Below are 72,089 nucleotides of genomic sequence, written 5' to 3' on the forward strand. Positions count from 1 at the left end.
CATACCACAAACGTGTTATCTGGGGACTGCGTGTATTGTGTATATACTATATGCATTATCTAAAAAAAAAGAGAGGGGGATCTGTGTAGGTCTGAGAAGGGTACAGTCAGTCAAATAAGATCTGGGGAGCCCACGAACCCATGAAAAATAATATTCACTCCGTTCTTAAAAATATTTTGTATTTGTATTGAACACGTTTATTGATATATATTTTTAATTTGTTAATATCTTTTATTTTATTTTATTATTAAATATTAAAATTTTATTATATTAAAATACTTATAAATATGAATTCAATAACATCAGTCATGACTATATTTGATCTTATAAATTTGACGTAAATCAGTAATCAATTACTTAAAATGAATAATAATATGCACAGTCGGAGTAAAAGATATGTATCTTTTGCATAATAATCATTTCTTTGCTCTCCCTCGATTGCCGTTACTGAAATTAATGAAGGGTCACCATTTTATATCCACCCTGCAAATCAAATCTCTCAGCCCAATTGCATTATTTTTATTTTCCAAATCTTTTTCCACTTTTCCCTTAATCCAAATTTGACAACTAATCAATCTTCCATTCATTTGCTAAATCAAGATGGTAAAGAAGTTTAACCCGCCACTAATTACACTTTCAACACTGCTAATTGCACTTTAACACTTTCTAAACCAACTTTTGTACTTTTGATTGTTATTCAAATGCGCTAATATTACACTGTGGGTATCAAACATATGTTAAAATTAGTGGATAACATTTTTACATTGCACTAGCTATCACACTTAAATAAGCATATAGTAATTATTCACTTTTATGCTATTTGAGATTTTATATTAATATACCAAATGGGCTACCTTGTTTCAAGAGCTCCGAGAGATTAGTTTAAAAAAAATAGCAGAGTAAACCCGTCCTGTAGAAGTCCCTATTTGACTGGATGGCTGCTTGCCTAGCCTGCAAAATGCCAAGCCACCAAAAGATACTACTATCCAATTAAAGAACACTTCCATGTCACTTTCCCCAAAAATTAAGAGCAATCTCTGACAAGGAGAGGTTATCAAATAGTCAAAATATCGTATATATTATTATTATTTTATTTTTACTCAACTTTATATCAATTTGATAACATTCAACTCTAATTGTTGGAGATTGTTTGTCCACAACGTCCATTATCCCCAAAAGGTGGAACAGACCGAATGTAGTGGGCAGAGACATTACCTCAATTCGGGGATATATACATAAAGGGAGGTTCAGTTTTCACACACACATATCAGTAGTCTCTCGTATTCTAAATTATCCATTCTAAAAACCGATTAACTTATTGTCACACTGGAGGTGAATCGAGGGGATCATTCATCACATTCTTCTTTTTGCAGGCCGAAGTCTACTTCTCTGGACGAAGACGAGGTCGGCAGAAACTAGGTTATAACATTTGGCGCCGTCTGTGGGAATACAGGATTAAGTACTAAGATTTGAGACAATGTCTAATGGCAACAATGAATAGGGGACCTCCAGGATTCACCGACCCAAAACCCAACCACACCCTGCAGTCTGTTATTACCCCTCGGAATTTGGAGACAGATTTCGCTGAGGAGGCCGAAATAATCCCAACCCCTGAGGAACAAACCATGTTGAGGAAGCTGAGGGCTAAACGAATGGCCAAGGAGAAGGGAAAATCGAAAGAGACCGAGGAGGATGAACAGGCGAAGGCAAGGAAAAGGGAAGCTGACGCACTGAAGCTCAAGGCCATAAAGCTGAGAAGGGAAGAATTGGAACTGGAGGAGAAGGCGCTTAGGGCGTCGCTAGAGGAAACCGAAGGAGCAGAGAGTTCTCGAAAGGAGAAGCAGGTCTATGTTGAGGAAGATGAGTCCACAAACTCTGACTCACATCATAGGAGAAGGAGAACGAAGGTCGTTTTGACATCGAACTCTGATAGGGAGGAAGACGACAACGTCTCCGGCATTAGACTTTCCAGGCTAGAAAAGGCCATATTTGGGGACAGAAGGTTCAACAGGGAACCCGTCGTTACCGAGGAGATTGAGGCATATCGGCCATCCCCAGTGGAGGAGAAATAGTTTCCGAAGATGACAGAGTTCAATGGGAGGGGAGATCCCGAAGATCATTGTGACAAATATGAATTATTAATGACTAACATGGGTCACAGCCAGACGATGCTATGTAAAATATTCAAAACATACCTGAAGGGGGAAGCGTCGATATGGTACAAATCACTTCAGCCACGGTCAATTCACTCCTACGAACAGCTGAAGGGAAAATTTATAAGGCACTACTCACATCTGTGCCGAATAGAGAAGGACACCGAAACCCTAATCCACTGCCGACAGAGGGAGAATGAGTCCCTAGGCGACTATCTAGCTAAATTCAAGGAAGAAGCAGGAATGATGACCAATTTGAACAAAAACAAAGCTATGGGATACTTGACTACAACACTGGATCCGACCAAAGGTAAGAAGCTCTTGTCCTCACTTTATGATTATTCCCTTAAGTCCCTTAATGATATATATGTGAGGGGTGAGAATATCCGAAGAAAGATGGAGATTCTTGAGGGGTATAGAGAACCCCGAAGAGAGGATCGAAACAGGAAATTCGGACGTTCTGACTATTATCGAGGGTCCAACAGCGACCGAAGGGATGACCGTCGGAATGAAGGGGAAAAACAGACTGACAAGGGCTTAGATATGCGAAGAGATAGAGATTCCACCGCGTTCACACCCTTTAACACGCCGATTTCAAAGATTCTCCATGAGATCAAAGGCAAGTCAGGATTCGTCCGCCCTACCAAAATGAAAATGGTCGATCACAAGAAGAATGCAGACAAGTACTGTGATTACCACCAAGATAAGGGACATAATGTTAGGACGAAACACGCACTAATATTCACACAAGTATACGCGATCACAAGTAATATAGAATTATTTCTAGTTCGTTCCTACAGAGACTGGTTTATGTTAATTTCAATCAATGCACTTATGCAACAATGGTATGGTTATTATTCAATACTAAGACGAATAACAAGTTGGTTTTGTTTATAACTAAGATTATTAACTAATATACAATTAACTAAAAGATTAAAAGGTTGATTTTCTTATATAACACAAACATGGGATTCTAACTTCATTATTACTTCATTCAATAGCCTTTTTGTTCTTGACCTTAGCATGCAATGATGATGACACTAATCAGATAACACAAAACTAGTAAACGCCAACTTTCGTTGTACGAATACCCTACTACTAGACATCCACAAAAGAGATAGAAGCTGAATAGACACCAATTATATTGAGACCCTATATGTCTATAGAATTTGACAACATAACGGTTTAACGAACAAGTTATCTATCGAGATTATATAGGGAAAGTAAGATGGTTAAAATTACCCACGAATCATGCATATCAAATACATGAACCTATGTTAGCATGGTATGTTAGATATATTTGATAATTTCATGGCTAATATGTCTTATGTTTAGCTTTCAGATCTTGTGTGAACAGGATAGATCAGTACTTAACTGTTTATCAGTACTTATACTGGAAGTCAGGACTTAAGGATATCAGTACTTATATTATCAGGAGATAATCATCAGAAGATAGATATCAGAACTTAAGTGCTGAAGGACAATCAGATAAGGACAGTAGCTGATTAAAGGAAAGAAGATAGAGATAAAACATAAGAAGAGATATGCATGAAGAAGGAATTCCGTGAAGAATGGAATACTTGGAATAGAAGATATCTGATTGATATATTTTAGGAAGCAGAATTATATTCCATATCAATTAGCGATTATCTTGTAACTGTGTAGTATATAAACACAGGCATAGGGTTTACACTATAAGTGTTATCATTATCGAAGTTATTATTCTTTATAACCCTAGCAGCTCTCGTGATATTTGTTCATCACTGAGAGGTAACAGTTCCATATTGTAACAGAGTTTATTGTTTCAATAAAGTTTGTTTTCTGTTCGATTTGAGTGTACTATACACTGTATTCACCCCCTCTACAGTGTGTGTGTGACCTAACAATTGGTATCAGAGCCTATCTGTTAACTTACATACAGTTAAAGATCCAAACACAATCATGTCGGACACAGAAACTCCAACTAAGCCTACCACAACTGAGGAACCACCAAAGACACAAATTCAGAGTCGGTATGAGACCATCAGAGTCCCCATACTGAGACCATCTGAATATCCCATATGGAAGGTAAGGATGACCATGTTCCTGGAAGCAACAGATCCAGAATACCTGGATAGAATCAAGGAAGGTCCTCACAAACCAACCAAACTCGCAGTTGCAGTTGCAGGTGAAGCAGCAACGACCGTACCAAAGGAGAAGAGTGATTATACTGCTGAAGACATAGCATCAATTGCTAAGGATGCTAAGGTACGACACTTACTGCATAGTGCCATTGATAATGTAATGTCAAACAGGGTAATCAACTGCAAGACTGCTAAGGAGATATGGGATGCTCTGGAAACAAGATGTAAGGGAACTGACACAATTAAGAAGAACAGGAAGACAATACTCACTCAAGAGTATGAACACTTTGACTCAAAGACTAATGAGTCATTGAATGATTTATATGATAGATTTGTCAAACTTTTGAATGATTTGTCATTGGTTGATAAAGAGTATGATCTTGAAGATTCAAACCTTAAGTTCTTGTTAGCTCTTCCTGAATGCTGGGATTTGAAGGCAATGACAATAAGAGACAACTACAATCTTGATGAAACAACTCTTGATGAAATCTATGGAATGCTCAAGACACACGAGCTGGAGATGGAACAAAGAAGCAAGAGGAAATGAGGAAAGTCAAGGACAGTTGCTCTTAAGGCTGAAGAAGAATTCCCGAAAGCAGCTTCCTCAAAGAAAGACAAGGGTAAAGCTCTTTTCATAAAGTCTGATACTGAGTCATCAAGTTCTGAGAGTGATGATGACTCAGATTCTGAAAGCTTGCCTGAGACTGATGCTGATGAGGAGATGATGAAACTGTGTGCTCTTATGGTGAAAGGAATCACAAAGATTGCATACAGGAAGTTCAGGAAGGGAAAGAAGTTTCCCAGGAAAAGCATAAGTTCTGATAAGAAGAATTTCAGAAGATCTGAAGGAAGAGGAGGAAAGTCTGACAGAGGAGATTACACCAATGTTAAATGCTATAACTGTGGTGAGAAAGGCCACATATCTCCTGACTGCAAGAAGGTAAAGGGTAACAAAGGCAAGGCTCTTGTCACAAAGCAGAAAAGCTGGACAGACACCTCAGACTCTGAAAGTGAGGAGAACTATGCATTAATGGCAAATGCTGATAAAGAAAGTGCTGAGAGCAGTTCTGAAGCTGCTGAAACAAAGGTACCACAGACTACTTATGCTTTTCATACTGATGATATTAATGAGTTGAGAAGATATCTTAAAACCATGTTTGTTAGCTATAGAGATCAAACTTTAACATGTGAAAGATTAACTTCTGAAAATCTTGCATATAAGAAAAGAAATAATTTCTTAGAAAAAGAGTTAGTCATATTCCATCAAACTCAGAAGGATAGAGATGATGCTTTTCATGTTAGGGATGAAGTGCTAAAAATGAACGAATCTCTAAAAACTGAGTTAGAAAAGGAAAGAGAGATAATCAGGACTTGGACTAACTCTGGCAGAACAACTCAAAATTTGCTAAGTAGTGAAAATTGGAAAGAGGGCTTAGGTTATGGAGAAAATAAGAATGATAAAGGAACTGAAGAAATTAAGCCTGTTGTTAAGCAAAAGCCAAAGTTAAAACCTGTTAAGTTTGTAACTGTAAAGTCTGATAATGAGAAATCAGAAGTTAAAGAGGAATTAACTTCTGACAAACTAAAACAGGAAAAGACAGCTGAAGTAAACATAGGCTTAATGACAAAGAAGCAGCTTAAGCATAAGCTGAAAGATGTCAAGAATGCAAACAAGGTAAAATCACCTAGGAAAAATAGGAATGGAAAGGAAGGTGTGAATAAAAGCAATGATTATAAACCTGTTCCTGATGCACCTAGGAAAACATGTCATAACTGTGGAAGTTCTAACCATCTGGCTTCTTTTTGCAGGAAAAATAAGAATATTAACTCCTTACCTTCGAAATCAAGAGTTAAGAGTCAGTCAGTTAGATACAAACCACAAAATCCTTATTTTCATTGTGGTAGTTTATGGCATTCCATTTATACTTGTAAGGAATATCATAGTCTGTACTATGATTATTATCAAATAAAACCTTCTTTGAAGAAAGTTTCCATTGTTCCTTCTAGTATAAATTCTGATTCAAAGTCTGATAATATAAATTCTGATAAGAAAAATGTTAACATAAACTCTGATGCTAAATCCGCTGCAAATGTTAACAAACTTAATAAGACCAAAGGATCCAAGCAAGTCTGGGTCCTTAAAACTAATAATTAGTGGTCTTTATGATTGCAGGGCAACAGGAAAAATATTCTAGTTCTGGACAGTGGATGTTCAGGTCATATGACTGGAAATAAGGCCCTGCTATCAGACTTTGTGGAGAAAGCTGGCCCAAGTGTTTCTTATGGAGATGACAACATTGGAAAAACATTGGGATATGGCAATATCAATCTTGGGAATGTCATCATTAAAGAAGTAGCTCTGGTCTCAGGACTTAAACACAACCTTCTGAGTATAAGTCAAATCTGTGACAGAGGTTATCATGTTGATTTCTTTGAAGAACACTGTGAAATTGTGAGTAAATCTAAAGGCAAAGTTGTTCTGAAAGGATATAGACGTGGTAACATTTATGAAGCTAAGCTTTCAACAAGTACTGATGGCTCTGCAATCTGTCTGTTAAGTAGAGCATCAATTGAAGAAAGCTAGAATTGGCATAAGAAACTCTCTCATTTAAATTTCAACAATATAAATGAACTGGTCAAGAAAGATCTTGTGAGAGGATTGCCAAACACAGTATTTGCTCCTGATGGTCTTTGTGATTCATGTCAGAAAGCCAAACAAAGAAAATCTTCATTCAAGAGCAAGACTGAATCATCAATTCTTGAGCCTTATCATCTTATACATGTTGATCTATTTGGTCCAGTAAATGTCATGTCTATTGCAAAGAAGAAGTATGCGTTGGTCATAGTGGATGAGTTCACCAGATACACATGGGTGTATTTCTTGCACATAAAAAGTGAAACTGCATCTATCTTGATTGATCATGTCAAACAGCTGGATAAAATGGTCAAAGATTCTGTGAAAATTTTAAGGAGTGATAATGGCACTGAGTTCAAGAATTTGATAATGGAAGAGTTCTGCAAAAGCCATGGAATAAAGCAGGAATTTTCTGCTCCTGGAACTCCACAGCAAAATGGAGTTGTTGAAAGGAAGAATAGAACTCTCATTGAAGCTGCACGTACAATGCTTGAAGAAGCAAAGCTTCCAACCTATTTCTGGGCTGAAGCTGTGCAGACTGCTTGTTTTACTCAAAATGTAACACTCATTAACAAGCATGGAAAAACACCATATGAGATGGTGAAGAAAAAGAAGCCAAATCTGAAATATTTTCATGTATTTGGATGCAAGTGTTTTGTTCTCAAGACTCATCCTGAACAGCTATTAAAGTTTGATCTAAAAGCTGATGAAGGAATCTTTGTTGGATATCCACTTTCCACAAAAGCCTTCAGAGTCTATAATTTGAGAACAAAAGTGGTCATGGAATCTATCAATGTCTCTTTTGATGACAAGAAGATCACTGGTCTTAAAGATTTCGTTGACCATGATCAGCTGAGATTTGAAAATGAAGTCTCATATTCTGATACTGAAAAACCTGACAGTCTAAGTCCTGATACTACAAACTCTGACGGATTAAACTCTGATGTTATTGAAACTGTGGTGACTACGTTAAAGGAAGATGCACCTATGCAGGGGGAGCATACTCAAGATCCTACCACATCTCAAGAAACATCAGAACATGCATCTGGCTCTTCAAGTTCTGATTCGTCAAGTTTTGATAAGCCAAGTTCTGATAGTGCTGAAAATCTAAATACTGAAGAATCCAACTCAGAGAGCATAGTTTCAGGGGGAGCATCAGAAAATGAAAATGAAGATAGCATGGATCACGGGGGAGCATCCAGTTCTAGAGAAAACATTCCATCTGCAAGGAAGTGGACAAAATCACATACACCTGATTTGATAATTGGAAATCCTGATGCAGGTGTCAGAACTAGAACAGGTACTTCAAATAAGTGTCTATACAATTCTTTTCTCTCTCAGACTGAGCCAAAGAAAGTATAAGAAGCTCTTCAAGATGCTGATTGGGTGCAAGCAATACAGGAAGAGTTGAATGAATTTGAAAGAAACAAAGTCTGGACCCTAGTGCCAAGACCAAAGAATAGATCTGTTGTTGGTACAGAGTGGGTATTCAGAAACAAAACTGACAGTGATGGCATAATTACAAGGAATAAGGCAAGGCTGGTTGCAAAAGGATATTCTCAACAGGAGGGAATTGATTATGATGAAATATTTGCACCAGTTGCTAGGTTAGAAGCCATAAGGATATTTTTGGCTTATGCTGCTCACAAAAAGTTTACTGTCTTTCAAATGGATGTGAAAAGTGCTTTTCTCAATGGATAATTGGAGGAAGAGGTATATGTTGAACAACCTCCAGGTTTTGTAGATACCAAACATTCAGATTATGTCTACAGGCTTGATAAAGCACTTTATGGACTTAAGCAAGCTCCTAGAGCATGGTATGAGACTTTAGCTCAGTTTCTTCTGGAAAGTGGATTCAACAGAGGAACAATAGACAAAACACTGTTCTACCTCAACCATGGAAAGGACTTACTTCTGGTCCAGATTTATGTTGATGATATCATTTTTGGATCTACAAATGACAAACTTTGCAAGAAGTTTGCCAAACTAATGCAGTCAAGATATCAGATGAGTATGATGGGGGAACTTAGTTATTTTCTGGGCCTTCAAGTCAAGCAGAATGAGGAAGGCACTTTTATTTGTCAAACCAAGTACACCAGAAACTTGCTAAAGAAATTTGGAATGCAAGATTGTTCAAGTGCATCCACTCCAATGGCCACTGCAACAAAACTGGATAAGGATACCGGTAAATCAGTAGATATTACTGACTACAGAGGTATGATTGGCTCTCTACTCTATCTAACTGCTAGTAGACCTGATATCATGTATGCTACCTGTCTTTGTGCAAGATTTCAAGCAGATCCAAGAGAACCTCACTTAACAGCTGTAAAAAGAATCTTTAAGTATCTTAAAGGAACAACTGCTCTTGGATTATGGTATCCTAGAGAATCAGATTTTAAACTAATAGGTTACTCAGATGCAGATTTTGCAGGTTGCAAAATTGACAGGAAAAGCACAAGTGGAAGCTGCCAATTTCTTGGAGGCAGATTGGTTTCTTGGTACAGCAAGAAACAAAAGTCAATTTCCACATCAACTGCAGAAGCAGAGTATATTGCTGCAGGAAGCTGTTGTGCACAGATTCTTTGGATAAAGAATCAGTTACTGGATTATGGGTTAACATATTTCAAAATCCCTATTTACTGTGATAATCAAAGTGCTATTGCTATGACAGGTAATCCAGTTCAACACTCAATGACAAAGCACATCAGCATCAGGTACCACTTCATCAGGGAACATGTGGATGAAGGTACAGTGGAATTGCATTTTGTTCCCACAGATCAACAGTTGGCAGATATCTTCACAAAACCATTATGTGAAGCTACTTTTACAAGATTGGTAAATGAACTTGGAATGGTTTCAGGTTCTTTCTTTAAATCTGCTTAGACTTATTCTGTGTTATCAGACTTTATGCTCAGTATTTACAGAATTAATCTCATTGTGTATTCTGTGCTTCATTTGATAAATGTCTTTAAGCACTGACTGTTGTCTGATATATGTTTCTAAACTCTGATAAGTGATATGTTTGTTCTAGTACCTATTCAATCCTATGAGGATAACTGTGCTAGATACTGACCTAGTAGTCTTCAATAAATAAATGATTCCATGGAAGAAGTAATTATTTCAGTGGAAATCTTATGACACTAGCAAATTCTGATAATTGAGCTTAGTTAAGTTTACTTTGTATATCTTATTACTAAGTCACAAATTAGAATAATGCTACTCATCTGTTAAGTTCTGATACTAGTAAAACTGCTGAGTGCACTAAGTGCTGATAGACCTCTCTTATCAAAAGAAAAAGCAAAAAGATTAAAGAATAAAATCAGGTACTCCTTTGAGATCTAGAGTAAAAATGTGAAAGGGACGACCCAAGTGCATTGCTGGTATTAAGTAAATATGCATTAGAAAAGCAAAATATTTTCTTGGTGACTTTTCACACTCTATGATTACTGGAGAAATACTCTGATAATAGCATAAATTCTGATAAACAGTCGTGACTCACTTACACTGAGAAGCCACTGTAAAATAGAATTTCAAAAGATGCATAAAATTAGCACAAAACAGTTGAGGTGGCCTCAAGCATGAACTCATTCATCAGTAGGTTTCAGGATAATGACAGCTCTTTAGCAAAATTTTAGTTATGCCTTATTTCTAAGATGTACTGAAGTGAATCAGACTTTACTCTTTGTCTGTTATTTAGCTTAATGCACACACTAATCACTCCATCTGAATGATGAAAATTTCTGTGGTGGTCTATGTTATTGTAGATAAACAGTCATTGTGTCATTTTTGCACAAATTCTGAGGACAAGTTCTAGTTACACGTTCTGATGATTCAGTTCTGACGTTCATAACTAAGAACTTGTATGAGGATTTACTAAGATGAGCATTCCTTTTTCGAGTTAAGAAATTATGTTCTGATGACTGTTAAGTTCTGGTATAGGTCTAAGTTCTGATTTCTCAGTCTAATCCTTTACTTGGCTTATCTTTGAATGAAATTTAATAACAGTCTCAGTTTGTACTCGCATATGTTGAAGTGGAAGATTAATAGTCACTATGATTAGGATTAATGGTTTTGTACTTGAACAGTCCACTGTTTCTTGTGTCTTGTGCGGTCTAGACCATGATTCCTCTTTCCAATGACTGTTATTCTTTTTCAAAGTCTAGGGAGACGAGGTAGAATTAATTCCACCTGTCAGCATTAAATATCTTTGCGTCTCTTGGCATTCTTTTTCCTATATAAACAACCACTTCACATCAGTCTTTCCATCACATTCTTCTCACACACTTATCCTCCTTCTTCTGTCAAAAACACAATGGTTCGATACAACATGTTTTTGAACACACAAACCTTCACAATGGAGCTCAGTTGTGCCGACTGGCAGCAGGAGTGGCATGTAACAGCCATTCCTGAGGAGATCTGGGATTCTGTCCCACAGGAGGTGCTAACTCACCTCCTATTCTTCTATATGGACTACCATCGCCATCTGGAGCGATTGGAGGAGGAAAGGCGGGAAGCTATCCGTCAGCAAGAGCGAATCATACGACTCGCCATCTTGTTCGTCGAAGATAGGAAGAGGAAGATGACTTAATCTCATCTTCTTCCTGTTCTTCTTCATCCTCAGCTTTGTCAGGCTTCTTAGCTAGGACTAAAGCTGTTGACGTTAGGATTAGAAGCTTAGGGAAAATCTTGTATTGATGTAATTTCTATTTCATATATGTATTGACTTGATATATTAATGAAAACTATTTTTACTTCAAGATTTTGTCTCTGAGTTATTTTATCTTGTGTTGTTAAATCCTGCTTGATATTCTGAGGACCATTTAAATTTTGTCTTCATTTAAGTTCTGATTCTCTGTCAGCACTTATTCATCGAAATTATCCCGGTCATTTTTAACATGATTCATTTTCAGAATATTAATGTTGCAGTGAAAAATAATTCAATCAGTGCTAACGGTTTAAATTTTGAATTAAAACTGTGTCTCTTGATAAATGGAACGGTTTTTCCTTGAAACAAGGCAACTGGGTAAGTAATCATTCCTGTTTTCTCGAGCCCAGTAACTATCCGTTATTACTGCATGTCTGACAGGTGTCCAATGGTAACATTTTTTTTTCAGAGTATAAGAACAACAGAGAGAAGATTTCTTTAATCTTTTATTTTCTTTATACTTTATCTCTCTTCTTACTTTTACTCTATTTCTCATTCTTTCTCACGTTGGTTTTTCATACAGACATTATCTCAAACACCTAACAGGCATACTTGAATCTCAATATTTTTTCACATGGCACCAAAGGATTTAATCATTGATGGAGCAAAGTTTGTTCCAAACAACTATGCTGCAATTCTTGATCATGCTGAAGCTCCATCTGAATTGCACTTTGTGCAAGATCTTCTTGCACATAGTGAGGTTGGGTACGCCTTAACTCAGCCTGAATTATTTTCAAGTCAACAAGTTCTGCGGTTCTGGAGGACTGGAGTTTTTGATGATGGTGGTAAACGAGGAACTCCCAGTATTATCTTCCAAGTGGGTGATTCATCCTATGTAGTCACTCCTGGTACAGTACGAAGAGCATTACATCTTCCAGAAGATTGTACCTTCTCTATACCAGAGGAATCAGAACTTCGGGGGTTAATGACTGATTTGGGATATGAAAAGAGTCTGACGAAACTTGGATAGTTGAAACGGGCTAATATCAGAAGAGAATGGAGTTTCTTCTTCGATTGCATCACCAAGGCTTTTGGCAACAAGTGTTCAAATTTTGATGCCATCCCAATTCTGAGTCAGCACATCGGGTATGCTATTATCCATCAAACTCATTTTGATTTTGCAACTGGAATAATTGGTTTTATTGGGGATAGGATGACAGAGGATCGAGATGTTGTTTATTTTGCTAGATTCTGTCAACTTATTTATACGTATTGTACTGCTGAACCCCAGTTAGTCAGCACTCAAACCCCACCTTTTAAGGTTGCAAAAAGGTACTTTAACGACCTGATAAATGCTGACACAAAGAAATCAATGGTGAGATAATTACAGATTCCTCAGTCTGTGAAACAGATTCTGGTAAATGCTGATCCTGCTACTTACAAATCTGTTTACTCAAATGTTCAACCAACTCACCATAACCAAAATCCATCAACCTCAGTACCTACCTCTCATTCTACTAAACCTACCCTCAGAACTTATCTCAAATCCTATCTCTCCACTTCACAGACTGCTCAACCTTCTTCTTCAGCACCTACTGTGAAGCCTACATCCTCTAAGCCAAAGAGAACAAAGACTGTTCTTCAAACACCTCAAAATAGGAGAAGCATTACTTTGAGAGATGAATCATATTCTGAGGATCAGATTCCCTCTTCAGAACCTGTGGTAAATGAAGCTGAGAAGGCAACTTCTCAGAAGGATTCTGCAATTGGGGGTTCTAGGCTTCTCAAGAGGCTTAGACGTATGACGGTTCCTAAAACTCCCAAGGAATCCAAATCAACAAGGAAGTACAAGAAACAGAGGGCACAAAGGCCAGTTTCAGATGATGAGGAGGAAGCAGCTAAGGAAGGGGATCAGGAATCTCTGATCTCACAAGACAAGGAATTTGCTCCAGTCACTTCTTCTCCATCAACTCCATCTCAGGAACCTGTATCTGACAAGGCTAATTCACCTTCTGTGTCTCTTGTTGATCCAGGCACAAGTGCTGAAATTGATATTCAGAACCTGGTTGTGCCTGAAATACTTTTCTTAGAAGCTCCAACAGCAAATAATCCTTCCACAACACCTGTTACTGATGCTGTTCAAACTCCTGAGTTATCACTAACACCTTCTCTACATCAAGATGCTGATGATCAGATTTTAGGTGAGCATCAGGATATGGCTGTTGATCAGAACTTAGTATCAGATCAGCAATTAGAGGATGCTGAAGCCTCCATTGCTACTCACACTGTTGTCTTATCAGAAGATACTGATTCTCTAAGTTCTGATGCTGCAAATGTTGGAGATACTGGTGAGGCTGCTACAACTGTAGATGCTGATGAAGCAGGTCCTTCAGGACATACTCCTCCACTGACTCTTCCTAAGTCTGAACTGGTAAAGGAGTTTGTTATCAGGGATGCACCAGTACCTTGGAGTGAAACTCCTGCAGGTCAGGAGTGGACTAAGGAATGGAACTCAGTTTCATGTGTTCCAAATGCTTTACATCTTGCTGAGCACTTGACTAAAGCTGATGAAATGTTACATTCTGATGATTTTAAAACCCAGCTTAGAGTCACTGCATTGAGTACTAAACATCTACAAGGTCTTCATTCCAACACTCATGCAGAGCTACACAAGATTCAGGAGAACTTTATCAAACAGGAACAAGTTTGGAAAATTGATAAGAAAAAGTTCTTCCAACCTACCATTGACAGGGTTGCTTATATTGAGAAAACTCAAGAGAAGCAACAAGCTCAGATTGATCAAATTCTGACAAATCAAGCTTCTCAGCAATCGCAACTTACTGAAATCCAGACCTCAGTGGAACTACTTATCTCTCTTTTATTACCTGCTGATGCCAAAAAGGGGGAGAAGGTAATTAAGTCCAAATGCAAAACCAACAAGACACTGCAAGGAAAGGATGATGGAAAAGATGACCAAGGAAACTCTGGAATGGGTAGTGGTCATAGTCAAGGTAGAAGGTTTACATCAAGACAAGCTAGTCATAGAACAAGTTCTGATACTGGGAAAAGAATAAGTTCTGCTGCTGGTAAAAGGATAAGTTCTGATGAACTTCTAGATCTTGATGAGGAAATGTCAAGACAATTATTTCTTCAAGAAAATCCAGGGATGGACTTGGAAAGTTTAAAGGAAGAAGAAGCCAGACTTAAATCAGAGAAAGTCACATCTAAATCTGAAGCTTCTGGTAAAAAGTTACTTCCAAAATCTAAAGGCATTGTGATCAAAGAAAGGATACATACTGAAGAAACTTTGGCTAGATCACAACCACAGATAGATCCAAGATCCAAGGGTAAAGAAAAGGTTGGTGAACCTATCAAGCCTTATGTACCTCCTGAGGAAGAAGAAATTACTGATGGAAAAGATGATCTTGCTCTGACTTCAAGAAAAGTTCTTAAAACAACCTCTGACATGGCTCAAGTTGTTCAGAGTCAAGAAATTGTAAGTTCTGATATTCAGAAGAAGCAAGTAACCTCTGACAGTGCTCAAGTTAACTTGATATCAGAAAATAGATCTAAAACACTCCTACCAGGATTCACTAAAGCAAAATAGACTCAATCTTTAAAGACTACTCCAAGTGGTTTTGAAGCAAGAGTAGTTACTGGAAAGGAAGCTAGAGATAAAACTGGATTGGGAAGTGCTGATGAAAGAAGAGTACACAACACTACCGATGATCCAACTTCCTTGAGTGAACCAGGTATTGGAGCAACTCCTGAGAGATTGAATCAACTAGAATCTGTACAGATGGTTTACCATACCTACTTGAAAGAATACATCATGTTGTATTTCATGACAGATGGTAGGGTTTATCATATAAGACAAAATGCCATTCCTTTGAAGTATTTTGAAGAATTGGAGCATGTACTTTTCTTACTTCAAGTGGATGACAGAATAACAGAGACTGTTGCAAACTACTTAAAAGAACAGATTCAGAGACAGAAAAGGCTTTATTCTGTTAAGTCTGACAGCAGATATGTTCCAAAGTACAGAGATCACAATGGGGATATTGTTGATATGAAGCCTAATACTGCACATATCAGAACGTATCTTGGTATTAAGGGACTTGAATTCAATCTTGAATCTGACAAAGCTTATGTCATAAAACTAGACCAGGAGTTAAGGAAAGCAAAGATTAATGATCTCAGAGCTGCAATATTTCAAACTGGTGAAGATACTGCAGAGCTTAAAGGTGTTAAAAGGAGAATGATTGATGAACTAAGATATGCTGAAAAATGTTTATTGAAGAACTATCTCAGAACAACTCCTGACATCAGAGAGATCAGAAGATGATGAAGCCAAGTCGAAGATCTACAACTGCTTAAATTCTGATATTTATGCAGATTGAAGTTGTTGTCAGAAGTTGAAATTGGTAAAACTTTAAGGACTGTAAGTTGTAGTTATCTAGTCTATTTCTCATGCATTTGTACTTAATGTTTTTGACATCATCAAATATCTGTTTAACTTGTATATTTTGTTAATTTACAAGTTGGGGGAGATTGTTAGATATATTTGATAATGTCATGGCTAATATGTCTTATGTTTAGCTTTCAGATCTTGTGTGAACAGGATAGATCAGTACTTAACTGTTGATCAGTACTTATACTGGAAGTCAGGACTTAAGGATATCAGTACTTATATTATCAGGAGATAATCATCAGAAGATAGATATCAGAACTTAAGTGCTGAAGGACAATCAGATAAGGACAGTAGCTGATTAAAGGAAAGAAGATAGAGATAAAACATAAGAAGAGATATGCATGAAGAAGGAATTCCGTGAAGAATGGAATACTTGGAATAGAAGATATCTGATTGATATATTTTAGGAAGCAGAATTATATTCCATATCAATTAGTGATTATCTTGTAACTGTGTAGTATATAAACACAGGCATAGGGTTTACACTATAAGTGTTATCATTATCGAAGTTATTATTCTTTATAACCCTAGCAGCTCTCGTGATATTTGTTCATCACTGAGAGGTAACAGTTCCATATTGTAACAGAGTTTATTATTTCAATAAAGTTTGTTTTCTGTTCGATTTGAGTGTACTATACACTGTATTCACCCCCTCTACAGTGTGTGTGACCTAACATGGTAAGTTCTAAACCTCAAAATTCACCGGCGCTTTATTAAAGATTAACACGCTATCTTATAAGTTCGCGACGCTCATAAGACGAATAAGCACAATCAATACTAGGATATCATACAATCACCACACACTAAGGTATCAAAACATATTAACTATTGAAATCCATAAGTAAATCCGCTAGAACCCCACGATAACGATTAGCCCATAACCGAACTCATCATCACCGTGGGTTCCGATGAAAGCATGTTATAATAAACTAGGTCTTTATAAATACAAATAATAATCAAGGTACGTTAAACAAGATTATTAGGTTCAACAAACAAGAAACGAGCATCCAAGATTACAATTTAGAACAAAGAATCACAAGAATAAACTAGATCTTCTTCGCTTGGTTGAATTGTGCTATAGGTCTTTTCACTGTCTTCTCCTTAAGCTCTCTTGAGAAAAAATGTCTTTTAGTTGTCATTATATAGCATCCCACTTAATCCAGAAGCCCAAAAAACAGTTTTCTAATTGAAACAGGAATCTGGAATCACGACCTGGCGCGGCCGCGCACTTTACCAGCGCGGGCGCACTGGCATTCTGCTCCTCTGGCGCGACCGCGCGCTAGCTCAGTGCGGGTGCACCGTCCTTCTGAAAAAACTGAAATTGCCTTCTTTATTTGCTGATTCTTGATGGCTTTTGCACGAGCGATCTTCACGACTCCTTCCTAACACCATTTTAGCATCAAAGCAATGCTAAATCACCTTGATCCCTGATATATGCCTGAAATACAAAATACTACAAAAACACAAATAACTTGAGTACAAAACATCAATCCAAGCCTTTATAGAGCATTCTAAGTGGACATAAATACCAGTTAACACACCCCCAAACTTGAACCGATGCTTGTCCTCAAGCATAAACAGACTCAAAGAACAAGAAATAAAAATGTATGAATGCAAGCTACATGAATGCAACGATCCCCTCAGAATAACTAAACCAACCAATGAGCAACATCTCAACAAATGTAGTTATTCGCACAAAAATCAATCAAATCTCACAATTCAACTTACAAGCCAGAAACGTGCGTGTATGCATTTGCTTAATCGATATACTATCACAACTAGATCAATAATCATGACTCACTACTCATCAATGCAATCACAAGGTTATAGATAAAATAAAAGCTAAACTCAAAATAACTTATAACACTTCAATTTTTATATCAGAGTTATTATATGGATTCATACTTTTATTCATAACACATAAATAATCACAATATGCTCATTTGATCGTGCAATGAGTGAGGTCCACAAAAGACTTATGCAATAATACCCATGTAACGTAGGTTAGTGGATCCCAGACTAGAGAAGCCTTAAGTCACTAGGTACAAAGTCCCCTAAGAACTTAATAACTCGAGTATTAAAGAGCCCACTCGTGATCAATTATGCATAAACACATATATTTTTTTTCTTTTTTCTTTTTTTCTCTATTTTCCAATTTTTTTTCAAAAATTTCCGAACAAATGTGTTTCGCTCCATCTCGCTCAACCCTAGACTACTCCTATAAAATGAGCCGGCTACTAGCCATTTGATACCTAGCCATATCAACTAGAAATAAAATCCATTTTTTCCAGTTTTTAAATATCCATGTTATTTTATCATTAGAAGAATATCCTCAATTCTAAATATAAACAAGTGATTAAACCTCGACAAACAAACAAACCATGACCATGATCTAGCACTCAAGCAATCTATAAGACTTAATGAAATTTTATTATTTCTAGCATGCAAATCAACTCGATAGGACTTAACATCCCTATATACCACATCACTACACTAACATCAATATCACAAATCAGTCGAAAAAGTAAACTTAAGGGATCATGTTATAATGCAAATGCATGAACTATATGCAACAAAATAACATGTAAAATTAAAAAAACTACATGACAAATATACAACTATATGAAACTAAACTATCATGAATATGCAAACTATATGGACACACACAAACAGATGTTCCTTAACTATCACCCCTAGACTTAAAATATTCACTTTCCCCAGTAAAGGTAATAGTAATGATCAGGCATACCTACTCAGAATCAGGGTCATCACCCTCATGGAGTGGCGTGTCAGGAGTGTCTGGAGTCGGGTACATAGAGTCCTCACTGAATACTGGCCACTGGATATCAACTCCCGTGGCTCTAAATGTAGTCCCCAACACCTGGGTAAGATCATGTGCAAACCTACTATGGATGTCATGCATCACATCCATCCTCCTCATCAAGTGCCTATACTACGCTGAACCTAAACCATCACTACCCTCTACTTCCTGCGGCTTCTGTGACTGTGAAGGACCGACCTCACTCAACTGAACTCTCCATGCAACTCTGCTCGCCTGAGTCATACGACCCGCATATGTTGGATCAGTTGGACAACCACTCATCATGTGATCATAAGAGTAACTGAGCACCTTCAGATCAGGCTTACCACCGTACCACTCCTACATACTCAACAACATCGAACTATCAATCGGGGTACTAGGAAGCTGCAGCTGCTCGTGTGTGGGCCAATGAACTCCAACCGCCACACACAGCTTCGTCACAATGGACGCATAGGGAATAAAACATGTAGTGCTGCCTCGCAAAAATCTCAAAATACCCTGATAAATCACTATCCCGAGATCCACATAATCTCCATGAAGAATTCCCCATAATAACCGTGCACGCTCCACAGTAACATCAAGCACGTGAGAAGATGGCATGATGTTGGCACAAATAAAAGAATTCCATGAACGTGCAAACCTGTTCATGCACAAGGCAGGGAAAGTGGCATACTCGTTCATGCCCCTCTTGAACTTCCAGTGAGTCTCGGGCACACACAATGTAGCAACAATCAAATCCAATTTAAAATTATCCCCCGTCTTAGCATTCCAATCTTCCTGCTCCGGCCTCCTCTCGGGCTGATCAATCACCCTACGAATAGCCTCAACACTGTAGTCCACCTTCAACCCCCTCACCACAGTAAAACCATTTTTTTCTGCCTTCGCATTCTCCTAAAACTCGCGAACTACACTCATAGGCTCCGCAGCTGGTGCCTCACAAAAAGCAATCCAACCAATCTCCACAATGAACTCCAACAACTTACCATCTCTCCTCGATGGCAGAAAACCTCGCTCCCTGGCTATGGGCTTCGAAAGCAGCCTCGTATACTCCACCTCAGCCTCCGAAGTTGCAAACCTGGACCTCACACCCCTAACACAAGAAGAATCGGTGGTGCTGCTGGTAACTTGGGTTCGTTGTCTTTTGGGTGCCATTGAGATTGAACAAGTTGAGAGGAAAGATGTGTGTATAAGAGATATTTGTGTTTGAGAATTTGAGAAGTGATGGAGAAGTTTGTGTATAAGTGTGTGTATATATATTATTTTTAGAATAGAATTAGTTTAGGAAAAGAAGTGGGAATTGATTAAGGGATTAATGAGAGTAATGGGGTTGATTGGAATTGATTTGAAGAGGGAAGTATGGAAGTGGGAGAGTAAAATTTGGTTGGGAATTGATTTGGTGTTCAAATTTCCCGTTTTTCTGACCTTTTTTTTCCAGGTCCAGGGAGCCAGCGCGGCCGCCCTGCCTGGCAGCGCGGGCGTGCCGTGCTTCTGGAAAACCAGCACGGCCGCCCCGCATACCAGCGCAGACGCGCCGTGCTATTGGACTTTCAGCGCGGCCGCCCCGCTTCTCAGCGCGAGCGCGCCGTGCTTCTATAGTTGGCACTGAATTTTTTTTTTATCTGATTTTTTTTGTGGTTTTCACCTTGTTTTCTTCCTCCTCTATCTACTAATGTACAACAAACTTGGGTTGCCTCCCAAGAAGCACTTGCTTTACGTCGTTAGCTTGATATAGAATCCCGAGATCAAGTGGACAATAAAACGACACTAACCACCTCACGATTTGCCGTATCCCAATAGTAATTCTTCAACCTCTGTCCATTAACCTTGAATGCTTGGCCTGGATCATTCTCAAAAATCTCCACCGCTCCATGTGGAAACACAGTTTTGACAACAAACGATCCTGCCCATCTTGACTTCAACTTTCCAGGAAAAAGACGGAGACGAGAGTTGAACAAAAGAACTTGTTGCCCCTATCGTGCCACCTCGTGACTTTCTCCTTATACATTTTGTTGTTATTATACGCTTGAAGGCGAAACTTGTCGAGTTCATTCAATTAAAACATTCTTTTCTTTCCAGCTGCATCCATATCAAGGTTTTATCTTCTTCAAAGCCCAATACGCTTTATGCCCTAACTCCACAGGCAAATGACATCCCTTACCATAAACCAATTGAAACGGTGACATGCCTAGCAGAGTCTTGTATGCTGTTCTATACGCCCAAACAGCTTCATCCAGCTTCAAAGACCAATCCTTCCTCGATGGACATACAAATTTCTCTAGAATTCACTTGATCTCTCTATTAGATACCTCAGCTTGACCATTAGTTTGAGGATGGTAGGCTGTAACAATGTGATGATTCATATTATATCTTTGCATCATGGCACTGAACTTGCGATTGCAGAAATGTGATCCCTCGTCACCGATTATGACTCTTGGAGTTCCAAATCTTGTAAATATCTGCTTATGAAGAAAATTAAGCACTACCTTCGCATCATCGGCAAAGCCTTGACTTCAACCTATTTTGAGACATAATCAACTGCCAACAAGATATACTGATTATTGCAAGATGAGACAAATGGCCTCATGAAGTCAATTCCCCAAACATCGAAGACTTCAACCTCAAGAAGCACATTAAGAGGCATTTCATCCCTCTTGGACATATTCCAACACGCTGACATCGATCACACTTCAAGACGAACTGATGCGCATTCTTAAACAATGTATGGCCAGAAGAATCCTGCTTGAAGGATACGAGCTGCTGTCTTTTCTCCACTATAGTGCCCTCCATAAACAGTCGAATGACAATCCCGCAAGATCCCCCCTGTTTCGCTGTTCGTAATACATCTCCTGATGATTTGGTCAGCTCCTTGCATAAATAAGAATGGCTCATCCCACATGTACCACTTCACCTCATGAAGAAATTTCTTCCTTTGACCAGAAGACAAGTCTGGAGGCATAATATTGCTCACAAGGTAGTTCACAATGTCTGCGAACCACGGTTCTTCCTCTTGCACCCCAAACAGCTGCTCATCGGGAAAAGATTCATTTATCAATGTCTTATCCTGTGAAGTTACACTTGGATCTTCTATATGAGAGAGATGATCAGCAATTTAATTCTCAGTACCCGTTCTGTCCTTGATCTCTAACTCAAATTCCTGAAGTAAAAGAACCTATCGAATCAGTCTAGGCTTCGAGTCCTTCTTCGAGACGAGATAGCGAGTCGCAGTGTGATCAGTGAAAACTGTCACCTTCGTCCCGAGCAAATAAGATCGAAACTTCTCAAAACAATAGAAAATAGCCAATAGCTCTTTCTCAGTAGTAGTATAGTTCAGTTGAGCACCATTGAGGGTCTTACTAGCATAGTAGACCAAATGAAATATATTATTCTTCCTCTGTCCAAGAACTGCTCCAACTGCATAGTCACTTGCATCGCACATCATTTCAAAAGGTTCATCCCAATTAGGTGCAGTTATGACAGGTGCTGTGATCAAGCTCTTCTTTAAGCTCTCAAAAGCAGCTAGGCATTCATCATCAAACTTGAACGGGACATCTTTCTCTATAATATTGCACAAGGGTTTTGTTAGGAATATATGTGCATTAGTTTGATGATATGTTTAACAAAACACTTAAGTAGAAATTCAGTGTCTGTAGCCTCAACGGATAAGACCACTTTGGCTATCCGTTGATGGTGTAGCTTTACTTAGAAATAAGTCTAGTGTTGTAGCATATTTCAGTCTCTGTATTTAAGATGTAATTCTTAGAAGTTGAGAGAAACTATGAGTCATGTTGACTACTAGAAGATATGCAGATAGGAAGGCCAATTGTAAATATTTCATGCCTTGTAATTTTGTATAAATGAAGTGGTATCAACGGATGACTTAAAGACCTTCAACGGATGAGAAGCTAAGCTTCAACGGATGTCTCTAAAGCTTCAACGGATAACATCCTTCAACGGATGAGTGCATCAACGGATGAAAGCTTCAACGGATGTTCTGTTGATTAACCGTTGATAAGTGGTAGTTGTACCTACAAACAGAGGCACGTGGGTGAACAGAGATAACTGAAATGTGGCAGCCTAATTTCAGGAACATCAGAAAAAGCAGCCGTTCTACTCTAGTATAAAGAGACATTAAGTCAACAAAGTACTGGAGTGAACTGGAGAAGAAACAAGTGGAGATCTTACTTTATTATTTTATATATCCTTGTCTTCACTTGTAAACTTGGTAATATATAAACCAAGTAGTAGCTAGTAATTAGATAAGAATTTTTCCAGAGCTGTTTAGAAAAATCTTGAGAGAAAAATTATCTAGTTTGTACTAGGATGCAGCTGTGATCAAATTCTTAGATCACAGAATTTCTGAAATACCATCTCTGGTGGAACAACAAATCCACCAGAAAAGTTTTTAAAGGTTTATTGTGTTCTTTACATTTGTGTTTGAATATATATCTGTCTGTATCAGCTTAAAGCAATTCACACACTTGTTCATCTTGAACACACAGTCTTTATAAACTGCTCAAAACTTGAAAGAGTTTTGAGATTTACATTCAACCCCCCTTCTGTAAATCTCATTGTTAGTTCTCTAGAAATAACAATTGGTATCAGAGCAGGCTCTTGACAAACAAAGAGTTTAAAGATCTTGGAATCTAACAAAGATGAGTAAGAAGGATATTGGAGTAAAAATCCCAGTTCTTGACAGAGACAGTTATCACCACTGGAAGGTGAAAATGCACCTTCATCTACTCTCCCAAGATGAAGGTTATGTAAACTGTATTGAGAATGGTCCTCACATTCCCCACAAAGTAGCCACAGTTGCTACGGCCACAATTGCTGTTGGTCAATCCATTCCAAAACCTAGAGCAGAATGGACAATGGAAGACACAGAAGAAGTCCACAAGGATAAGAAGGCTATGAACATTTTGTTTAATGGTCTTGACAAGGATATGTTTGATAATGTGATAAATTGCTCAACTGCCAAAGAGGTTTGGGACACAGTTCAGCTGCTGTGTGAAGGTACAGAACAAGTAAAAGAGAACAAGATGCAGCTTCTCATTCAACAGTATGAGTATTTTCATTTTGAAGAAAATGAATCTTTAAATGACACATTTAACAGATTCCAAAAGCTGTTGAATGGATTGAAGCTGTATGGTAGAGTGTACCAGGTGAAGGATTCAAATCTTAAATTCTTAAGATCCTTGCCAAAGGAATGGAAACCCATGACCGTCTCCTTAAGAAACTCTCAGGATTATAAGGACTTCACTCTTGAAAGATTATATGGAATCTTGAAGACTTATGAACTAGAGTTGGAACAGGATGAGGTATTGGAGAAGGGGAGAAAGAAAGGAAGTTCAGTTGCATTGGTAGCTGAAAATGAGAGGGAATGCAGACAAGAAACTGTGAGATCTACATCAAACTCCAAAGATGGTACAAGATATCAGGAATCAAGCAAAGGAAAAGAGCAAGTTGCTGAGAATGAAGACAACTCCAGTCAAGATGACTCTGATAGTGTTGATGAGCATCTTGCATTTCTGTCCAGGAGATTTGCAAAGATGAAGTTTAAGAAAAACACTAGAGCCACTAAACCTCATAAGAACATGGTGGACAAATCAAAGTTCAAGTGTTTCAATTGTGGTATAAGTGGACACTTTGCAAGTGAGTGCAGAAAGCCAACTTCTGAAAAGAAGAAATTTGACCAAGTAGATTACAAGAAGAAATATTTTGATCTGCTCAAGCAAAAGGAAAGGGCTTTCATTACTCAAGAAAAAGATTGGGCAGCTGATGGAGAGGAAGAGAATGAAGATGTGGAGTATGTCAACTTAGCTCTCATGGCTGATTCTGAGGAAAATGAAGTTAGTTCATCAAGCAATCAGGTAACAACTCAGGTAATCACTACTGATGTAACACAACTTACTAAAGAAGAGTGCAATGATGCTTTTAATGACATGTCTACTGAATTGTATCATTTGCGTGTGTCTCTTAAATCTCTTGCTAAAGAAAATAGTAGGATTAAAGAGAACAATCTGTTTTTAAGTAATAGAAATGCTATGTTAGAAGATAAGTTGATTAACCTAGAAAAAACCAAGCTGCATTGTATATCTGTTGAGAATGAACTAGCTGAATCTATTAAGAAAGTAGAAATACTTTCTAATCAATTAAAGAGAGAGCAAGAGGTGATTAAATCCTGGAAAACATCTAGGGATGTTAGTGCTCAAATTGCCAAGGTCCAAGGAATTGAATCATTCTGTGAAACTGCCTGGGATAAAAACAAAAAGAAACTGGAATTAATTGATGGGCTGTCAACGGATGTGGAATCAACGGATGATGAAGGTTATCCGTTGAAGGAAGAAAATGAGCATCCGTTGAAGGTTCCTCAATTAAAACAGGCAGATGTTTCTAATAGTGAAAATCTAAAGAAACTCAACAAAAAGTTTGGTTCAACTTCCAAGAACTTTGTTAAAGAAAAAGCAAGCACATCCAAAGATGTCAGTAAGGTGAATATAGGGCACATGACCTTAGAACAGTTAAATAATAGGCTCAAGATGGTTGAGGATAAAAAGGAAACTAAAAGAAAATCTAACAGAAATGGGAAGGTAGGTGTTAACAAACATAACAATTACACACCTGATAGGTATGCTCCTAGAAAAAGCTGTGTGCATTGTAGTAGTGTTAATCATCTATCTGCTAATTGCAAATCTATTAAGAAAACCCCCATAACTGTACCCTCTTCCATGCCTAACATGTCTGCATCATCTCTACATGCTATGCCTACTATGTCTCAACAGAATCCTTATGCACATTTTGCAAACATGCCATATTTTAACAATCCTTATCTTGCTGCATTTAGTATGCCTCAAATGCCATACAATATGCCTATGTGGAATAACATGTATGCACAATCCATGCCTTATCATATTCCAAATGTGCTAAATGATTCTGTGACTAACCCTACACCTCAACCAACTACATCCAAGACCAAGGTTGACTCAAAGTTACCTAAGTCTAGAGATGCAGGAGGAATGAAGTCTAGGAGAAAGGCTAACAAGAATGGACCCAAGGAAACTTGGGTACCAAAATCAAATTGATTGATTTTATGGTGTGCAGGGAAATAGAAGAAATCTATGGTACTTGGACAGTGGCTGTTCAAGACACATGACAGGAGATTTCTCCCTGCTCACAGAGTTTAAGGAAAGAGCTGGCCCTAGCATAACCTTTGGAGATGACAGCAAAGGGTTTACTATGGGATATGGCTTGATTTCAACAAGGAATGTCATCATTGATGAAGTTGCATTAGTTGATGGTCTCAAACATAACTTACTGAGCATCAGTCAACTATGTGATAAAGGGAATATAGTTTCCTTCAATTCTGAAGCCTGTGTTGTCACTAGTAAGAAAGACAACAAAGTGGTTCTAACTGGAGTTAGAAAAGGAAATGTGTACTTAGCTGACTTCAACTCTGCAAATGCAGAATCTATTACTTGTCTCTTCAGCAAAGCAAGTTCAGTTGAGAGTTGGCTATGGCACAAGAAGCTATCCCATTTGAATTTCAAGACAATGAATGATCTAGTCAAAAAGGACCTAGTAAGAGGAATTCCTCTTGTTGAATTCTCAAGGGATGGTTTGTGTGATGCTTGTCAGAAAGGCAAACAAAGGAAAGCATCATTCAAAAAGAAGCTTGAAACAACAATTGATGAACCATTACAGCTGCTACATATGGATTTGTTTGGACCAGTCAATGTATTGTCAATTGCAAGAAAAAGATATTGCTTAGTGATTGTAGATGATTTCTCAAAGTTTTCATGGGTCTATTTTCTTGGATCAAAGAATGAAGCAAGTGAAATCATTATCAATCACATCAGGCAAGTCAATAATCATCCTGACCTGAAGGTTAGGAATATCAGGAGTGACAATGGAACTGAGTTCAAGAATTTATCAATGAGGCTGTTCTGTGAAGAAAATGGAATCATGCATGAGTTCTCAGCTCCAAGAACACCTCAGCAAAATGGGGTAGTTGAAAGAAAGAACAGATCTTTAATTGAGGCTGCCAGAACAATGCTTGAAGAATCAAAGTTACCAACATATTTCTGGGCTGAAGCTGTTAATTGTGCCTGTTTCACTCAAAATATCTCTTTGATCAATCAAGCTAAAGGCATGACTCCTTATCAGTTGTTCAAGAGAAGAAAACCAACTCTAAACTTTCTTCATGTCTTTGGATGTAAATGCTTTATACTAAGGAATCAATCTGACCATAAAGGGAAGTTTGATGCAAAGGCTGATGAAGGGATATTTGTTGGTTATTCAGCTGGAAAATCTTATAGGGTCTACAATCTAAGAACCAACATTGTTATGGAATCTGTGCATGTTGTGTTTGATGATAAAAAGATTGATGGACTAACAGATGAGGGACAATATGAGAGACTCAAATTTGACAACATTGAGATATATTGTGATGATAGTGAAGAGGAGACTGATGGAGATAACACTTCAAAAGGGATTCAAAACATGCCCTTGGATAATGCACAAAATACTGCATCCGTTGAAAGTCAGAATTCTGCATCCGTTGATAGAGGCAATGCAGTATCCGTTGAAAGACATGGTGTATCATCCGTTGAAGTACTAAATGAAGCATCCGTTGATCATAGTTTATCAACGGATAATCGATTTACATCATCAGTTGATAGAACTCCAAGTTCCCTGCAAAGGACCAACAACTCAGGGGGAGTTTCAACTAGTCAACACTCTGTCTCACATCATGACAATACTGAGGCCACCTCAACTAGAGCACATCTTCCACTTCAAAAGAAATGGACCAAGAATCATCCCTTTGAACTGATCATTGGTGATGCATCATCTAAAGTGCAAACAAGAAGAGCTACTCAAGATGAATGTCTGTATAGTAGTTTTCTATCTAAGGAGGAACCTAAGAAAGTGGAAGAAGCCTTATTGGATCCAGATTGGATATTAGCTATGCAGGAAGAGCTAAACCAATTTGAGAGAAACCAAGTTTGGAAGCTGGTACCCAAACCAAAGAACAAGAGTCCTATTGACACAAAATGGGTATTCAGAAACAAGATGGATGAAAATGGCATTATCATAAGGAATAAAGCCAGATTGGTTGCTAAAGGCTATTCTCAGCAAGAGGGAATAGATTTTGATGAGACATATGCTCCTGTTGCAAGACTTGAAGCCATCAGAATTTTTCTAGCCTATGCAGCTCATGCCAATTTCAAAGTCTATCAAATGGATGTCAAGAGTGCATTTCTAAATGGGAAATTAGAGGAAGAAGTCTATGTAAGTCAACCTCCAGGATTTGAAGATCCAAATTTTCCAGACTATGTATATTATCTGTTGAAAGCACTCTATGGACTGAAGCAAGCACCTAGAGCCTGGTATGAAACCTTATCAAAATTTCTTTTGGAGAATCACTTCACTAGAGGTACTGTTGATAAAACTCTCTTCTTTAGGAATGTTAATGGCTCTAGTATACTTGTTCAAATTTATGTAGACGACATAATATTTGGTTCTAAAGATGATAAACTTTGTAAAAAGTTTGCTAAGCTAATGCAAAGTAATTATGAAATGAGCCTTATGGGAGAACTAACCTATTTTCTTGGTTTACAAATTAAACAAGTTAGTAATGGAATTTTCATTAGTCAAACTAAATATATTCATGATCTTTTAAAGAAGTTTGACTTAATGGAATGTTCATCTGCAAAAACTCCCATGGCCACTGCCACCAAACTTGAATTAAATAAGACTGAAAGGTCTGTGGACATTATAAGTTATAGAGGCATGGTTGGTTCACTTTTATATTTAACTGCTAGCAGACCAGATATAATGTTTGCTACATGTCTGTGTGCTAGATTTCAAGCTGATCCTAGGGAGTCTCACTTAATAGCTATCAAAAGGATTTTCAGATATCTCAAGGGTACACCAAATTTAGGTATTTGGTATCCTAGAGAATCTGGCTTTGATCTAATTGGTTATTCAGATGCAGACTATGCAGGTTGCAAAATAGACAGGAAAAGTACAACAGGCTCCTGCCAATTCCTGGGAAACAAGCTTGTATCATGGTTTAGCAAAAAGCAAAATTCAGTCTCTACTTCTACAGCTGAGGCTGAATACATTGCTGCTGGAAGTTGCTGCTCTCAAGTGTTATGGATGAGAAATCAACTCCTTGACTATGGACTTCATGTTGATAGAATTCCTATCTTTTGTGACAACACAAGTGCCATAGCCATAACAGAGAATCCTGTACAGCACTCAAGAACCAAGCACATTGATATCAAGTACCACTTCATTAGGGAGCATGTCATGAATGGTACAGTGGAACTACATTTTGTTCCAAGTGAACAACAAATTGCAGACATATTTACCAAGCCACTTGATGAATCAACATTCACAAGATTAGTAAGTGAGCTAGGTATGCTTAATTACTCTTAAAATTCATGTCCTTATTGCAATTTGAATTGAAGCCTGAAATATATTAGTTGCTAGAACAAATTTGACTTTTAACAAAGTTTATACCATCAACGGATGTTTCCTATCCGTTGAAAGTCAAAATTGCTCTATCAACGGATATTCATTATCCGTTGAAAGACAAATACATTTCTGGAATTTTTATCCGTCAACGGATAAAACTGAAGTACCTTTCAACGGATGACAATTTGCCTTATCCGTTGAAATGTCACATCAGTCGATTCAGGTGTTTCACAGCCGTTGATTCTATTTTCTTAACCGTTGATACTCATACATACATCTGTATGTATTGGTTTTAAAGGTAGTTGTTAGAATACTTACAGTTTATTCTTAAACGGCTGAAATTCACTAATATATACTTATTGATTAATCTTTTACTAATTTTTTTTTGAAAGCATATAAGCCCTTCTGATTGTTCATTTTTTACTTTACGCTTTCTTAAAATTTCAAGCATTTACCATTTTCTCTCTGCAAAACCTTCAAGTTATTCTCTGCAATTTCTACTCCCAACAATGGCACCAGTCGTGAAAATTATGTCTCAATCTGGGTTCATCTATGAGAAGAACAATTTCATAGCTTTGGTAGAAAAGAATGAAGCCCATTCAGACTATCACAAAATGATGGACTTCATCAAAAACTGTAAACTTAGCTATGCAATGCTGGAAGCCCCAACGATTTACTGTGAAGTAGTTGAGGAGATTTGGACAACTGCTGAGTTCAACTCCATAGATATGACTATCTCCTTCACTCTCAAAGGTAAAAATCACTGTATTAACTGTGATGATTTACAAGCATGTTTTAAATTACCTGAGAACAATGCCATGACACCACACACTGATAATGATGTATCCAGCATGTTAGATTCCATAGGTTATTCTCTTAACTCTGCTAGGTTAGGGAGTATTAGAAGAAAAGGCCTTAGGAAAGAATGGAGTTTTCTTGGGGATGCCTTTATAAAGGTTTTCTCTGGGAAAATTAGTAATTTTGATGCCATAACTTCATCTCTTGTTAATATGCTCTATATGCTTGTTTCTGATAGGTATTTTAACCTTAGCAACTATGTGATGCTAGAATTGGGTACTAGATTAGGTAACAAAGCTAATAGACCTAATAACATCTATTATGCTAGATTCTTTATGTTATTGGCTAACCATGTTGCTGAAGGTTTGGTCATAATCAATGAGAATAATAAACTCAAGTGCTGGGCACAAGAGAAAAGAGTTCTTGCAGATTTATTGAGAATGGATCTCAACAGCAGTGTGCCATTGGTATATTTACCAATCATGAATGCACCTCAGGTAGGTGAGGTAATTGCTTCTACAACTCCTACTTCTTCCAACCCCTCTATTTCTTTATCTTCTAGTGTGGCCATGAAATCTGTGACAATGCCCCAACAGATTTCTACCAAGGTCACCAAAACTAAACTTTCAAAATCAAAGACAAAGAAAACCACCTCTGTTGTTTCTCAAAAGACAACAGTTGTAACACCAACCATTAACCCTGAGGGGAGTGAACAGGGTGTGAGTGGTGAGGGGAGGGGTGAACATCAAAGAAACCCCCAGGATAAGGAAGGAGAGTTAAGTGCTTCCCAAGCTAGCCAAGCCACAGTTTCTCAAAAAGCTGTGGTGGTTGAAAAGGTATCTAACACATCCCTAGTTGCATCCTCCAAAAAGGATGTTACTATTGAAAATAGTTCCCAACCAGGAACACAGAACAAACGAGGGAGGGACACTGAAGCCAAACACTCACCAACAAAAGCTTTTATTAGAAGAAAGAAGGCTAGAACCCAATCTTCTACACAGGGTGCACACACTGCACAGATACATCCATCTGTATCTATGCCTTCTCAAACTCAGTTTGATGTGGCTCCAATAAATGTGGAGTCACAGCCCCATTCTCTCACAATAATCACACATCAATCACCAAACACTTCATCACCATCTCTGGATGTGGATATGTTATTCCCATCAATTCCTGATTCTCCCTCTTTACAACTCAGGGAGGAGCCCCACTCAAATACAGGTGATCATCATCTCTTAGATGATTTGTTGGATCACCCGCAAATTCTTTCAGATATAATTGAAGGATCTGTGTCACCACATCTCAAATCAATCTACACAGATTCAACAGTTATATCACTTTCAATTTCAACTTCTTTTCCTTCTTCAACGGATATCACTCATCCGTTGACAAGTGGTTGCTCTTCAACGGATAAGCTTAACAGCAGTTATCCGTTGATAACATCAGTTTCACCTTCAACGGATATTCCACATCCGTTGATAGTCTCTCCACACATAACTGAATCAATTCCAAGTGTAGAAGACATGAATACTGTGCAATCACTCTTAGGATTGAGGGAAGGGTGTGAAAATTTGAGTGAGAGGCTGGGTTGCTCCCAGGCAAAAGGAGAGATTGAGAGCTCAAAAATGCATGCTATTTCTTCCAGCATGGCAAAAGTAAGTGAGAGGAGTACCACCTTAGTAGGTGAAGGTGAGGGAGTGAGTTGTGTGAGCCAGGGGGAGCCCCTGATGCAAGAAAATAGAGAAAAAGAGAGAAAGGCAGGTACAGTAGATATAAGGGTGGAACCAGCCATTGCTATTGAGTCAATGATTGTGGATGATGCTGAAAAGGAAAGACAATTTCAGCAACATTACAAAGCTGTAATTGATAACATTTCCTTGGATGCTGACACTTTTACTCATCCTGTGTCAGCCTATCAAATGTTGGCTGCTCAGGGCAATGAGGAGGCAGAAAAGACACTACATCTAGTACACACAACAGACTCTCTTCAAAGGGATAAAGCTGCTATTAAAAAGATGCCTTCTACAGCTGGTGAGCCATCTGAGGAATTTGGAGTAAATTCTGATGATGATGACTCTGTTTCTTTTGATGGAAGCATGAACTTAGGGGGAGATGAAGGCCCTAGTTCAATTCCAAATCTACCTGAATGGGCTTTGACAAAGGAGTATAGATCAGGGGAATTCAATGTCTCCTTAGTCAAACAAATCAACACTATTCAACAGGCCATTCAGAACACTTCACATGCAAGTATCAAGGCTATCCTTCAAGCTCACCTGGACTCACTGCATCTCATGAAGTTGCAGCAAGTAAAGCAGAATCTGAGTATGGATGATCTCAGGAAGGATATTGCTGACTTGAAATCCTACAGTTCTGAAAAATTGGATTCAGTCATGCCCTATGGTACATTGCAGGACTTGGTTTTGAGATTGAAAAAGGAATCAGTTACTGAGAAAAGGCTGGCCAAGTTGGAAGACAGAGTTCAAGTTATTGAAGATTCTGTGGCCACCATTCTTCACAACCAACAATCTCAAACCAGTCTCCTAATGCAGCTGGCAAAAGCACAAGGCTTGACCCCTCTCCTTGATGATAACAAAAAGGGGGAGAGTAAAAGGGAAGGGGAAGGAGAGCCATCTACAAAAATCAAAATATCTAAAGTGCTAGTTCCTGCCATCACTACTTCTCCAATCATTCAAATCAAAGGAAAGCCTGATGGAATTGATTTGATTCAGCTAGCAGCAGCTGAAATTCAAGTGAAAGAGCAAAGGAGGAGAATTGATGAAAGGTTGCAACTGTTGTTTGGCTCTACACAAGATAAATCAACATCTGTGAAATATAGCACAAAGATTGAACCAATCAACATGGAGCTCAAGCCAGTAGGGAGACATAAGGATGGAGAAGCTTCTTCCAAAGAACTACAAGCTATAATTCTCAAGCCCAATAAAAGATCCAATAAGGACTCTACAAAGAATCCTTTAAAAGAAGTGGACTTTCCTCCTCCAAAAGCTGATGAGAACAAGCTTTTAGGTAGGAGTATTGCTTATCTCAAAGAGACCATGGATGAGGCTGTAAGGAGAAATAGGGCTATTATCTCTAGAGAGGGAAAGAGCATATGTGTGATGCAAGGACATCCCAAATTCTCAATAGCCAAGAAGGAAGAAGTCAAGCAACTAAAGGCTGACAAAAGAGCACAAGCAAAGCTTGAACAACAGCTAAAGTCAAGTCAAGTTGAAGAAGAGAAAGGAATTGAAGTCAGGGGTGAAGACAAGATTGCAAACCTAGATGAGGTTTTTGGGAGTATATTTGGTGAGAGTATGAAAGAAAGAGAGGAATGGCAAAAGGGAAACAGAAGAAAGGCCAAGGCACATAGAAGGAGTGAAGATAATACTGAAGTAACCAAATCTATATCTAAACCACTACCTTCCATACCTGAACCTCTTGTTGCTAATCCCACTATAAACATCCATGGTGAACCAATCATTCCAAAAGAGGAACCTATTGATTGGGACACCATCAAATTGCCTACCTTTCTAACCACTCTTCCACTACCAAAGAAACAGAAAAGAAAACCCAAATCTACACCTCCCATAACCTCTAAGAAATTCACTCAAAAACAAAAGCCTAAGCCTAAACCATCCATTTCTAAAGATGATTATGTTCACATCTGTGACATAAAAGAAATTTCAGACACTGAACTCTATCTGGATGAGCTGGAGGATGTAAGAGGAATAGCTGCTTACAGACAGCTACCAGAGAGATTAGTGTTCAGATACAAAGGAGCTGGGGAAAGAACATGGCCTCTCCACAGGATTCTGAATGAAGGCTACTCTACCTTGATTAGAGTCTTTTCAGCTATACAAAAGGATTCTGGCTTTACCAGAACTGCCAAGACTGAAATTCTCAACAAGATTGCCAATATAAGGAAAACTTGGAGGGAGCCCAATGCTTTACCCAGGACTTTACTCATTCTAGAAAGGGGAATTACAATTCACAAATCACCTCATTGGTTGATGGAATTTAGAGATGATAAAGGAGTCAGAAGATTTTTCAGACTTGAAGACCAACTCTAGATTGCCAGCAATGAAACTCTCAAGGAAATGCAATCTAAGTTGGATATCAGTGTTGAAGATGAAGCTGAATTCTTCAGACAACTCCAACTCCAAATTGAGGAAAATGACAAAGGGCTAGGAAAGAAAACCAGGGAACAAAGAAGAAAAAGATGATTTGCTCAGGCTAAAGGAGTATCCTTGGAAATACTGTAAATCTTCAATTTCCTCCTAGTACATACATTTTTGCAGCATTTTCAAATTTCTACTTAGTTTCAATTCATATATCTGTTAAGTGTTTTGTTATCATCAAGTTAACCCTGAATTTATGCCTACAATTCTTATAGACATAAATAGGGGGAGATTGTTAGGAATATATGTGCATTAGTTTGATGATATGTTTAACAAAACACTTAAGTAGAAATTCAGTGTCTGTAGCCACAACGGATAAGACCACTTTGGCTATCCGTTGATGGTGTAGCTTTACTTAGAAATAAGTCTAGTGTTGTAGCATATTTCAGTCTCTGTATTTAAGATGTAATTCTTAGAAGTTGAGAGAAACTATGAGTCATGTTGACTACTAGAAGATATGCAGATAGGAAGGCCAATTGTAAATATTTCATGCCTTGTAATTTTGTATAAATGAAGTGGTATCAACGGATGAGAAGCTAAGCTTCAACGGATGTCTCTAAAGCTTCAACGGATAACATCCTTCAACGGATGAGTGCATCAACGGATGAAAGCTTCAACGGATGTTCTGTTGATTAACCGTTGATAAGTGGTAGTTGTACCTACAAACAGAGGCACGTGGGTGAACAGAGATAACTGAAATGTGGCAGCCTAATTTCAGGAACATCAGAAAAAGCAGCCGTTCTACTCTAGTATAAAGAGACATTAAGTCAACAAAGTACTGGAGTGAACTGGAGAAGAAACAAGTGGAGATCTTACTTTATTATTTTATATATCCTTGTCTTCACTTGTAAACTTGGTAATATATAAACCAAGTAGTAGCTAGTAATTAGATAAGAATTTTTCCAGAGCTGTTTAGAAAAATCTTGAGAGAAAAATTATCTAGTTTGTACTAGGATGCAGCTGTGATCAAATTCTTAGATCACAGAATTTCTGAAATACCATCTCTGGTGGAACAACAAATCCACCAGAAAAGTTTTTAAAGGTTTATTGTGTTCTTTACATTTGTGTTTGAATATATATCTGTCTGTATCAGCTTAAAGCAATTCACACACTTGTTCATCTTGAACACACAGTCTTTATAAACTGCTCAAAACTTGAAAGAGTTTTGAGATTTACATTCAACCCCCCTTCTGTAAATCTCATTGTTAGTTCTCTAGAAATAACAGGTTTATAGATTTTAGAGAAGTCCTTGGTGAAACTCCTATAGAAACCCGCATGCACAAGAAAGCTGCGGACTCCCTTAACATAAATTGGTAGATGAAGGTTTTGGATTTGTCTACCTCAAGACCTTTACTAGAGACTTTTTTCCCAAGAATGATGCCTTGTTCCACCATGAAATGACATTTCTCCCAGTTGAGAACCAGATAGGTTTCAACATACCTTTTAAGAATGGCGCAAAGCTTTTGCAAGCACTCGTCAAAAGAATCATCGAACACAGAGAAATCGTCCATTAATACCTCCACATTATGACCAATCATGTTAGAGAAGATAGCCATCATGCATCTCTAAAATGATGCAGGTGCTCCACACAAACCAAAAGAAACTCTTCTGAAGGCGAAAGTCCCAAACGGACATGTGAAGGTAGTCTTTTCCTTATCTTCTGGAGCAATGCAAATCTGGTCTTTATAAATATGAATAATAATCAAAGTATGTTAAACAAGAGTATTAGGTTCAACAAACAAGAAACGAGCATCCAAGATTATAACTTAGAATAAAGAATCACAAGAATAAACTAGATCTTCTTCGCCTTGGTTGAATTGTGCTATAGGTCTTCTCGCTGTCTTATCCTTAAGCTTTGTTGAGAAAAAACGTCTTTTAGTTGTCATTATATAGCAGCCCACTTAATCCAGAAGCCCAGAAAACAATATTATAATTGAAACAGGAATCTGGAATCCCAACCTGGCGCGGCCGCGTACTTCACCAGCGCGGGCACACTGACATTCTGCTTCTCTGGCGCGGGCGCGCGCTAGCACAGCGCGGGCGCGCCGTCCTTCTGGAAAAACTGAAATTGCCTTCTTTATTTGCTGATTCTTGATGGCTTTTGTACGAGCGATCTTCACGACTCCTTCCTAACACCATTTTAGCATCAAAGTAATGCTAAATCACCTTGATCCCTGATATATGCCTGAAATGCAAAACACTACAAAAACACATCAAAAATACATCAAAAACACAAATAACTTGAGTACAAAATATCAATCCAAGCCTTTATAGAGCATTCTAAGTGGACATAAATACCACTTAACACGCCCCCAAACTTCAACTGATGCTTGTCCTCAAGCATAAACAGACTCAAAGAACAAGAAATAAAAATGCATGAATGCAAGCTACATGAATGCAACGATCCCCTCATAATAACTAAACCAACCAATGAGCAACATCTCAACAAATGCAGTTATTCACACAAAGATCAATCAAATCCCATAATTTAACTTACAAGCCAAAAACGTGCGTGTGTGCATTTGCTTAACAGATATACTATCACAACTAGATCAATAATCATGACTCACTACTCATCAAGGCAATCACAAGGTTATAGATAAAATAAAAGCTAAACTCAAAATGACTTATAACACTTCAATTTTTATATCAGAGTTATTATATGGATTCATGCTTTTATTCATAAGACATAAACAATCTGCTCATTTGATCATTCTATGAGTGAGGTTCACAAAAGACTTATGCAATAATACCTATATAACGAGCGTTAGGTTAGTGGATCCCAGACTATAAAAGCCTTAGGTCACTAGGCACAAAGTCCCCTAAGAACTTAATAACTCGAGTATTAAAGAGCCCACTCGTGATCAATTATGCATAAAGACATATAATTTTTTTTTTCACTATTTTTTTTTCCACAAATTTATGAACGAGTGCGTTTCGCTCCATCTCGCTCAACCCTAGACTACTCATATAAAATGAGCCGGCTACTAGCCATTTGACACCTAGCCACATCAACTAGCAATGAAATCCATTTTTTTTTTAATTTTTAAATATCCATGTTATTTTATCATTAGAAGAATATCCTCAATTCTAAATATAAATAAGTGATTAAACCTTGACAAACAAACAAACCATGACCATGATATAGCACTCAAGCAATCTATAAGACTTAGTGAAATTTTATTGTCTCTAGCCTGCAAATCAACTCGATAGGACTTAACATCCCTATATACGACATCATTACACTAGCATCAATATCACAAATCAGTCAGAAAAGTAAACTAAATGGATCATGTTATAATGCAAATGTATGAACTATATGCAACAAACTAGTATGTAAAATAAAAAAACTACATGACAAATATGTAACTATATGAAACTAAACTATCATGAATATGAAAACTATATGACCACACATAAACAAATGTTCCTTAACTATCACCCCCAAACTTAAAATATTTACTTTCCCCAGTGAAGGTAATAGTAAGCAATCAGGCATACCTAATCAAGATCAGGGTCATCACCCTCATGGGGTGGCGTGTCAGGTGTGTCTGGAGTCGGGTACACAGAGTCCTCACCTAATACTGGCCACTAGATATCAACTCCTGTAGCTCTAAATGCAGTCCCCAACACCTGGGTAAGATCATGTACCGACCTACTATGGATGTCATGCATCACATCCATCCTCCTCATCAAGCGCCTATACTGCACTGAACCCAAACCAGCACTACCCTCTGCTTCCTACTGCTGCTGATGTTACTGTGAAAGACCGACCTCACCCAACTGAGCTCTCCATGCGGCTCTGCTCTCCTGAGTTGTACCACCCGCATATGTCCGATCAGCTGGACGGCCACCCGACAAGTGATCATAAGAGTAATCGAGCACCTTCGGATAAGGCTTACCACCGTACTAGTCCTGCATACTCAACAATGTCGAACTATCAATCGGGGCACTAAGAAGCTGCAGCTGCTCGTGTGCGGGCCAATGAACTCCAACCGCCACATACAGCTTCATCATAATGGATGCATAGGGAATAGAACACGTAGTGCTGCCTCGCAAAAACCTCAAAATACACTGATAAATCACCATCCCGAGATCCACATAATCTCCCTGAAGAATCTCCCATAATAAGCGTACACGCTCTACAGTAACATCATGTACCTGAGAAGATGGCATGATGTTGGCACAAATAAATGAATTCTATGCACGTGCAAACCTGTTCATGCACGAGGCAGGGAAAGTGGTATACTCATTCGTGCCCCTCTTGAACTTCCAGTGAGTCTCGTGCACACACAATGTAGCAACAATCAAATCTAATTTAAAATCATCCTTCGTCTTAGCATTCCAATCCTCCTGCTCCGGCCTCCTCCCGGGCTGATTGATCACCCTATGAATAGCCTCAACACTGTATTCCACCATCAACCCCCTCACCACAGTAAAACCATTATTTTCTGCCTTCGTATTCGCATAAAACTCGCGAACCACACTCATAGGCACCGCAACTGGTGCCTCACAAAAAGCAATCCAACCCATCTCCACAATCATCTCCAACAACTTACTATCTCTCCTCGATGGCAGAAAACCTCACTCCTTGGCTATGAGCTTCGAAAGCAGCCTCGTATACTCTGCCTCAGCCTCCGGAGTTGTAAACCTGGATCTCACACCCCCAACACTAGAAGAATCAGTAGTGCTGCTGATAACTTGGGTTCGTTGTCTTTTGGGTGCCATTGAGATTGAACAAGTTGAGAGAAAAGATGTGTGTATAAGAGAGATTTGTGTTTAAAAATTTGAGAAGTGATGGAGAAGTTTGTGTATAAGTGTGTGTGTATATAGGATTTTTAGAATAGAATTAGTTTAGAAAAAGAAGTGGGAATTGATTTTGGGAATAATGGGAGTAATGGGGTTGATTGAAATTGATTTGGAGAGGGAAATATGGAAGTGGGAGAGTAAAATTTGGTTGGGAATTGATTTGGTGTTTAAATTCCCGTTTTTTGACCTTTTTTTCAGGTCCAGGGAGCCAGCACGGCCGCCCCGACTGGCAGCGCAGGCGCGCCGTGCTTCTGGAAAACCAGCACGGCCGCCCCGCATACCAGCGCGGGCGCGCCGTGCTACTGGACTTTCAGTGCGGCCGCCCTGCTTCTCAGCGCGGGCGCGCCGTGCCTCTGTAGTCGACACTGATTTTTTTTCTTTTTCTGATTTTTTTGTGATTTTCTCCTTGTTTTCTTCTTCCTCTATCTACTAATGTACAACAAACTTGGGTTGCCTCCCAAGAAGCGCTTGCCTTATGTTGTTAGCTTGACGTAGAATCCCGAGATCAAGTGGACAATAAAATGACCCTAACCACCTCACAGTTTGCCGTATCCCCAAAGTAATGCTTCAACCTCTGTCCGTTCACCTTAAATGCTTGGCCTGGATCATTCTCAAAAATCTCCACCGCTCTATATGGAAATACAGTTTTGACAACAAACGGCCCTGACCATCTTGACTTCAACTTTCAAGGAAAAAGACGGAGACGAGACTTGAACAAAAGAACTTGTTACCCCGACACAAATGATTTGAGCACTAGACCCCTATCGTGCCACCTCTTGACTTTCTCCTTATACATTTTGTTGTTCTTATACGCTTGAAGCCGAAACTTGTCGAGTTCATTCAATTAAAGCATTCTTTTCTTTCCAGCTGCATCCATATCAAGGTTTTATCTTCTTCAAAGCCCAATACGCTTTATGCTCTAACTCCACAGAAAAATGACATCCCTTAACATAAACCAACTGAAATGGTGACATGCCTAGCAGAGTCTTATATGTTGTTCTATATGCCCAAACAGCTTCATCCAGCTTCAAAGACCAATCCTTCCTCGATGGACATACAAATTTCTCTAGAATTCACTTGATCTCTCTATTAGATACCTCAGCTTGACCATTAGTTTGAGGATGGTAGGCTGTAACAATGTGATGATTCATATTATATCTTTGCATCATGGCACTGAACTTGCGATTACAGAAATGTGATCCCTCATTACCGATTATGACTCTTGGAGTTCCAAATCTTGTAAATATCTGCTTATGAAGAAATTAAGCACTACCTTCGCATCATTCATCGGTAAAGCCTTGACTTCAACCTATTTTGAGACATAATCAACTGCCAACAAGATATACTGATTATTGCAAGATGAGACAAATGGCCCCATGGAGTCAATTCCTCAAATATCGAAGACTTCAACCTCGAGAAGCACATTAAGAGGCATCTCATCCCTCTTGGACATATTCCAACACGCTGGCATCGATCACACTTTAAGATGAACTGATGCACATTATTAAATAATGTATGGCCAGGAGAATCCCGCTTGAAGGATACAAGCTGCTGTCTTTTCTCCACCATAGTGGCCTCCATAAACAGTCGAATGACAATCCCGCAAGATCCCCCCCGTTTCGCTGTACGGAATACATCTCCTGATGATTTGGTCAGCTCCTTGCATAAATAAGAATGGCTTATCCCACATGTACCACTTCACCTCATGAAGAAATTTCTTCCTTTGACCAGGAGACAAGTCTGGAGGTATAATATTTCTCACAAGGTAGTTCACAATGTCTGCGAACCACGGTTCTTCCTCTTGCACCCCAAACAGCTGCTCATCGGGAAAAGATTCATTTATCAATGTCTTATCCTGTGAAGTTACACTTGGATCTTCTAAATGAGAGAGATGATCAGCAACTTGATTCTCAGTACCCTTTCTGTTCTTGATCTCTAACTCAAATTCCTGAAGTAAAAGAACCTATCGAATCACTCTAGGCTTCGAGTCCTTCTTCGAGACGAGATAGCGAATCGCAGCGTGATCAGTGAAAACTGTCACCTTCGTCCCGAGCAAATAAGATCGAAACTTCTCAAAACCATAGATAATAGCCAATTGCTCTTTCTCAGTAGTAGTATAGTTCAGTTGAGCACCATTGTGGGTCTTACTAGCATAGTAGACCACATGAAATATATTATTCTTCCTCTGTCCAAGAACTGCTCCAACTGCATAGTCGCTTGCATCGCAAATCATTTCAAAAGGTTCATCCCAATTAGGTGCATTTATGACAGGTGCTGTGATCAAGCTCTTCTTTAAGCTCTCAAAAGCAGCTAGGCACTCGCCATCAAACTTGAAAGGAACATCTTTCTCTAGAAGATTGCACAAGGGTTTAGAGATTTTAGAGAAGTCCTTTATGAAACGCCTATAGAAATCTGCATGCCCAAGAAAGCAGCGGACTCCTGTTAGGGCGAAAACACACGCTAATATTCACGCAAGTATACGCGTTCGCAAGTAATATAGAATACTTTCTAGTTCGTTCCCACAGAGACTCAGACTAATTTATTGTCTAATTAAACTCACTCACCAATGTATGATTACTTCTCAATGTTAAGACACTAAGACTTAGAATTATTAACTAAATATTAACTACAATTAACTACTTAATTAATCACTTAATTAGAACTTCAATTTATCAATAATAAAATACTCATGAGATCACAACTTCATTACTACTTCCTTCAATAGTCATTGTTATTTCCTTTAGCCTGTGACAGTGATGATATTAATCGAATAACACGAAACTGATAAAAGCCAACTTGCATTGTACTAATACCATTCTACCAATCATCCACAATTAAGATAGAAGTTGAATAGTCATCAATTATGTTGAGTTCCTATATGTCTACAGAAATTGACAACACAACGATTTAAGCACAAGTTATTCCTTTTGATTACATAGGGCAAATAAAACTGTTAGAGTTACCCACTAATCATGCACAACGTACATGAACCTATGCTAGCATGGCAAGTTCTAAATCTCAAGATCCACCGTCGCTTCACAAGAGATGAACACCCTATCTTATATGTTCGTGACGCACATAAAACGAATACGCACAACCAATACTAGATATCATACAATCATCACACACTAAAGTATTAAACAATTAACTAAAGACTTCCATAGTAAATCCGTTGCAACCCCATGATCACGATTAGCCCATAATAGCACTTATCTTCATCATGGGTTCATATGAAATCATGATAAACAAACACAAGAAAAGAATAACTAAACTAATTATATTAAATCAGAGTACGTCACAAGAGTAAATAGGTTCAAAGTAAGAAAACTAGCATCCAACGTTACAACGAAACAAGAATCACAAGAGAATATGCTTCCTCTTCGTTGCCGTGTACTAAAACGGTCTTCTTCCTTATCTCCTTCGCTCCTTGCGTAATACCACGATCCTCTCTCTTAAAAACGTCTCCAAATCTACTTATATAATAGTCCCATAAAACTCAGATTACGTAGAAGTGGAAGCGAAACAGAAATAGAAGTCCTAAAATAAATTATCTTTTTTTCCGACCCTGCGCGGCCGCTCAGCATAGCTGAGCGGGCGGTCAGCTTTCTGCGCGGCCGCTCAGCATTGCTGAGCGGGCGCTCAGGACCCTTCTGGAAAATTCCTGAGTTTGCTTCGTTCCTTCACTGTAATCTGCCCATTTCTTCCCTCTCTCAATGATGAACACATGCCAAGGCTTATTCTTGATGATTACTCCTCCGAAATGCAACTAATACCCTGAAATGCATAAACACTAGAAAAACGCATCAAATACACAAAATACTTGATTTCAATGCACCAATTTAAGCCATTTTAAGATGTTCTAAATGGTTTAAAATGCCACTTATCACACCCCCAAACTTAAATCGATGCTTGTCCTCAAGCGTCACAGACTCAAAAATAAATAAAACATGCATGAATGCAATCTATATGAAAATACAGCGATCCCCCTTACTACGAACGAACCAACCAAATTGCAACATCTCAACAAATGCAGTTAGACGACTAAAGATCAATAAACTCATGCAACCGGACATACAGCCAGAAACGTGGTGTGTGGAAATGCTTAACATATATGCTTCGGAACTAGACCAATTATTATGACTCGACTATCCTCAAGGCAATCACATGATTATACAAAGAATAAAAATTCTAGGCACAAAGTGACATACAACACTACAAGAATTCTGGAGCTTATTACGGAATCATGCTTTTTATTCACAACACAAATGCTTATTTGACCGTGTAATGAGTGAGGTCCATAAAAGACTTATACAATGGTATCCATGTAACGAGCGTTAGGTTAGCGGATCCCAGACTCTAAAAGCCTTAGGTGTAATAACCCCAAAATTTTCAACTTTTTGTAACCCTTGTGAATAGTGTTTTAGCTGAATGAGAAAACTTTTCACGCCACACTATGTAGGGGTTCTGTTATGGATATTCTGGGATATTATTAGTACTCTATGAAGTATATAAGTGTATGTAAAGATCGTCAGAATCCAATTCCGAACACTTTGGTTTTTCCCGGAAATCCACAAGATACGGAGAGAATTGAGTATAAGGTAACAGGATAAAAAGGATTTAAATTAAAGGATTATAATAGAGGATCATAAAAAGGAATATAATGTATTGAGAAAGGTTAAGGGAACCTAAGTAATAAGATCCCGGGTGTGATCCTTCAAACGATAAACGAGAACGAAAGTTAAGCGAACCGTATAACAGATCAGCGGTCATTAGGCAAACGATTAGGAAGTTAATCAAAGGGATTAGTGGGAATGATGTCATCCAACCAATAGAAAGAGGACAAGGAAGGGAGGATGACATCATGAGGATGACATAAGCATGACATGGGAAGGAAGGAGGTGTGGTAGCTTTGTAACCACACAATTTCAAGGGCAAGAAGGTAATTGACTAAATCAAATACAAAACAAGTCAACCAAGCCAAGTAAAAATCATTCTCATCAAAAATCAAAAAGCAACCAAGGCATTAGTTCTTCATTGCTCTCGGCTTTCTTACTTTTTAAAGGCAAGATTTTTCAAAATCTAAGATCCAAGCTTCCTAAATTGGTAAGATAATTCCCTAATCATCTTCATGCTTAGTTAGGACTATATCATGAGTTTAAGCCATTAATTCTTTCTCAATCTTCTTCATTTAATCAAAGAAGAAGACAATGAATAGTGTTTTCAAGTTTTTAACTTGAACTTTTTCTTGTTTTTCTTGAAGATCCAAGCATTCTTAAGACTTCTCCAAGCTTCTTAAGGCTTCCTAGCTCCACCCACCACTTCAAGGAAGGTATACCATCTCCAAACCCTAGATTCCTATATATTATAAGATGATTTTGATTAGTGGGTTGATATTGTAGCTTGTTGTTATGATTTAGAGTTTGGGATTTGGAATGGTAGTGAAATGGAATGGTAATTGTTGTGGTTTTGATTTAAAGGAACTTAAGTATGATTAAAGTTAAGTTTAGGCATAAGTATGAATGATTAAATTGAATTGGTTGGGGTTGTTATGATGTGATAAGGATGGATGTTGGTTGTATGTTGGATTTGAGGTTGGTTTGTGGTTGGTTTTGTATGGTTTAAAATTTGGAAATCGCGTAAACATAGCCGTCGTAACGTCCGATTTTCTTTGGACTGTTTTTGTGCATAGCATTAGGACCCGAGAACCCCCTGCTAGATTATGACCACTGCCATGTTTAGATAGCTCATGTTACGAGCTTCGTTTTGATATGTAGTTCGTTCGATTACGATGCACGGTTTAGGAGAAACGACCGTTTCAAGTAACGGCGTTTCGCGAACGAAACTTTTTCCCTCGCCTTACTTTGAAATGTAGGTTAAAGACCAAAAAGGGTTAATTAATGTATGAAACATTTATGGTAAGTGTGTTAGGCAGTTGGTAAGTCATTCGCGAAAGAATCGCTTTAAAACTCGTAAAGGTTAAATTATTAAAAATGGTGGAGCCGCGGGTACCCGAGTGACTTAAGCAAATCAGTGAGCGCAAAACAAGCGTTAGAGTCTAAGTTAGTTAAAGTATAGATTTACAAGTGATTTTGGTTTAATTCCAACTTACTTGTTGTTTATAGGATATCAGACTCGTCCCGAGCCTTTCTCACCCCCAAGTCGCTCAGGCAAGTATTCTATTCGTTATACTGTTGTTGTGATGTATACATTTGTATATGCATTATCTTGCGATAGATGCATGTTGGTTATTTAGCAAATTCTTGCGATATATTGTAGCATGTGATATGGTATATATGCATGCCTGTTTCATATTCTTGAAATATATATCTGTTGGTTCAGTTGATAATACCTATGCTAGAGGATAGCGGTATCTTGCATATACCCTTAGTGTAGGGACCCAAAGGTGAAAAATTTTCTAAAACCGGGAGTCGAGGATCCCGAGTAGATTTTGTATATATATGGATATGGATATATATATATATATATATTTATATATATATATGGTTATAGTTTTCTAAACTATTAATCGAATAAGGTTTATTCGATAACTTTAAACTTTATTTTATTTAATGAATATTATTTCAAATATTCATTCGAGGACTTATGACTCAGTTTATATTATTTAATGAATATTATTTGAATATTCATTTGAGGATCTATGACTCCGATTATTTGCTGAGATATATTCTGTATTTTATTAAAGAATAATGTTTCGATAATCAAACTTATTTTCGATTATTCAAATGAAGATAATACTTTCATATAAGTATATCTTTGGTTATTTAATACTCGTTTCAAGTATAAGTTTTAATACTTCTACTTCAATTATTTTTATAAAGATTATTCTTTATGGGAATATTATTTAATTAATAATATTCAGTCATTTTCTAAATATTCTGGGGACCGATTTACTTCATTAAATCAGCTTTACTCCAAACACTCTATAAAGTGTTTTCGAGTCTTCAAAATGATTTTTAAAAGTTAGAGCGGATCCCAAAACTCATTTTTATATTTAAGATCTTCCTTTTTTAAGGGGATTTAAATACTCGCTTAAAACCTGAGGGATCTGGCTCTGTGGTGTATTTTATATTCGCAACAAGGTTGCAGTTTTGGTAAATGAATTGATTACTTACCCAACGTTCGGGAAGTAAGTCCATCTATTGAGTCGGCATAAGCAACATGGGCTCAGTGGGCGTCCATGATAGTGTAAGTGGCTCAGTGGGAGTCCATCAAATGCATAAGTGGCTGAGTGCCAGTCCAGCATAGGTCCTAATGCGGCCAGGGTGATGACCAGTGGGGAATTCGTCCATCTACTAGTAGAAAAGGTTACTTATGGGTATCTTTGCCTGATCAGCAAGATATCTGGTTTATGCCAAAATTCTTTTCCTTTCCAAAATTCATTGGATGTTTCAAACTCTGTTCATACTTTACATAACAGAGGTTCCAGGAAATGTTTTAGAGATATATATATGTGGATATATATATATCGGGACTAAATAAAGTATCTCATAACTTTTTCATTCAATAATATTTCAAAGATTGAATCTATTCAAGTCTTAACTTGTGGTCCCATCTATGGGATGTTTTTCTTAAAACTTATAATACTTTGAACGGTGGTAGTTCAAGTAGCTTTATAAATGATATAAGTGTGGTGAAGTATTGGTAACTTCATTCCTTGTTTTTACATTATATCTAGTAAGTAATTATCTTACACACGATAAAGATTCTAGTGAGTATCCATTTAGATACTTATATTATTGTTATCACTATGTATTATCTTGCGAGCTGTAAGGCTCACTCTTGCTTTATTTCTTCATCACACAACAACAGTTAGGAGAGATGGCCAGACTCCAACAGACCCAGCGCAAGCGCGTGGGAAGCGCCCCGCGTCTTCCCGATGATGTTGTAGCTGCTATAGCTGCAGAGGTAGATCCATTGTAGTTCAGACCATCTACTTTTGAGAATCAAATTATGTATAATTATAACTTGTGGCAGATAATGGCAATTAACTGTAAATTATCAAGTAATCATTTTGGGTTGTAATAATTTTAAATTGTGGATTCAAAGACTTGTACTTATTTCAATTTCATCTCTGAGACTATAACGGGTTGTGGTGTGTGTTAGTATGGGGTCACAGCATGATGTTATTTATTATTAATTAAGTGAAGTGATATTGTGGAAAGAAAGACCGTGACAACCCGGATCCCCGACCCCGGATCTGGGGGTGTTACAGAAATGGTATCAGAGCTAAGCGTTATAAACCTCAGAGATGATGCGATGATATAATAACAAACTCACAAAGATAATAAGAACTCTTGCCAAGTTCATGGTCGGACTACTTAAAGTAGTGCTGACAGTTAAAACCCTTACGGGAACCCTTATAAGTATCATGATAGTAACTTAGCTCGTTTAATGTGTAGGCGCCTGAGATAGAGGACCCAGAGATGTTCGAGCGTGAGCATGATGAGGCATTGCTAGATGTTGAGGATCAGGAGGAGCCTGAGATGGAGGAGGACCCCTCAGAGGAGTCAGAGACAGAGGTTATTGCTATTACAGATGAGGAGGACCCGGATGAGGTCCCAGTAGCTGAGGAGCGTGTTGGATCTATGGTAGTGTATGCTGGTATCCCTTTACCCACACTTCCGGTGGTCAGAGCCCCTACCCCTCCACCACTATCTTGGATTCCTGATGATGACAGCTCAGAGACCCATACTTCTGAGCCTAGGCAGACCGAGGAGGCACCCTCAGCGGCTCCGGATTCACCACCTCTTGACCCTGCCCACAGGCAGTCTTCGTTAGCTCATGGATATGTTCAGGATGTATTGAGGACCCGAGTGGCTGTTGCCGAGGGCCGACTAGATGAGGCCAGGAGGGAGTTGGATGCAGAGAGGGCGGGTAGGCGTACCCGAGCTTATGAGACTAGGGCTTCTATACCCTGATCCTTGAGGAGGGAGCTTACGGGGATAGAGCTCACGTCCCGAGCGAGACTCAGATCTCTCCAGGGGGACAGGCATGGTAGGATCTCCAGGCGGCAGGCCGACTATATCTTCCGTCGTGCGATGGAAAGGGTTTGGGAGCTGACCCGCTCCGGTGTGTGATTCAGGATTGATGATGGAATAGTCTAGTTGTCTAGTTAGCCGAGGCCTTAGTAAGAGCCAATTTTCCGGGATAGTTGACTTGTATATAGCATCCCTTTTTCTGACTAGACAGATAGACTCTTGTGTATCACTTTTGGGACAGATGACTGTAGCACTGTTGTACTTTTGACCAGATCAAACTATGTATTCTCGCATTATGTATATATTTGTTTCCTTTCAGTTCAGTTCCATAGTGACGGGATCACTGTTTTATCATTATTATTACTGCCCTTCGTATTAGAACTTTCTTAAAATAATAGAATTGTGATATACGTTCTCCCCATTATAAGAGCTGTGCAAGGCACAATGTTGTATATGATTGTGACCTAACGTTGAATTTTCCCAATAATTGTTTTTATTGTTATCAGAATCATGCCGCCAAGAAAGATTGGAACTAGGGCGAACCCTGGATCTGAGGACCAGGGAAGCCATAATCAGGACAATAGAAACCAAGAACACAGTGAAGAGGAAGATGAGGATTATGTGGAACAGGATGACTCCCTGTATGAAAAGGAAGAGGAAACATATGATGTTGAGGGATTTGAGATAGAGGCTGAAGAAGGAGAAACCGAGGTTGAGCAACCAGTACCAAACCCAGGCATGGATCCCATGAGCCAGTTCATGCAACTCCTAAGGCAGAATTTGGAACGTCAACCCAACCCACCCCCTCAAGGAAGTAACAATGCTGTGGCAAACTCTTTCAGGGCTTTTAAGTCCCTTAAGCCCCCTGAGTTCCACGGATCAGCCGACCCAGTTGAGGCAAGGGCATGGTTAAAGGAAATGGAGAAATCTTTTGAGATTTTGAGTACCGAGGAGGCACAGAAGACTGTATTTGCTACCTACCTTCTGAAAGGAGAAGCTAACTACTGGTGGGAGGCCAAGAAAAACATGGAGACAGATGCTATTATAACCTGGGAGAGATTTAGTCAGTTGTTTCTGGGAAAGTATTTCCCGAGGTTTATGGAAAGCCAGATGGAGCTCAAGTTCTTGGAGCTAAAGCAGAATAACTTGTCTGTAGCAGAGTACGAGGCGAAATTTACTGAGTTATCAAGGTTTGTGCCGGAGTTTGTGAGCACCGAGGAAAAGAAAGCTAGGAGGTTTCAGCAGGGACTGAAACCGTGGATTCAGAATAGGGTGGCAATCCTTGAGCTTACGGACTATGCCACTCTGGTGCAAAAGGCAACGATTGTAGAAGTTGGAAGTGAACAGATGCAGAAGGAAAGAGAGGAGAAAGGAATAAAGAGGAAAAGTATGAGCATGGGTGGAGGTTCCGCAGGAAGGAGCTTCCCAACTAGATTTAATCGAGGAGCAGTGTCCCTACCAGGAAGGAACACTGGGTTTAAGCGGCCAATGAGTGTGAGTGTGAGCCAGGGCGGCCAGAAGTCAAGAATGTCCTATTCCAACCAGTCTCGACCCCCATTGCCAGCCTGTAACATATGTGGAAGGAATCACACTGAGGAGTGTAAAGGAAGGCCAGTAACCTGTTTTAAGTGCGGTCGGGAAGGCCACTATTCAACTAAGTGCCCATCATCAATCCCTGCCGTCATTCCAACCACCACTTGTCATCAGTGTGGACGCCCGAGTCATTGGAAGAAGGAATGCCCAATGAACAAACCAGCAGCTTCGGGAGCAAGCAGGGCTGCTTCTAATAAGCCACCTACTGCGAGGACTTTCAACATGACAGTCCAGGATGCTATGAAAGATTCAGATGTGATAGCAGGTACCCTTTCTCTAAATTCAGTCAGTGCAAATGTTTTATTTGATTCGGGAGCAACTAAATCTTTTATATCAAAGGACCTTGCGCGTAAGTTAAGACTTAAGGCTGAACCCTTGATAGAACCCTTACAAGTAGAAATAGCCAATCATGAAATTATTCCTGTTAACCAGATTCACCCCGCCTGTGAGATAGGCATAGGGGAGCAATCTTTCAGTGTTGATCTGATTCCTTTTAAATTAGGGGAGTTTGATGTGATTTTGGGAATGGACTGGCTATCTAGCAACGATGCTCAGATAGACTGTAAAGGGAAGAAAGTTAAGTTAAATATCCCCGGGAAGAAAGAAGTTATATTTAGAGGAAAGAGGCAGACGCAGAAATTTTTGACTATGGCCCAGGCCAAAAGGATGCTATGAAAAGGAAGTGAGGCTTACCTAGCCTATGTGGTGGACACGCAGAAGGAGGTGCCCAACTTACAAGATATTCCAGTAGTCAACGAATTTGAAGATGTATTCCCACAAGACCTTCCGGGATTACCACCCGATAGAGTGATTGAATTTGCTATTGAGTTGGCCCCAGGGACGGCGCCAGTTTCAAAAGCACCTTACCGGTTAGCCCCGTTAGAAATGAAGGAATTAGCTATCCAATTGCAGGAACTCTTGGATAAGGGTATGATAAGACCCAGTGTGTCTCCGTGGGGAGCACCAGTTTTATTTGTTAAGAAGAAAGATGGGAGCATGAGGTTGTGCATAGACTATCGAGAGTTGAACAAGCTAACCATAAAGAACAGGTACCCATTGCCTAGAATAGACGATCTGTTCGACCAGCTAAAGGATGCTGTTTATTTTTCCAAGATCGACCTGAGAACTGGATATCACCAACTAAAGATTAAACCCGAAGATATTTCCAAGACAGCGTTCCGTACCAGGTATGGGCATTATGAGTTCTTGGTAATGTCCTTTGGATTAACCAACGCCCCAGCGGCTTTCATGGATTTAATGAATAGAGTATTTAAGAAGTACTTGGACAAGTGTGTGATAGTTTTTATCGATGATATTTTGATCTACTCAAGGACTGAGGCAGAACATGCAGAGCATTTGAGGATAGCTCTAGGAATACTCAGAGAGGAGCAGTTATATGCCAAATTCTCGAAGTGTGAATTCTGGCGGAATGAAGTACAGTTTTTAGGACATGTGATCAATAAGGAAGGAGTATTGGTCGACCCCTCCAAGATAGAGGCGGTCTCAAATTGGGAAAGGCCAACCACACCCACATAGGTAAGGAGTTTCATAGGATTGGCCGGCTACTATCGAAGATTTGTACAGGACTTTGCAAAGATCGCAGCCCCTTTGACACGACTTACTCGTAAGACAGAGAAGTTTGAATGGACGGAGAAATGCGAGAACAGTTTTCAGGAATTAAAGAAAAGGTTGATAACGGCTCCGGTATTGGCATTGCCGGACGGAAAAGGAGATTTTGTGATATATAGTGACGCGTCGCACAAATGATTAGGATGTGTGCTTATGCAGCACAGTAGAGTTATTGCGTATACGTCGAGACAATTGAAGGAATACGAGGTTAGATATCCTACTCATGACCTTGAGCTCACGGCAATAGTATTTGCTTTAAAAATTTGGAGGCACTACTTGTATGGAGAGAAGTGCGAGATTTTCACAGACCATAAGAGCCTCAAGTACATATTTAGGCAGAAAGAGCTCAACATGCGCCAGAGGAGATGGTTAGAACTAATCAAGGACTATGATTGTGAGATTCTCTATCATCCAGGGAAAGCCAATGTGGTGGCTAATGCCCTTAGTAGAAAGGAAAGACTCAGAATGATAACGACTTCGGAAGAGTTGATAAGGGATTTTGAGAAAATGGAAATAGAAGTAAAGGTAACCGGAACCGGAACTGAAAAGCTTTTTGAGATCTCAATGCAGCCAGAGTTATTGGAAAAGATCAGATTGTTCCAGGAGAAAATAATGAATGAAGGCAGAGAGTCAATGACTGGAGAGGAGATCCATACTGAAAAAGATGATAAGGGGATAATGAGGTACTCCTACCGAATTTGGGTTCCGAATGTTCAAGAACTCAAAGATGAGATTTTGGATGAAAGCCATAGTTCAAGGTATTCCATTCACCCAGGAAGTACCAAGATGTATAGGGATTTGAAGGAATATTACTGGTGGCCCAACATGAAAAGGGACGTAGCAGAATGGGTAAACAAGTGTTTGACTTGCCAAAGAGTAAAGGCAGAGCACCAGAGACCCGGTGGACTTTTGCGACCCCTGGAGATTCCCGAATGGAAATGGGAACGGATAGCGATGGATTTTGTTGTAGGCTTGCCAAGGACGAAAGCCAATTACGACGCCATTTGGGTAATTATAGACCGACTGACAAAGTCAGCTCATTTCATTCCTATCAATGAGAGATACACAGTCGATAGACTGGTGGACATTTACCTTAAGGAAATAGTGACGCGACATGGAGTCCCAGCGTCCATTGTCTCAGACCGAGACCCCAGGTTCAACTCCAGATTTTGGAGGAGCTTTCAGGAATGTGCGGGGACCAAGTTAAATATGAGTACCGCGTACCATCCCCAAACGGATGGACAGAGTGAAAGGACCATCCAGACACTAGAGGATATGTTGAGAGTCTGTGCAATAGACCTTAAAGGAAGTTGGGATGATCACTTGCCGTTGATCGAGTTTTCTTATAACAATAGCTTTCATGCTAGCATCGGAATGCCGCCTTATGAGGCCCTGTACGGAAGAAGGTGTCGATCTCCCTTATACTGGGATGAAGTAGGAGAGCGGAAGATGCTCGGACCCGAAGTGGTCCAAAGGACCAAAGATATAGTGGATCTTATCAGAGGGCGACTTGTAGCAGCCCAAGACAGACAAAAGAAATATGCAGACCTAGCCCGAAAGGACAAGGAATATGAAGTAGGGGACTTAGTACTGCTGAAAGTATCCCCTTGGAAGGGATTAATGAGGTTCGGAAAGAAAGGAAAACTAAGCCCAAGATACATTGGACCTTTTGAGATATTAAGACGGATTGGAAAGTTAGCTTACGAGCTAGCCCTACCCCCTAATTTGCAACAAGTTCATAATGTGTTCCATGTGTCAATGCTAAGGAGGTATCATCGGGATGCCAGGCACATAGTGGAGTACGAGCAGGTGGATATGCAGCCAAATCTAACTTACGTGGAGAAGCCAGTAAGGATTATGGATAAGAAGGAGCAGGTGCTTCGGAACAAAGTGATCAAGCTAGTCAGAGTACTATGGCAGAATCATAATGTGGAAGAATCAACTTGGGAACTAGAGAGCACAATGCTAGAAAAGTACCCCCATTTGTTTTCTGTTTGATTCCGGGACGGAATCCTTTTAAGGAGGGGAGACTGTAATAACCCCAAAATTTTCAACTTTTTGTAACCCTTGTGAATAGTGTTTTAGCTGAATGAGAAAACTTTTCACGCCACACTATGTAGGGGTTCTGTTATGGATATTCTGGGATATTATTAGTACTCTATGAAGTATATAAGTGTATGTAAAGATCGTCAGAATCCAATTCCGAACACTTTGGTTTTTCCCGGAAATCCACAAGATACGGAGAGAATTGAGTATAAGGTAACAGGATAAAAAGGATTTAAATTAAAGGATTATAATAGAGGATCATAAAAAGGAATATAATGTATTGAGAAAGGTTAAGGGAACCTAAGTAATAAGATCCCGGGTGTGATCCTTCAAACGATAAACGAGAACGAAAGTTAAGCGAACCGTATAACAGATCAGCGGTCATTAGGCAAACGATTAGGAAGTTAATCAAAGGGATTAGTGGGAATGATGTCATCCAACCAATAGAAAGAGGACAAGGAAGGGAGGATGACATCATGAGGATGACATAAGCATGACATGGGAAGGAAGGAGGTGTGGTAGCTTTGTAACCACACAATTTCAAGGGCAAGAAGGTAATTGACTAAATCAAATACAAAACAAGTCAACCAAGCCAAGTAAAAATCATTCTCATCAAAAATCAAAAAGCAACCAAGGCATTAGTTCTTCATTGCTCTCGGCTTTCTTACTTTTTAAAGGCAAGATTTTTCAAAATCCAAGATCCAAGCTTCCTAAATTGGTAAGATAATTCCCTAATCATCTTCATGCTTAGTTAGGACTATATCATGAGTTTAAGCCATTAATTCTTTCTCAATCTTCTTCATTTATCAAAGAAGAAGATAATGAATAGTGTTTTCAAGTTTTTAACTTGAACTTTTTCTTGTTTTTCTTGAAGATCCAAGCATTCTTAAGACTTCTCCAAGCTTCTTAAGGCTTCCTAGCTCCACCCACCACTTCAAGGAAGGTATACCATCTCCAAACCCTAGATTCCTATATATTATAAGATGATTTTGATTAGTGGGTTGATATTGTAGCTTGTTGTTATGATTTAGAGTTTGGGATTTTGGAATGGTAGTGAAATGGAATGGTAATTGTTGTGGTTTTGATTTAAAGGAACTTAAGTATGATTAAAGTTAAGTTTAGGCATAAGTTTGAATGATTAAATTGAATTGGTTGGGGTTGTTATGATGTGATAAGGATGGATGTTGGTTGTATGTTGGATTTGAGGTTGGTTTGTTGTTGGTTTTGTATAGTTTAAAATTTGGAAATCGCGTAAACATAGCCGTCGTAACGTCCGATTTTCTTTGGACTGTTTTTGTGCATAGCATTAGGACCCGAGAACCCCCTGCTAGATTATGACCACTCCCATGTTTAGATAGCTCATGTTACGAGCTTCGTTTTGATATGTAGTTCGTTCGATTCCGATGCACGGTTTAGGAGAAACGACCGTTTCAAGTAACAGCGTTTCGCGAACGAAACTTTTTCCCTCGCCTTACTTTGAAATGTAGGTTAAAGACCAAAAAGGGTTAATTAATGTATGAAACATTTATGGTAAGTGTGTTAGGCAGTTGGTAAGTCATTCGCGAAAGAATCGCTTTAAAACTCGTAAAGGTTAAATTATTAAAAATGGTGGAGCCGCGGGTACCCGAGTGACTTAAGCAAATCAGTGAGCGCAAAACAAGCGTTAGAGTCTAAGTTAGTTAAAGTATAGATTTACAAGTGATTTTGGTTTAATTCCAACTTAATTGTTGTTTATAGGATATCAGACTCGTCCCGAGCCTTTCTCACCCCCAAGTCGCTCAGGCAAGTATTCTATCCGTTATACTGTTGTTGTGATGTATACATTTGTATATGCATTATCTTGCGATAGATGCATGTTGGTTATTTAGCAAATTCTTGCGATATATTGTAGCATGTGATATGGTATATATGCATGCCTGTTTCATATTCTTGAAATATATATCTGTTGGTTCAGTTGATAATACCTATGCTAGAGGATAGCGGTATCTTGCATATACCCTTAGTGTAGGGACCCAAAGGTGAAAACATTTTCTAAAACCGGGAGTCGAGGATCCCGAGTAGATTTTGTATATATATGGATATGGATATATATATATATATTTATATATATATGGTTATAGTTTTCCAAACTATTAATCGAATAAGGTTTATTCGATAACTTTAAACTTTATTTTATTTAATGAATATTATTTCGAATATTCATTCGAGGACTTATGACTCAGTTTATATTATTTAATGAATATTATTTGAATATTCATTTGAGGATCTATGACTCCGATTATTTGCTGAGATATATTCTGTATTTTATTAAAGAATAATGTTTCGATAATCAAACTTATTTTCGATTATTCAAATGAAGATAATACTTTCATATAAGTATATCTTTGGTTATTTAATACTCGTTTCAAGTATAAGTTTTAATACTTCTACTTCAATTATTTTTATAAAGATTATTCTTTATGGGAATATTATTTAATTAATAATATTCAGTCATTTTCTAAATATTCTGGGGACCGATTTACTTCATTAAATCAGCTTTACTCCAAACACTCTATAAAGTGTTTTCGAGTCTTCAAAATGATTTTTAAAAGTTAGAGCGGATCCCAAAACTCATTTTTATATTTAAGATCTTCCTTTTTAAGGGGATTTAAATACTCGCAACAAGGTTGCAGTTTTGGTAAATGAATTGATTACTTACCCAACGTTCGGGAAGTAAGTCCATCTATTGAGTCGGCATAAGCAACATGGGCTCAGTGGGCGTCCATGATAGTGTAAGTGGCTCAGTGGGAGTCCATCAAATGCATAAGTGGCTGAGTGGCAGTCCAGCATAGGTCCTAATGCGGCCAGGGTGATGACCAGTGGGGAATTCGTCCATCTACTAGTAGAAAATATAACACCCTCCAAATCTGGGGTATAGATTTGGGGCATTATTAACAACAATTACCAACTATACCTGCACAAGCGGAATATAAATATAATAATTACCCCGAACTATCACTACTCAGGATCTTTTAAGGTTTGAGTTTGGAAACAAGAATCATGCACTACACTTTATTACAAACCCAACTAAATAAAACCTGTCTTAAGAACTCTCTTTATTACAAAACTTTATTCTATATACAGTTTCACTACGCAATCTTTTATTCAAACTACACAAGACTTTTATTCAACCCAACATTACTACTTATCCTGCTACACCTGATCTGGCAATTCAAAGCTCTCTTCGGGAATAGGAAGGAACACTCTTGGTATAAGAGGGTCCCGCTGCTTGACTCGCTTCTTGACTATGCGGGTCCTGATGGGTTTCATTCTCTACCTTAACTGTAAAACAATAGGAGTAATAATAAAAAGGGATGAGCCAAAATTGCTCAACAAGCCTGCAACAATATATATATATATATACTATAAAGAGAGAGAAATAAATGAACCAAGAAGCTGCTGGTTTGAACAACCATCTGTATCTGTATATGATAATAATTTGCCAATACTGGCGAGTACCAAATGAACAAGACTGGAAACAAGAACCAACATATGCACTATGACCTGCTGATCAGTCAGAATATAGTGCGGATCTATACCCAACTGCATAGACCCAACCAACATTAGGAGTACTCAGGCAACTATGGCCTATTAATTAATGGTCTGGGTAAAACCCAGCCCGTAAAGTAACCGTCCAGTCCAAGGCTTCGCATCCGGAATAATCGGAATGCTATTGATATATCCCAACACCAAGATATACCAGACTATATGTAACAAGGGTAAAGGAATTGAAATATGAACAGGGAATTCAATAATTTGGGTAAATCAAGAATTGAAATGAAATGGAACAAGTGATAATAAATAGGTAACAGTGTATATGAACAATGATTATCAAAGAGAATCGATACGATAGAAAGGAAATATAAATCACTATTCTGAATTTCGAATAGGGGAAAAACTTGCCTTGCGCGTACTTAACCTGGTTTAACTTACTGCTTTCTGACCCTAGCTTGCTCTGCCTTGCTAACACTGAACAAATCATGGAAAGATAGGTGTTTAGATAATTTAATACATACGTGTATCTTGAATTGATATCACGCAACCTTATCAGTCTACCCATGCGTTTCTATCTGACTCGCATATATATACATATAATTATATGCCACATAAGATTCACATAATCACGTAAGGCACATAGCACATAAAGCATATAATTGATTTTTAACCTCATAACTATTTTTAGAATCGATACTAGACTCATATTGGTATTAACTAGCCTTATCTGATTTTATTATAATTTTTCGGGATTTATTTGACTCGATCATACCCCTAATATGGCCTATAAACAATTAATTATCACAAGACCACTCTCTTTCGGAAGAAATTATGACTCACAATTATTTTTATTGGATTCGTTTCATTTTTCTGAGTCTAAGGGTCTTCGTTTCGCTTAAATCGGACTAACGGTTTAATTATTATGAATTAAACAAGATTTAATTAATTAATAACTAATTATAAATAATTAATTATAATTAAATATTCCTTAATTATATTTTTAAATAATTAATTAATAACTATTGTATTTTAAAATAATTAATCCCTAATTATTAGGATTAATTACAATTTACTACACTTATTTACAAATTATTATCAATTATTCGATTAGATCGATTATTTACAAATAAATAATCGATACAACTAACTGATACGTTATTTATTGAATCAATAATTATTACTCGAATCATAATCTAACTCAAGATCAATTATTCGTATAAATACGAACTACTCACGATTCTCACATAATTATCGAGCTATTATATTATTACTATAACTATACGATTAATTAATTATTTATCGGTATTTAATTATACGATACGAATAATTATTACGATATTCTTCAAATACATTAACGCTCGAATAATAATTTTAATTATCGAATCACTTATTCGAATAAGTACGAGTTACTCGTAATATTTAACGAATTATCGGATTATTAATCATATTATTTTTATCCTTATTTAATAATTAATTACCTAATTATTAATTAATTAGATAACTAATAAATAATTAAATAATTAAATAAATAATTAAATTCGAATTTCTAAATTACTAAAATAATTCTGAAATTATTAATTATATTTTTCAGAATCTAAAACTGATTTTTATTTAATAAAATTTTTTTTTTTTTTTAGAATTACTAAAATCTGATTTTCTGATTTAGTAAAATACATATGAGTAATTAATTAATCAGGAACATAAAACAGGGAATCAGGTTTAGGGTTTTTGGATCGAAATCGGGTCGAACACCGGGTTGAAACCGGGTCGAACCCGGGTCCACTACAACCCCCTCATCCTTCTTCGTTTCTTCCACCGGCGCCGTCTTGTTTTCCGACCGAAATCCGGCGAGTTGATTTCGCTTTTACCTCCTCTGTTTCAGCCCCCTCCTTGACGATTCCCCTTCGTTCCTACCTCCTCCTTCCCGTCGCTGCAGCAGAAACACAGGGCCAAACCTCCTCTCCAACTCCGGCGATCCAATCCGTCGTCGAGGCGGCGGCCGGAGCTAGGGGCTTCGTTCCCGAAGCGTATCTCCAACAAAACACAACCGAAACTCCTCCCATAAATCAACAACAGTCCCAGACGTCTCCCCTTCCTTCCCCGACGTCGCAGCAACCGGAAAAACCAAGAAACGCCGCCGACAACGACGGTTTCTGGCGAGTGGAAAAACAAAGCCAACAACAACGAAACCTACATAATTCGATTCAAAATCGTACGATCTATTCCTTCGTAACAACGATTACATCTAACAATCAACAATTCATAAAAACCCGAATTCAAGAACAACCCGAAAATTGCAACTTTAATTTCGACTAACCAAAGGATAATATTGATTACATAAAGCTGTAGAGAATTCAATAAGCTTTGCAACGAGTACTTACATGCTTGATTTGGAGGTCGGAATCACGTTGAAATTTTGGATTGAAATCAAGAACTCAAGAACCCTAATTCTGAAATTTGGGGATTTTCAGCTGATTTTATGAATTTTTAATGATTAATTAGTAATAAATTAATAAAAATTAGTCTATTTATACTATGAGAAATAATACCCCTAAATAAAATTAAGGGGCTAATTACACTCCTAATAAAAATATTTGGCCCCAATTTTTATAATTTTTGGGTATTAATAATTAATTTTTAAATATCCAATAAATACAAAATAAATGCTAAAAATTCCCAAAAATTGTGAATATTACAAAAATGCAAAGAAAAATGATATATGATAATTTCATGATCATATAAAAATAAAAATGTGATTTTTGTGGGGCTTTTGGTACCCGAAGGGGTCCGGAAAAAGTCGTTTTTCGCGAAAAAGGTCAATTGGTAAAACGTCTAGGGGTTCAGAATAGCGATACGATATAGGGCATTTCTGGCAAAATAGGACCAATGATTTTGTTTGAAATACGGGCTTTTAAAACATAGTTTTGAGCTGTACAGGTTTTGATATAATATATATAACTGACGGTAGAACGCTCAATAAATATCCAAAATACGTTTGGATCAAAACACCCCAACACATAACACATAGCAGTTAGGGTTCAACGACTTAACACATTTAATCACATAATAATACACATAATTTATTATTATTATAATATAATACAAGCGTAATTCCTCGGTCGTTACATTCTCCCCCCCTTAACAAGATTCTGTCCTCAGAATCTAATTATGCAAATAACTGAGGATACTTTTCTAGCATTTCACTTTCAAGCTCCCAGGTTGATTCTTCAACCACTGGGTTTCTCCATAAAACTCTCACTAATGACACAGACTTATTTCTTAATACCCTCTCTTGCCTATCTAGAATTCTTATTGGCTGTTCTACATATGACAAATCTGCCTGAAGTTCTACTGGTTCATATTCTATTACATGCCTTGTATCAGGATTATACCTCTTAAGCATAGATACATGAAATACGTTGTGAATGTGCTGCATATGGGGTGGTAGAGCTAACTCGTACGCAACCTTCCCAATTTTCTTCAAAATCTCAAATGGTCCAACATATCGTGGCTTCAATTTCCCTTTATTGCCAAATCTGGTCAATCCTTTCCATGGCGATATTTTGAGTAATACGTGTTCTCCTTCCTGATAGTCCATATCCTTCCTGGCTTGGTTTGCATATCTGCTTTGTCGGTTTTGTGCTGCCTCGATTCATTTTCGAATAAGATTAATCTTTTCTTTTGTCTGCTGAATTAATTCTGGACCCAAAATCTTGCGTTCTCCAACTTCATCCCAATGCACGGGTGATCTGCATTTCCTCCCATATAATGCTTCATACGGTGGCATTCCAATACTGGCGTGATAGCTATTATTATAAGAAAATTCCACTAGGGGTACATGTTCATCCCAACTGCCTTCAAAATCGATCGCACAAACTCGTAGCATGTCTTCAATCGTTTGAATTGTCCTTTCACTTTGGCCGTCAGTTTACGGATGATAAGCTGTACTCATATTCAACTTCGTTCCTAGACATTCTTGGAATTGTCTCCAAAATCTTGAATTGAAACGAGGATCTCGATCCGATACAATTGAAACTGGTACTCCATGACGCATCACAATTTCTTTGAGATACATGTGCACTAATTTGTCGAGCGAAAATTTTTCATTAATTGGTAGAAAATGTGCCGACTTCGTAAGTCTGTCAATGATTACCCATATCGCATCATGATTTGCCCTAGTCCTCGGTAGTCCTACCACAAAATCCATCGCTAGATGTTCCCATTTCCATTCTGGAATGTCTAATGGTTGCAATAACCCACTCGGACGTTGGTGTTCTGCTTTAACTCGCTGGCATGTGTAGCATTTACTCACCCATTCTGCTATCTCCTTCTTCATATTCGGCCACCAAAAGTTTTCCTTCAAATCGCGATACATTTTCGTGCTTCCTGGATGAATGGAATACTTCGAATTGTGCGCATCTCGCATAATTTCTTCTTTTAATTCTGCCACGTTAGGGATCCAGATTCTTGACACAAAACGTAAAATTCCTTCATTATCTTTCTGAGTTGTAATCTCTTCTCCTGTTAAGCTGTCGTCTTGACTCATCACTTCTTCTTGACAACGGCGAATCTTTTCCAGCAATTCTGGTTGGAAAGTCATAGCGTAGATAGTTTCTGCAGATTCATCGGGAATACGAATTTCGATTTCCAATTTGTCGAATTCCTTGGCCAATTCTTCGCATGAAGTTAACCGATTCAATCTTTCTTTTCTGCTTAGCGCATCTGCTACAACATTTGCTTTTCCTGGATGATAACTGATTGTAACATCGTAATCTTTAATCAATTCCAGCCATCGACGTTGTCGCATGTTTAGTTCCTTTTGCGTGAAGATATACTTCAGACTTTTATGATCCGTGTAGATTTCACATTTTTCACCGTACAGATAATATCTCCAAAGCTTCAATGCAAATACAATTGCTGCTAATTCGAGATCATGCGTAGGATATTTCTGCTCATGAGGTTTAAGTTGTCTCGACGCATATGCAATGACGTTACCATGTTGCATCAACACACATCCTAAACCACGATATGAAGCGTCACTGTAAATAACAAAATTTCCTTGCTCGTCTGGCAGTACTAATACTGGTGCCGTCACCAACCGGTTCTTCAACTCTTGAAAACTTTCTTCACACTTACTATTCCATTCGAACTTTTCACTTTGTCGAGTTAACTTGGTCAGCGGTGTTGCTATTTTCGCAAAATCTTTAACAAATCTTCGATAATATCCTGCCAAACCTAAGAAACTTCGAACCTCTGTCGGCGTCTTTGGTCTTTCCCAATTCAACACAGCTTCAATCTTTGCTGGATCAACTTGAATGCCTTCTCTGCTGATGATGTGCCCTAGAAACTGCACTTCTTTCAACCAAAATTCGCATTTGGAAAATTTTGCATAAAGCTGCTCCTTCCGTAATATCTCCAATGTCGTTATTAAATGCTCTGCATGCTCTTCTTCCGTCTTTGAATAGATCAAGATGTCATCAATAAATATAATGATAAACTTATCCAAATACTTCTTGAATATTCGATTCATCAAATCCATAAACGCTGCAGGTGCATTCGTCAATCCAAAAGCCATCACAAGAAATTCATAGTGTCCGTACCTTGTTCTAAATGCTGTCTTTGGAATATCTTCGGCCTTGATCTTTAACTGATGATAGCTAGATCGTAGGTCGATTTTCGAAAACCATGCTGCTCCTTTTAGTTGATCAAATAAATCATCAATGCGAGGTAAAGGATATTTATTCTTGATAGTTAACTTGTTCAGCTCACGATAATCGATACACAGTCGCATACTACCATCCTTCTTTTTCACGAACAATACTGGCGCACCCCATGGGGATACACTTGGCCTTATAATTCCTTTGTCAAGAAGTTCTTGCAACTGCTTTGCTAATTCCCTCATTTCAACAGGTGCCATTCGATATGGAGTTTTTGAAATTGGTTCAGTCCTTGGCGTCAAGTCAATAGTAAACTCGATTTCTCGATCTGGTGGAAGTCCTGGTAATTCGTCCGGAAAAACATCAAGAAATTCACAAACTACAGGAATATCTTCAATCTTCAAATCTCCCTTATCAACATCCCGTACATAGGCTAAATAAGCTTGACATCCTTGACGTAGCAATCTTCTCGTCTGCATTATTGATAGGAATTTCTGCTTTTGCTTCTCACCTTCAAATATTACCGTTTCATTTTCTTCAGTTTGCAATTTCACTCTCTTATTCGCACAATCAATTTGAGCATTATTATTAGACAGCCAATCCATTCCTAAAATAATATCAAACTCCCCTAAGCTAAAAGGTATCAAATCAATTGAAAAATGACATCTCCCTATCTCAATATCACAGCTCGGACATACTCGATCTACTGCAACCTGATCATTATTTGCTAATTTTATGACTAACACTTCATCCAACCACTGAATCTCACAATCTATCTTAGAGATAAAAGCTTCAGAAATAAAAGATCTAGTAGCTCCTGAATCAATCAATACCAAAGCATTTACGGAATTTACAGGGAGTGTACCTGCAACCACATTCGGACTCTGTACCGCTTCCTTCATTGACATGTTGAAAGTCCTTGCTCTGGGCTGATTTTGCTGTGGTAGTGGAGGTGGAGGTAATGCTAAAATTCTTGGAATACTGGCAGCCATTGCAATTCCTCTGCAGTCTTTGGCGATATGTCCTTTTCTCCCACATTGGAAACAAGTAATTTCTGCTTTTCCCATCGGACATTCTCCAGAATAGTGTCCCCTTTGCTTGCACTTGAAACACGTAACATTTAGCTTGTTGCAAACTCCTGTATGCTTTTTACCACACGTTCTGCAATCAGGTATAAGCGGTCGGATAAGTCTCTGCTGAATTGGGGCTGGAAGTCAATTTCCCATCCTCTGATTGTTCTGCTCTGGCCTTTTGAAATTTACTTTTCCCCGAGCTTGAAATCCCGGCCTTTTGTTGAAACGATTCTGAAAATTCCCTGGTCCCTTCTCTTTCTGAGCTGCTTCGCTTTCTCCTTCAATAATCATAGCCTTCTGAACAACAGCCATATAAGTTGTCAATTCAAACACAGCTACCCTGCTACGAATCCATGGTTTCAGTCCTTGCTGAAATCTCTTGGCCCGCTTCTCGTCCGTATCCACCTGCTCTGGAACAAACCTTGCCAATTCAGTAAACTTAATCTCATAATCCGCAACCGATAAGTTGTCTTGTTTCAGCTCCAGGAACTTGATCTCCATCTGGTTCTTCATAAAACGAGGAAAATATTTCTCCAAGAAAAGATCAGTGAATCTGTTCCAGGTCACCACACCTTCTTCCAAAGCTTTCTTTGATTCCCACCAGTAATTAGCTTCGCCTTTTAGAAAATAGCTAGCGAAATCTGTCTTCTGCTCTTCCTCAACCTTTACCAACGAAAAACCCTTTTCCATCTCTTTCAGCCAAGCTCTCGCTTTTGTAGGATCTGGGGAACCCATAAATTCCGGTGGCTTCACCGACTGAAATTGCTTGAAAGTAGTCGTAGGTGCTGCTGGTGGTATTTGATGTCCTGGATGAGCAGCTTGCTGTAACATCTGTTGCTGGAACTGCTGTTGCATGAGATTAAACATCTGATCCATCTGTTTATTATTGTTTTGGCCATCGGTGTTTCCATTCGATGAGTCGGGCTGCGCTTTTCTCTTAGGTGCCATTTTTCTGGTAAATAAATAATGGATCTTATTTAATAACAGTATATTAAACATATATTAAAACAGTCGATTCGAGAAAATAAAATAACTTATTAAATAACTGAATAGATAAAACAGTATGATATGTTTTAAATTTACATTTGTATTTGTAAAGTTACAACATGATCGTGAATAAAACTACATTTGTAAATATGCAATGGTACTGAAATAAATGTAAATGCTTAAATGACTGGAAATAAAATAAAGAAAACGTGCAAAAGATTATCTCATATATATATATATAGGTAGAACACCAGCTACAGGTGTCAGTGCTTGATACAAAATCCTATGATATAACAGTCGTACTGCTACTACTATCAGTCAGAGTCAGTAGCTACCCTCATACAAACTAGTCATACAATACTATGCTGCCTCTATCTACAAAATATACATAATACAACACTCATTGATCTACTGGTCTCAAAATCCTGGTGGTACGTGGCTCAACTCCTCCTGCACTGCCTCTAGCACTGCCTCGGTAAGTCCCAATGCTCTGCGATATGCTGTCTCCGCACTAAGATCCTGCTGTCTCAAATCAGTAAGCTGCTGCGAACTAACCCGGTGAATATGATGTAGTCTCTCTCTCAGTATATAATCCGGTTGTAATGCTCTGACAGGACCATCCGTCTGTGTCTCATACAATCCAAGGATCTCTCTACACTGGTTCTGCCATCTAATCCTCTCCTCACTCTCTGCCTGAAAGCGCTGGTAAGTCACGGTATGATGCTCCTGAAGATCAGTGCTGGAACCTCGAGAAGGTAATGGTCCATCCACCACGATCTCATCCATAAACTCTGGCTGAGGAAACTGATAAACTCCTGGAACAGGTGCATAAATAGCTAATGGGGCAGGAAACAAGACAGGCTGCTCCATAGGCGCATACACGGGCGGCTCTGCCCCTGGCTCCATCGGTGGCATCTCTGGAATCTCGACTGGTGGCATATGAATCTGAGGCTCTACATCCTCCCACTGCGGAAGATCAACCATATCAGGAATATCAAACATCGGAAACTCTAATGGTGGAATATCTGGTATTTCTGGCTCAACGTATGGAAAATAATTTGCAAAACCTGGTACCTCCGGGGGAAATGGTATCTCTGGTGCTGGCTCAGGTGGCAATGGAGGTAAGATCTGCTCTGACACTGGGGCTACTACCGGTGCATCCACTGGATCTGTCTCGGTCCTCTCCGTAGATGATGATAAAGAAGCCATCTAATATACATAAAAATAATAACACAAAAACAATCAAATCGCAATTCTATAACTCATAACTTCTAATCACATAGACAAACAGTCCTAACACTCTTACTCTCATCCTATCTTATTTTCCTATCTTATCTTAACCCTAACATTCTTGTTTTCCAAGGTCAATCCTAAGCTCTGATGCCAACTATAACACCCTCCAAATCTGGGGTATAGATTTGGGGCATTATTAACAACAATTACCAACTATACCTGCACAAGCGGAATATAAATATAATAATTACCCCGAACTATCACTACTCAGGATCTTTTAAGGTTTGAGTTTGGAAACAAGAATCATGCACTACACTTTATTACAAACCCAACTAAATAAAACCTGTCTTAAGAACTCTCTTTATTACAAAACTTTATTCTATATACAGTTTCACTACGCAATCTTTTATTCAAACTACACAAGACTTTTATTCAACCCAACATTACTACTTATCCTGCTACACCTGATCTGGCAATTCAAAGCTCTCTTCGGGAATAGGAAGGAACACTCTTGGTATAAGAGGGTCCCGCTGCTTGACTCGCTTCTTGACTATGCGGGTCCTGATGGGTTTCATTCTCTACCTTAACTGTAAAACAATAGGAGTAACAATAAAAAGGGATGAGCCAAAATTGCTCAACAAGCCTACAACAATATATATATATATACTATAAAGAGAGAGAAATAAATGAACCAAGAAGCTGCTGGTTTGAACAACCATCTGTATCTGTATATGATAATAATTTGCCAATACTGGCGAGTACCAAATGAACAAGACTGGAAACAAGAACCAACATATGCACTATGACCTGCTGATCAGTCAGAATATAGTGCGGATCTATACCCAACTGCATAGACCCAACCAACATTAGGAGTACTCAGGCAACTATGGCCTATTAATTAATGGTCTGGGTAAAACCCAGCCCGTAAAGTAACCGTCCAGTCCAAGGCTTCGCATCCGGAATAATCGGAATGCTATTGATATATCCCAACACCAAGATATACCAGACTATATGTAACAAGGGTAAAGGAATTGAAATATGAACAGGGAATTCAATAATTTGGGTAAATCAAGAATTGAAATGAAATGGAACAAGTGATAATAAATAGGTAACAGTGTATATGAACAATGATTATCAAAGAGAATCGATACGATAGAAAGGAAATATAAATCACTATTCTGAATTTCGAATAGGGGAAAAACTTGCCTTGCGCGTACTTAACCTGGTTTAACTTACTGCTTTCTGACCCTAGCTTGCTCTGCCTTGCTAACACTGAACAAATCATGGAAAGATAGGTGTTTAGATAATTTAATACATACGTGTATCTTGAATTGATATCACGCAACCTTATCAGTCTACCCATGCATTTCTATCTGACTCGCATATATATACATATAATTATATGCCACATAAGATTCACATAATCACGTAAGGCACATAGCACATAAAGCATATAATTGATTTTTAACCTCATAACTATTTTTAGAATCGATACTAGACTCATATTGGTATTAACTAGCCTTATCTGATTTTATTATAATTTTTCGGGATTTATTTGACTCGATCATACCCCTAATATGGCCTATAAACAATTAATTATCACAAGACCACTCTCTTTCGGAAGAAATTATGACTCACAATTATTTTTATTGGATTCGTTTCATTTTTCTGAGTCTAAGGGTCTTCGTTTCGCTTAAATCGGACTAACGGTTTAATTATTATGAATTAAACAAGATTTAATTAATTAATAACTAATTATAAATAATTAATTATAATTAAATATTCCTTAATTATATTTTTAAATAATTAATTAATAACTATTGTATTTTAAAATAATTAATCCCTAATTATTAGGATTAATTACAATTTACTACACTTATTTACAAATTATTATCAATTATTCGATTAGATCGATTATTTACAAATATATAATCGATACAACTAACTGATACGTTATTTATTGAATCAATAATTATTACTCGAATCATAATCTAACTCAAGATCAATTATTCGTATAAATACGAACTACTCACGATTCTCACATAATTATCGAGCTATTATATTATTACTATAACTATACGATTAATTAATTATTTATCGGTATTTAATTATACGATACGAATAATTATTACGATATTCTTCAAATACATTAACGCTCGAATAATAATTTTAATTATCGAATCACTTATTCGAATAAGTACGAGTTACTCGTAATATTTAACGAATTATCGGATTATTAATCATATTATTTTTATCCTTATTTAATAATTAATTACCTAATTATTAATTAATTAGATAACTAATAAATAATTAAATAAATAATTAAATAATTAAATAAATAATTAAATTCGAATTTCTAAATTACTAAAATAATTCTGAAATTATTAATTATATTTTTCAGAATCTAAAACTGATTTTTATTTAATAAATTTTTTTTTTTTTTTAGAATTACTAAAATCTGATTTTCTGATTTAGTAAAATACATATGAGTAATTAATTAATCAGGAACATAAAACAGGGAATCAGGTTTAGGGTTTTTGGATCGAAATCGGGTCGAACACCGGGTTGAAACCGGGTCGAACCCGGGTCCACTACAACCCCCTCCTCCTTCTTCGTTTCTTCCACCGGCGCCGTCTTGTTTTCCGACCGAAATCCGGCGAGTTGATTTCGCTTTTACCTCCTCTGTTTCAGCCCCCTCCTTGACGATTCCCCTTCGTTCCTACCTCCTCCTTCCCGTCGCTGCAGCAGAAACACAGGGCCAAACCTCCTCTCCAACTCCGGCGATCCAATCCGTCGTCGAGGCGGCGGCCGGAGCTAGGGGCTTCGTTCCCGAAGCGTATCTCCAACAAAACACAACCGAAACTCCTCCCATAAATCAACAACAGTCCCAGACGTCTCCCCTTCCTTCCCCGACGTCGCAGCAACCGGAAAAACCAAGAAACGCCGCCGACAACGGCGGTTTCTGGCGAGTGGAAAAACAAAGCCAACAACAACGAAACCTACATAATTCGATTCAAAATCGTACGATCTATTCCTTTGTAACAACGATTACATCTAACAATCAACAATTCGTAAAAACCCGAATTCAAGAACAACCCGAAAATTGCAACTTTAATTTCGACTAACCAAAGGATAATATTGATTACATAAAGCTGTAGAGAATTCAATAAGCTTTGCAACGAGTACTTACATGCTTGATTTGGAGGTCGGAATCACGTTGAAATCTTGGATTGAAATCAAGAACTCAAGAACCCTAATTCTGAAATTTGGGGATTTTCAGCTGATTTTATGAATTTTTAATGATTAATTAGTAATAAATTAATAAAAATTAGTCTATTTATACTATGAGAAATAATACCCCTAAATAAAATTAAGGGGCTAATTACACTCCTAATAAAAATATTTGGCCCCAATTTTTATAATTTTTGGGTATTAATAATTAATTTTTAAATATCCAATAAATACAAAATAAATGCTAAAAATTCCCAAAAATTGTGAATATTACAAAAATGCAAAGAAAAATGATATATGATAATTTCATGATCATATAAAAATAAAAATGTGATTTTTGTGGGGCTTTTGGTACCCGAAGGGGTCCGGAAAAAGTCGTTTTTCGCGAAAAAGGTCAATTGGTAAAACGTCTAGGGGTTCAGAATAGCGATACGATATAGGGCATTTCTGGCAAAATAGGACCAATGATTTTGTTTGAAATACGGGCTTTTAAAACATAGTTTTGAGCTGTACAGGTTTTGATATAATATATATAACTGACGGTAGAACGCTCAATAAATATCCAAAATACGTTTGGATCAAAACACCCCAACACATAACACATAGCAGTTAGGGTTCAACGACTTAACACATTTAATCACATAATAATACACATAATTTATTATTATTATAATATAATACAAGCGTAATTCCTCGGTCGTTACAGAAAAGGTTACTTATGGGTATCTTTGCCTGATCAACAAGATATCTGGTTTATGCCAAAATTCTTTTCCTTTCCAAAATTCATTGGATGTTTCAAACTCTGTTCATACTTTACATAACAGAGGTTCCAGGAAATGTTTTAGAGATATATATATGTGGATATATATATATATCGGGACTAAATAAAGTATCTCATAACTTTTTCATTCAATAATATTTCAAAGATTGAATCTATTCAAGTCTTAACTTGTGGTCCCATCTATGGGATGTTTTTCTTAAAACTTATAATACTTTGAACGGTGGTAGTTCAAGTAGCTTTATAAATGATATAAGTGTGGTGAAGTATTGGTAACTTCATTCCTTGTTTTTACATTATATCTAGTAAGTAATTATCTTACACACGATAAAGATTCTAGTGAGTATCCATTTAGATACTTATATTATTGTTATCACTATGTATTAACTTGCGAGCTGTAAGGCTCACTCTTGCTTTATTTCTTCATCACACAACAACAGTTAGGAGAGATGGCCAGACTCCAGCAGACCCAGCGCAAGCGCGTGGGAAGCGCCCCGCGTCTTCCCGATGATGTTGTAGCTGTTATAGCTGCAGAGGTAGATCCATTGTAGTTCAGACCATCTACTTTTGAGAATCAAATTATGTATAATTATAACTTGTGGCAGATAATGGCAATTAACTGTAAATTATCAAGTAATCATTTTGGGTTGTAATAATTTTAAATTGTGGATTCAAAGACTTGTACTTATTTCAATTTCATCTCTGAGACTATAACGGGTTGTGGTGTGTGTTAGTATGGGGTCACAGCATGAGGTTATTTATTATTAATTAAGTGAAGTGATATTGTGGAAAGAAAGACCGTGACAACCCGGATCCCCGACCCCGGATCTGGGGGTGTTACATTAGGTCACTAGGCACAAAGTCCCCTAAGAACTTAATAACTCGAATACCAAAGAGCCCACTCCTGATCAATTATGCATAAACACCAAATTTTTTTTTTTAAATTTCTGAGCAAGTACGTTTCGCTCCATCTTGCTCAACCCTAGACTACTCGCACAACATGCAAGCCGGCTACTAGCCATTTGACGCCTAGCCACAACTAGCAACAAATTCCATTTTTACTCCAATTTTTTCTTTTTCATGCCTTAATCACTAAGAACCTATTATCGAATTCTAAGCATAATAAATAGATTAACCTCGAAAACAATCAAATCATAACAATAATCTAGCCCTTACGCATTCTCTAAGACTTAGTGGAATTACAAGTACTTCTAGCATGCATATCAACCTACACGACTTAATATCACTTTAATGCTATCACTACACTCGCATCAATATCACAATTCAGTCGATAAATCATCGCAAAAGGGATCATGGTAAATGCATGAGCTACATGACATGATAAACAAATAAAGCTATATAAAAAAAACTATATGGCATAAATTATGCAACTATATAAACTAAAATATCATGAATATGCAGCTATATGACACACACACAGTACTCCTTAACTACCACCCCCAAACTTAAAATCTTCACTGTCCCCAGTGAAGGTAGTAGAAAGGAACACAGGGTATACCTACTCGGAGTCATCATCATCATCACCCTCAGTGGGTGGAGTATCAGACGGCGGGTATGCAGAGTCCTCACCAAAAACTGGCCACTGGATATCAGTTCCAAGGCCCCGAAAAGCAGTCCCCAACGCAAGGGTGAGCTCCTGAGCAAACCTGCTCTGCGTCTCGTACATGGCATCCATCCGCCGTGAAAGCCTCCTATACTGGGTATCAGCCATCCCTGCACCCTACTGAGCTCTTGAAGAACCAGCCTCATCACGCCCAGGCCTAGCCATAGTAGCACCTCATGCTGGATGCCCTCCTGGAAGACGATAACCCAGCCCATGCTCCTCGGGCTCACCACCGGTCCTCTCCTGCATCCCATTCAGAGTCCCAGAATCAATCGGAGCTACCGGCAACTGCAACTGCTCATGAGCCGGCCAGTTCACTCCTACTGCTTGGCACAGCTTCGTAACCGTGGATGCATAAGGGATGTTCATATGCTTAGCTCCCCTCAAAAACTTCAGAATTCCTCGGTAGATAAACTCACCAAGGTCCACATAGTACTCCTCATTAAGAATTCCCCACAACAACTGTGCTCTCTCAACTGTGACCTCGTGTGCATACGAAGAAGGCAAAATATTAGCACAAATAAATGCATTCCATGCACGGGCATACCTATTCATAGCGATCGCCGGGAAGTGACGATACTCATTAGTGCCGGTCTTGA

General features: G+C 38.2%; 1 protein-coding gene across 1 annotated transcript; it reads left to right on the top strand.

The window, feature by feature from the left end:
• The first annotated feature begins 2,081 nt into the window (after positions 1-2,081).
• On the top strand, positions 2,082-38,253 carry LOC141690543 (uncharacterized). Its single transcript, XM_074495334.1, has 2 exons — positions 2,082-2,903; positions 38,023-38,253. The coding sequence occupies exons 1-2, from the start codon at positions 2,082-2,084 to the stop codon at positions 38,251-38,253; spliced, it is 1,053 nt and encodes a 350-aa protein (XP_074351435.1).
• Positions 38,254-72,089: the final 33,836 nt, after the last annotated feature.

Source organism: Apium graveolens, chromosome 10 (assembly GCF_009905375.1).
Source record: "Apium graveolens cultivar Ventura chromosome 10, ASM990537v1, whole genome shotgun sequence".
Lineage (NCBI taxonomy): Eukaryota > Viridiplantae > Streptophyta > Magnoliopsida > Apiales > Apiaceae > Apium > Apium graveolens.

Coding starts and splice junctions, on each gene's coding strand:
- LOC141690543 (XM_074495334.1), top strand. CDS start 2,082: ATGACAGAGTTCAATGGGAGGGGAGATCCCGAAGATCATTGTGACAAA. Junction 2,904..38,022: donor ACGCACTAATATTCACACAA/GTATACGCGATC, acceptor AACCCAAACCAG/CACTACCCTCTGCTTCCTAC.